The sequence below is a fragment of the Capricornis sumatraensis genome, chromosome 17 (assembly GCF_032405125.1).
Source record: "Capricornis sumatraensis isolate serow.1 chromosome 17, serow.2, whole genome shotgun sequence".
Classification (NCBI taxonomy): Eukaryota; Metazoa; Chordata; class Mammalia; order Artiodactyla; family Bovidae; genus Capricornis; species Capricornis sumatraensis.
The window spans coordinates 30881873-30953961 of record NC_091085.1 but is presented as its reverse complement, the minus strand read 5'-3'; positions in this window follow the sequence as shown (position 1 = coordinate 30953961).

Here is a 72089-nt window from a genome sequence, read left to right as displayed (position 1 = left end):
GTCATAACTGAATGGTCTAGTGGTTTTCCCTACTTTCTTCAATTTAAGTCTGAATTTGGCGATAAGGAGTTCATGATCTGAGCCACAGTCAGCTCCCGGTCTTGTTTTTGTTGACTGTATAGAGCTTCTCCATCTTTGGCTGCAAAGAATATAATCAATCTGATTTCGGTGTTGATCATCTGGTGATCTCCATGTGTAGAGTCTTTTCTTGTGTTGTTAGAAGAGAGTGTTTGCTATGACCAGTGCATTTTCTTGGCAAAACTCTATTAGTCTTCACCCTGCTTCATTCTGCATTCCAAGGCCAAATTTGCCTGTTACTCCAGGTGTTTCTTGACTTCCTACTTTTGCATTCCAGTCCCCTATAATGAAAAGGACATCTTTTGGGGGTGTTAGTTCTTAAAGGTCTTGTAGGTCCTCATAGAACTGTTCAACTTCAGTTTCTTCAGCGTTGCTGGTTGGGGCATAGACTTGGATAACTGTGATATTGAATGGTTTGCCTTGGAGACAAACAGAGATCATTCTGTCATTTTTGAGATTACATCCAAGTACTGCAGTTCGGACTCTTTTGTTGATTATGATGGCTACTCCATGTCTTCTGAGCGATTCCTGCCCGCAGTAGTAGATATAATGGTCATCTGAGTTAAATTCACCCATTCCAGTCCATTTTAGTTTGCTGATTCCTAGAATGTTGACGTTCACTCTTGCCATTTCTTGTTTGACCACTTCCAATTTGCCTTGATTCATGGACCTGACATTCCAGGTTCCTATGCAATATTGCTATTTACAGCATTGGACCTTGCTTCTATCACCAGTCACATCCACAGTTGGGTATTGTTTTTCCTTTGGTTCTTTCTGGACTTATTTCTCCATTGATCTCCAGTAGCATATTGGGCACCTACTGACCTGGGGAGTTCCTCTTTCAGTATCCTATCATTTTGCCTTTTCATACTGTTCATGGGGTTCTCAAGGCAAGGATACTGAAGTGGTTTGCAATTCCCTTCTCCAGTGGACCACATTCTGTCAGACCTCTCCACCATGACCCGCCTGTCTTGGGTTGCCCCACGGGCATGGCTTAGTTTCCTTGATTTAGACATGGCTGTGGTCCTACTGTGCTTAGATTGACTAGTTTTCTGAGTGTATGGTTTCAGTGTGTCTGCCCTCTGATGCCCTCTTGCAACACCTACCATTTTACCTTGGGTTTCTCTTACCTTGGATGTGGTGTATCTCTTCACGGCTGCTCCAGGAAAACGCAACCACTGCTCCTTACCTTGGATGAGAGGTATCTCCTCACCGCCTTCCTTCCTGACCTTCAACGTGGGGATAGCTCCTCTAGGCCCTCCTGCGCCTGCGCAGCCATGTAGCATTTACCTATAGTTAAACGTATAATTGGGCTTCCGAAGTGGCTCAGACTGTAAAGAATCTGCCTGCAATGCAGAAGATCCAGGTTTGATGCCTGGATTGGGAAAATCTCCTGGAGATGTAATGGCTCCCACTCATTATTCTTGCCTGGAGAATTCCATGGACAAAGGAGCCTTGTGGGCTACAGTCCATGGGTCACAAAGGGTCAGATATGACTGAGTGACTACACACAAACTTACATTTACTGTATATTCTGTATATAGCTATCTACTCAAGTGTAAAGAAAACAGGCATACCCCTCCAAATGTGTAAAACAGTAACATTTAGAAATGATTTTCTCATATTAGACAAAGACCAGAAACAACCTAAATGCCCATCAGCAGGTTAATGGATAATCAAAGTGTGCTTTAGTCAGTGGGATAGTGCTCATCTGTAAGAAGGAACAAACTATTGACAAAAATAAACAGATAAACTTCAGACTTGGTTTGGAGCAAATGGAATACCAAATAAAGTGATAAAGTGAAGTCACTCAGTCATGTCCAACTCTTTGTGACCCCATGGACTGTACCCTACCAGTCTCCTCCATCCATGTGATTTTCCAGGCAATAGTAATGGAGTGGGTTACCATTTCCTTCTCCAGGGGCTCTTCCTGACCCAGGGATCAAACCCGGGTCTCCGGCATTCCAGACAGACCCTTTACCCTCTGAGCCATCAGGGAAGTCCTTGGAATACCAAATATATGAGTATATATAGGAACATACAATATTCAGAATATTAATAATATACAATATGAATGAACTTTCCAGGTGGCAATAATGGTAAAGGACCCATCTGCCAATGCAGGAGTATGAGATATGGGCTCGATTCCTAGGTCGGAAAGATCCCCTGGAGGAGGAAATGGCAACCACACTTGAGTATTCTTGCTTGGAGAATCCCATGGACACAGGAACCTGTCAAACTATGGTCTGTAGGGTTGCAAGGAGTGAAACAAGACTGAAGTGGATTGAGCATGCATATATAATATGCATGAAGTTTATAAAACAGAAAAGACACAGATATAGTGATTTAATTTAGATTGTTGATTTCCTTGAAGCTGGTGATTGATAATAGTGCTCCCTCAGAAGAACTTTCTGCAGTAATAAAAATGTTCTCTAGAGTAGTAGTTAAATTGTTAAAGGAGCTTCCCTGGTGGCACAGAGGTTAGAGCATCTGCCTGCAATGCGAGAGACCTGGGTTCGATCCCTGGGTCAGGAAGATCCCCTGGAGAAGGAAATGGCAACCCACTCCAGAGGCGCCTGGTAGGCTACAGTCCACAGGGTCGCAAAGAGTCAGACATGACTGAGTGACTTCACTCACTTTCACTAAATTGTTAAAAATATTTTTGTTGATTTGTTGAAAATCTTTAAATAGCAGACTTAAAATGCATTTTATTGCATGTGAGGTGTACTTTAAGAAAGTTTATTTAGAATAAAACAAAACTATAAATCATAGGAGACTCAATATCAATAGGCTAAAATACTATAAAATAGAAAAAACATTAAGAATATTAAAATGCCTAAAACCTAAGAATGTAAGATAAAAATTTAATATTTTATTATTAAATCTTTTAACAAAAAGCTTTTATTTAAGTTTATTAAAATAACTTCTTATTTCTGTTTTCTTTAATACTAATGTTCCTCAGAGTATATCTATTACTCAGAGAACTCCCTTTATATTATGTATATTTTTTCTCTCTGCTGTTTCCATGTTGTATACATCTTTATAAAATGAAAAGTATCCTTGGAGGCTTTATAATCCAGCATTGTGCTTTCAGGCAGGGCCACCAACTGAGCCACTGAGACAGATGGTTGTCTGGCTTATTCTTACTGATGTTCAGAGAAAGACATTATATAAATTCCCTTGGTAGTGTATTTTTGTGTTTAAACAACTCTTAATGTCAATAAGTTGTTTCTTACAACTAACCTGAAACTCCCTTTCTTAAGCATGAGTTTCAAATGCTTTTGCTTTATTCTCAGTGGAGCAAGAGAACAGATGGGCAGTAACTTCCTTTGAAAAACTTTTGAACACTTGAAGACAGTTGCTAACAAGACCCCTTATTTGATCTTAAATTTAATCATCCCAGTTCACATGATGGAATAGATGAGTGTTACATCAAGTTCATCCAATGTAATACCTAACAGTTTATGGATAGGAAATGTAATATGTTCTACTAATAAGTCAGCAAACATGTTAATAATATTTGTAAATAATGCTTTTTGGAACTTATAATTATTCATTACCATATTAATATCTTACACAAACTAGTGAAAATAAGTCTATATTTACTTATCAAAATGTTTTCATTTTATTCTTCAATTACCCTCCCTTTTACTATAGCTCACTAATTAATACTCACTAATACAGAATACTATGCATATGACATTCTAATTTTTTTCATTACATTTCTTTAGAAAATTTAAAAATGCTAAACAAAGTCTCTCAAGGCAGTGACAAGCACATAGTTCTTTAAATATAAAATTTTAATATATTTGGGAAAGAGCCTGCTTTATAGATATATCTATAGAATAGCAATCTTAAGAATAGCCAGAAGCATTAAACAAATATGTTAAAAATAATGTATCACACCTTCAGGAAATTATTATGGCACACAGGAAAAACTGTCTGGAACACAATAAAATATATCAAAGGATAAGGGAAAACAATATATTTCCCCAAAATATATTTCCAAAAATTAATTATTAATATTACTAATTTATTAGTAAATAAAATAGATAGTACAAAGATACAATGTTAATGGAATGTCAGATTATGACTTCTAAATAATTGCAATTAAATATTTCAGTAATTAAGTTATCAGATGAAAATTCTAGGGTGAATAACTGGAAACTCTTCAAGTGAATCCAATATAATTTATAAAACTGAAAAAAACATGAAATTATACATTTATAAATATTTTTTATTGCTTAGCTCTTCTTCTGTTATTTCCCATCATTTTGTCTTTCTGAACTCCAGTGTAGAAATTTTATACCATGCAGTTTCTAATTCTGTTTCTTTAACTGAGTTTAATCTGCTATTAAACCCCATCAAGCATGTTAAATATTTTTGCAGTTAGGTTCCCCAAAGAAGAGGAGGCATTAGGTCATTATTTCAATCATTGCTATAAAATTTAGCAGCATTAAATCACCCCCTTGACCCCCATGCAAACATATGAACACAGATACATGTGATGACACCAAATCATATCATATTAACCTTTAAAATCCAAGAAGAGTCAGAAAATCGTAAAAGCAGCCAGAGGCATAAAAAATACACTTTATACTCAATGGAGTAAAAACAAGAATACGAGCTGATTTCTCATTGAAAAAAATCTCCATTTTCTCCATTTTCAATCCCAATATAAAGTGGATTGGTTTCCCTGGTGGCTCAGATGGTAGATTCTGCCTGCAATGTAGGAGACTCAGGTTCCATCCCTGGGTGGGGAAAAAGCCCTGGAGAAGGAAATGGCAACCCCCTCCAGTATTATTGCTTTGAGAATCCTATGGACAGTGAGTCCATGGGGTCGCAAAGAGTTGGACATGACTGAGTGACTAACACATACACACATAAAATGAGATATTAAAATGAATGTGCTTTAAGGAGATAACTGTTAAACTAGAATCAACACTAAGTCAAAATGTATTTCCTTTTTTGAAGACACTAACATAGTACAACTATGAGAATGTATTCAACATTATTTAAAAACCCTTCTTCTAGCAAAATAAATTCTTCCATTTAGAAGATTTACAATGCAGGAAGAAATGACAAGAAAATATAAAATGAAGACAATGATAAATATGGTGGCATATTTAATTGATTACTGATTATATAAAAATGATATAAAGAAAAGGCTAAATTCAATATGAAATTAATACATAAAATAGCAATATATGTTGGGATAGGGTAAATAAATGTTAAGTGTTCTAATTAACCCATGCATTGTCCAGAAAGTGGAGTACAGTTTTATATGATATTTTAATAAATGAAAAACAAAACTATTGAAATTTCTAGGATAAGCACTTCTATAGTAGTAAACTAATGTTATAATTAACAAATTAACAGGGCTTTCCAGGTGGCTCAGAGGTAAAGAATTTGCTTTCCATTTCATGAGATGCTGGAGAGAAGAGAAGTAGTTTAGTGCAACAGTTGCATCAGAAAGATCCGCTGGAGGAGAAAATGGCAATCCATTCCAATATTCTTGCCTGGAAAAAATCCATGGACAGAAAAGCCTGGCAGGCTACAGTCCATGGGGTCGTAACGACTTGGACTTAACTGATCACAAGCATGCATAGATACAGCTATGTAGACTACATACTTCAACTGAAAGATAACAAGAGATTGGATAAAACAATTCTATATTGATTTCAAGAAATAAATATGTAGATAAGGAAATTTTGAAATGAAAAAATAGGAGTAAAAACATTTATAAAAAGAAAACTTGCATTCCACATTGTTAATATATTAATTAAGCTCTAATGATAAAGAATATGTTGGAGATAATTCATTACAACATGATGATAAGAAAGATGAGTGAAACAAGTAATTCTAGATTTATCTGTTTGATAATGTAGATTAAAACTATGAAAAGTAAAATCTAACAAACAAGATGAAACAAAGCCAAAGATATTGTGAAATACTAAACTTTCAGTAGATGATAAAAAGCATGCAACAATTCTATTAAACATGACAAACACGAGTAAAAATTGAGCTGAATTATTTGCTTCTTTTTTAAAAGTCACTGGGAATGTTTCCCATAATTGATCAATTGTTGCATCATAAAGCCATCCTAAAGTATTTCAAATTATTAAAATCATTTATTGTACTTTTTAGTGGCTAGATTTTGAAAACAAAGCTAGAAAAATTATTCATATTTTGAAATTGTGTAATGCATTTCCTACTAATATGCAGAACAAAAGAGAAATAACAAGTTCATAAGAAAATATGTTTAACTGAATGATATTAAAAATGCCATGGCGGATTCATGTTGATGTATGACAAAACCAATACAATATTGTAATTAACCTCCAATTAAAATAAATAAGTTTATATTTAAAAAATTAAAAAAAATTAAATTAAGTGAATACTCTGCTTAGAGGGAATTTTAGGGAAAAGCTGAAAATCAGTAGGTATTTATCCAAAAATTTTAGGGAAAAAACACAGAGAAATTCAAAGAAAGTGAAAGGAAAAAAAAATTGAGATGGAAAGACATAATACTGATACATAAATTGAAAATTAGTAAGCAGTATTTAAAGTCAATATGACTGGCAATTTAGAAAAATCATGATTCTCTCAACTGATACAGAAAAATAATGTGATAAAATTCAACATATATTTATTTGAGTTTCAAAAAAAGCACTAAGAAGAAAAGGCAGCCTCTTTAATCTAATGAAATATGTCTTCAGTAAACAGCCAATCGCATAAATGTTGAAAACCTACTACTTCATTTCTGCTTGATATTATTCTGGAGATCTTGGACAATAAAATAAAATAAAATAAAATATTTTTGTGCATATTGTAAAGGATGGAAAACTGCATTGTTTACAAATGAGGTGGTTATGTACTTAAAATATTTTAAAATTACTGATCAGAAGTTAGTATTAATAAGTGAATATACAAAGTTTGTTAGGTACAAGTCAGTATGCAAACTGAAATGGCTTTCCATATATAAACAGCAAAAGAGAAAATGTATTTTTCAAATGATACAATATAAAGAATATCAAAGGCACTTAAGAATTCAGACATTACAGCACATAATATATTTAACAAAAGATGAATCAAGAAAAATATGAAAAAAATTTAGGAAAAATTATATAAAATCTAAATAAATGAGGGATAAACCAATTTATTATGTTAGAAGACTCAATTATTAGTCATAAAAAAGAAAATAATGCCAATTGCAGCAACATAGATGCACTTAGACATTGTTATACTGAGAGAATTAAGTCAGACACAGAAACGAATATCATATGATACTGCTTATATGTGGAATCTAAAAAAAGGATACAAATGAACTTATTTACAAAAGAACTGTAGAGTCCAGATGTAGAAAACAAATCTATGGTTACCAGGAATTTAAGGGGGAAGAATAAACTGGGATGTTGGTATTATCATATATACACTATTATATATAAAATAAAACACTGATAAGAACTTACTGTATAGCACAAGGAATTCTACTCAATACTGTGTAATAGCCTATATTGAAAAATAATCTAAAAATGACTGTATATATGTGCATGTATAACTGATGCACTTTGCTATACACCTGAAACAAGAGCAACATTGTAAATCAAGTTATACTCCAAGAAGTTTTTTTAAGTAAAAGAAAATAAATAAATGAGAGAACTGGGGACAAAAATTACAGGGACTAAAATTACAAATAAAAAAATATTTAAACATTTCACCCACAAAAAAGTTATTACCTACAAAAATGCAAGCTTTATGACTGCAGGAAATTTTTCATTAACTGCTTTACTCTTAACCTCTAGAAGAGTTTCTGAAACCAGGCAGTTGCTTAATATTTGTTGAATGAAAAAAAATGAATATTTTCCTTTCAATTTTCTTCTGTTCATATATTATTTCCTAAATATTTTCCTATTAGTGAGATCTCAGAGGTATTCTTCTGTATGCTTTTCTAAAGTAATAATTTAGAATATTTTTCTTATTTATATATTAATCTACTTGGAATAGTTTACAATATGATGTGAAGTGGGAATTCAACTGTCTATATATATATATATATATATATACATGTGATATATGTATGTTTTATATATATATATGTATTATTATGTGATAGATATTCACTATCCATGCACAATTTTATGATTTGTGTTGCCTCTTCAAAAATATCATATGTGACATATGACAAATAATTAAATGTACTTATATGTCTATATCTGACCTATTCTCTGTCTCACTCATTTACAATTTTTACCTTTGTCAAAATTATATGCTTAGTTCTATATTAGTCTTCTCTCTTTTGTTAAATATGTTTTATTTCTATCTTCTTAAAATTGCCTTGGTTTTCAATGTGAATTTTGTAATCACTTTGTAAGTTCTGTGATAATATCTCATTGATCTATTGACTAGATTGGAACTGGATTTATTGGTTGTCCTTACAACTCTGGATCTCTCTAATTATAGACATTCTATTTTTGTTCTTTAATAATACTCTACAAATCTTTAAATAAAAGTCTACTCAACATGGGTTGCATTCATTCTTTTTGAGGACTCCTCTGATGACTCAGAAGGTAAAGAATCCACATGAACTGTGGGATACCTGGATTTGATCCCTAGGTTGGGAAGATGCCCTGGTAAAATGCATGGCAACCCACTCCAGTATTCTTGCCTGGAGAATCCCCATAGACAGAGGAGGCTGGAGGACTACAGTCCATGGGGTCGTAAACAGTCGGACACGCCTGAGCTGCTAAACACTAGCACGGCATGTTTTTTTGATGTTCAGTCACTCACTTGTGACCGACTCTGTTATTCAATGGACTGCAGCATGCTAGGCATCCCTGTCTTTCAACATCTCCTGGAGCTTGCTCAAACTCATGCCCATTGAGTCAGTGATGCCATCCAGCCATCTCATCCTCTGTGGTCCCCTTCTCCTGCCTTCAATCTTTCCCAGCATCAGAGTCTTCTGAGTCAGCTCTTCGCATCAAGTGGCCAAAGTATTGGAGCTTCAATTTCAGCATCAGTCCTTCCAATGAATATTCAGGATTGATTTCCTTTAGGACTTACTGGTTTGATCTCCTTGCTGTCCAAGGGACTCTCAAGAGTCTCCTCCAACACCACAGCTTAAAAGTGTCAATTCTTCCACATTCAACCTTCTTTATGGTCCAACTCTCACATGCATACGTGACTACTGGAAAAACCATAGCTTGATTATATGGACCTTTGTCGGCAAAGCAATGGTTCTGCTTTTCAATATGCTCTCTAGATTTGTCATAGCTTTTCTTCCAAGGAGCAAGTATCTTTTAATTTCATGTCTGCAGTTATTATGGAGCCCAATAAAATAAAGTTCAACACTCTTTCCAAATTTTACCCCTTCTATTTGCCAAGAAGTGATGGGACTGGGTTCGATGATCTTCATTTTCTGAATGTTGAGCTTTAAGCTAGCTTTTTCAGTCTTTCACTTTTACCAAGAGGTTCTTTAGTTCCTCTTCATTCTCTACCATAGGGTGGTGTCATCTGCGTATCTTAGGTAATGATGTTTCTCTCAGCAACCTTGATTTCAGCATGTGCTTCATCCAGCCTGGAATTTCACGTGATATGCTCTGCATATAAGTTAAATAATCAGGGTGACCATGTACAGCTTTGACACTCCTTTCCCAATTTTGAACCAGTCCATTATTCCATGTCCAGTTTTGTTGCTTCTTGACCTATATACAGGTTTCTCAGGAGGCAGGTAAGGTGGTCTGGTATTCCCATCACTTTAAGAATTTTCCAGTTTGTTGTGACCCACACAGTCAATGGCTTATCATACTCAATGAACCAGAAGTGGATGCTTTTCTGGAATTCTCTTGCTTTGTCTATGATCCAAAGGATGTTGGCAATTTGATCTCTGGTTCCTCTGCCTTTTCTAAATCCAGTTTGAACATCTGGGAGTTCTTGGTCCATGTACTGTTGAAGCCTAGCTTGGATAACTTTGAGAATTATTTTGCTAACATGTGAAATGAAGGAAATTGTGCAGTAGTTTGAACATTCTTTGGCCTGAAATCTTTTAGCAGATGTTATTTATATTTTGAAATTCAGAAGCATCCCAACTAACATCAGAAAAAATCCAAATATATGTGTGCTGTTATTCTGACTTGATGTCCCAGTCATTGAAATAGCACATGAGTTGAATATAAATTCCATATGGATTTGGTAAGATATTCAAAAATTTTGGTTGCTTCTTGGTAATACAGTTGGAATATATAGAAATGTCAATGTAATCTATGAGCCACCAGAAATAAAAAATAATAAGATTAGTGAATAAAAATATATGGTACAATATTAATAGTTTTCATATACTAAGAATTAACCAAGTAGAAAAATAAGGATAATCAAGTAGAAAAAATAAGACACAAGAAACCATGCACAATTGTCTCTTTGCTTTTTCTTATAAATTATGATGTAATCCATATAAGGGTTTGTATAATTTTAATGATTTTCTTTTGTGTTGAGAATTTTTGTGCATATTCAAGTATTTCTTAAGCTCTGGAGATATCTGATACCTATTTTTATTTTAATATCTCATAGTTTGACTCAGAATCAGTCGGAATGTTATGTCCCTAACTCCTGTAAAGTGAAGTCAGTCACGTAGTCGTTTCTGACTGCAACCGGATGGATTATAGCCCGCCAGGCTCCTCTGTTCATGGAATTCTCCAGGCAAGAGTTCTGGTGTGGGTTGCCATTTTCTCCTCCAGGGGATCTTCCTGACCCAGAGGTCAAACCCAGGTCTCTTGCACTGCAGGCCGATTCTTTACTGTCTGAGCCCTTAGGGAAGCCTATTGTCCTTTCTTTCATTATTTTATGTTGTTGTCATTTCTATTTGCATTTTTGTAGGTAGTTTCAGTTCTCTGTCATTATGTTAATTCCACTTTCTACTGTTAAAATTCTGTTGTTGTACCTCCAATGTAGCTTTTAATTCTGGCATTATTATTATTTTGAAGGGAAAGGACTTTGCAGTCATTTTTATCCCAGTTCTTGTTCCACTGAAAAAGTGTGTTGCTCAGTCATGTCTGACTCTTTATGACTCCATGGTTGCATAAGTACTATTTTGTCACTTTGAATGAGTCAAGAAATGTATTAGAACTAGTTCCCTTAAATATTGCTGGTTTCTGATTTCTACATTCAATCTCAATTTTGCTATTTATACTTCTTTTTTTCACAGAATAATGCCACACACCATTATTAATCATATTCACTTTCCTACATAAATAAGTTTTTATTATAAATAAACTTACTTTATAGACCAGAGGTTGAAACAAGGGCCCCAGCAGTGGGAGCTCTGAGCCAAACCCTTCCCATCTCCAGGGGATCTTCCTGACCCAGGGATGGAACCCAGGTCTCCTGCATTGCAAGCCAATTCTTTACCATCTGAGCCACCAGAGAAGCCCTCCTAACCACTGAACCTCCAGGGAATTCCCTCATAGTCCTATATTTCTTCTCACTCTTCAGGGAAATCTTTTAAGTCTCTTAGTTTTCTGCTTTCCCAATACTGTTTATTTCTCTTTCATCCATCACAGAACAAGGAGCTTTCAACCTTGAGAGACTGTGTATCATCATACAGGATGTCTATGTTGCCATGGATCCATTTTGTTATCCACATTTGTACTGGTACAATAATCTTTTCTGATGTTCACATAAAAGTACTTTGAAGGGTACAGCGTTTCTTTCCCAACATCTGGCAAATATCTAGTTTATTTAAATTTGCCAATGTGAGATACAATTTAATCTTAGCTCTACCACCTTTTTCATTAAAAAGCATATCATATATAGAACATAGAGGTACACCTGTTTTAAACCATTTGGATTACTTAAACACTAAATTTTTGAAAAGCACAGCATATCTTACTTAGTAGGGTAACCTTTGACATCTCCTCATTGAATCTAGTTTATTTAACCTAGGAATTTAATTATGACACCTTAAAAGTCAGGTGGACAAATAGTTTTCAGAGTTTACAATCAGGAGTTCATAATCTTCCCAATTAAAGTAATGGGTGGAGTCCAAGGATAAGGTTCAAGGCAGTAATGAAAATGGGGAGATCACTTCACCCAGTTCTTGCATAACTTTTCTTATTTTCCATTTGTACAGCATAGAAATTTTCCATTGCTTATGTTTTAGTCCAATCCTGTAAATACCACAGTTAGTAAAAACATCTCCTAGATATTGGGAGTTGATTGTTTACAATTATTTTCAAAGACATCATATAGAAATTTTATATTTTCTTTGAATTGTGTATCTTTTTTTGGGATGTTGAGAAAGGCTGTATCAGGGATTCCAGTTACATGCCATGCTAAATGTACAATCCTGAGACTGATTTTACATTGAAATGTTAACACACTTACAGTAAAATATTAAGCATAGGAGAGAATTTTCTGAATAGATATTTAAAATCTTTCCCCTTCAGTTCTCTGGTATTTGATTTTCAGATCAGGCACTGATAATCACCAGTTACAGTGAATACCCAATCTGAGACTCACATCGCACAGAGAGTGATAGAAATAGATAAAGACTGACAGAAAGAAAGGGAGAAAGTGACAAAGATGAATACGAAGAATAATTTACTTGGATATATAGACTATTCATTCTAAAATAATAAGAGTAGATAGAGGGAACAAAGCTATCTTGTTCTACTTAATCATTCTAAATATATTTCAATGTAAGACTCTAACAATAGGCAGATTTTAAAATAGATAGGAGCTGTACTTAAAAACAAAGCAAAAACCTTTCTAATTAGTACTGTATTTTTTTTTTTCCTTCAAAGTATGGATGACATTCTTTTGCTGAAGAAAGCTCAATCACATGTCACATATGATTTAAAAAAGGATCTGTATGACATTCTAGCCAACAGTAATGTAGACTTCAGTGTTCTGTGTCCTAGCTAAAGAGAGAAACTGCTCACTAGAAAAAAAAATACATGTTTTTCCTTACTATTAAAAAGGCCCCTCAGAAATTGAACTATATGAATTTTTAAAATATGAAATATATGTAATTGAAGAAAGTATTCACTGAAATTTATTGCAATAGTAAGGTTGTTGATATAATTGTTCATGGTTATTACTGAAACAATGTAAGATTATATAAAGACAACTTTTTCTTTGAGTCCACTAGGTACATTCAGGAGGCTGAACAAGAGGTAACTTAGTGTTGCCTTCATATTGATAAAGTCTTGCATTTCATGTTTTGACTTTCAGAAGTTTGCTTTTAGGAACTGGTTAGGGTCACAGTTTTTGCTTCTGCTTTTTAAAAAATAAACACTTTCAAAGCACAATTATTTACTATGACCATGCTTAATGGAAGGTGTGGAATAATTTTATGACTATTATTTTCCTTATGAAAGAACTCAAAGCTTTACAGATCAATAGCACTATTGGTTCACCTCAAGTTGGTACCTGTTCAAGTCAAATTCCCAAATTCTTCTAGTGGCTTAGAAAGGACCAAACAAAACAAAGCCACTGAAGTTATCTACATCAGACAGACAGAAAGACAAAGTACAAGGTTGTAGACTCTCTTTTTTGTTTTTTCACACACAAAAAAGAAGAAACTAATAAATGTGTTATTTTGGGTTATTAAAAATAGGCATAAATATTTTAAATATATATTTCTGCAGTTAAATAACTTAATTCTGATTTAAATAGAATTAGTTGTTATTTCATGTAGATAAATATAATATGTACATACATATGTAATATAGTTCTCAAAGATTTTATGTAAATACCAACTCTATTCAGATTTCAAAATTGTATTTATTTTAATATCTTAAATCTTAACTTCAGCTTCAAATGAATGTTAAAAATTATTTATAAAAATGAATAAAGACATTCATTTAATAAACTAAATTAGCATTCTTATTTAACAGATAATAGATGATTACTTCCTAATATAATGGCCACTGATTGTGGTTCCGTTAAAAACAAAAATAACAAAAAATGGTAATTTCAATAGTTACAATGCTTATGATATATCTGGTTGTTGATTACCAAATGTATTTTGTAATATAGGTCAGAATAAATCGAACAAAACTTATTAATTTTTGAGAAAATATTTCAGTGAGTTTATTAACTTCAATTGCATAATTAACTACATATATTAGATTATTAATATATGTAGACTGTAATATATATTCAAATCTGTTGAACACAGATTTATAAAAACCTATGTAATATTGTGATCATTTCTTTCATGTGTAGAAAATCTGTTTATTCTTAATTTCTTAATGATTTAATATGATGAGACTATTTTATTTTTTAAATGTAAATTCAGGAAGTTGATGAAAAATTGATTTACATTGGTTTTCTAAATGAGATAAAGAGACTAAGATCATTTATACCTAAGAACCATGCAAAAATTTTGTATTCATATTTGAATAATTTAAAAATAAACGTCAAAATATCCCACTTTAGGAATAAATAAAAGAGAAAGATTTATATTTTGTATCTACTAACAGTTATCTTAAGTTAGACTAATTCTTAAATGACAGCTTGAATACTTAATAGATCTATCATTAGACTACTATAGTTATTATAATGGATGAGTATCTAAATTAAATTTTTTACATTACAAATCTTTGCTCACAATCGTCAAACCAGGTCCATATGTAAACACTGCCTTTGTGTTTAAAATTCCTTTTAGGATTTTATTCATCTCATCTTGGACTATTTCAAAACATAAATAAATCCTCATTATATCTTATTAACAATTTGAGAACATAATACATCAATACAAATAATAAGTAACCATTTAAAATTTTCCTTTATGGTTTAGAATTGTAAAAGAAAATATTAGTATCATTTAGAAAGTTTAACAAACTAAAGTTTAATATATTCATTAAATTTTTCTGTGCTTAAACCAACAAAGTTCTAATACTCTAAAAATTATAGCAGAGAATATTTATTTCCCCATTCCTGTGGAATAGTTAAACTGTAGCTTTGTGTGAAATGACTGGATAGTTTTTAGGGGAATATTTTTACCTTTCATGGAAGTTTTATTTAAATAAAACAAAAGTATTGCTTATTAAAATTTTATAGCACAAAAGATAAGCATGTATTGGTCTTAAATCATAAATTTTAAATAATTGTCATCAATAAGTTGTTCTGAACAATTCATTCCCCAATTTTTTATCTACAGATTAATTTTGTTTCCAATAGATGACTGCATCTCTCTTCAAGTGCTCTATCAAACAGCATCTGTTTTCATTTTATTGTTAGTTAAAGAAACACAATATTTCAGTTCAGTTCAGTCACTCAGTCATGTCCAACTCTTTACGATCCCATGGTATGAAGCATGCCAGGTTTCCCTGTCCATCACCAACTCCCGGAGCTTGCTCAAACTCATGTCCATCGAGTCAGTGATGCCATCCAACCGTCTCATTCTCTGTTGTCCGCTTCTCTTTCTGCCTTTAATCTTTCCCAGTATTAGGGTCTCTTCAACTGAGTCAGTTCTTTGCATCAAGTGGCCAAAGTATTGGAGCTTCAGCTTCAGCCTCAGCCCTTGCAATGAATATTCAGGACTGATTTCCTTTAGGATGGACTGGTATTTTATTTTTATGTTATTTTAATATGTACTTTCCATTTATAGTTATTATAAAATACTGGCTAAATTCTCCTTATTGTACATCCTTGAACATATCTTACATCAAATAGCTTTAATCTTACCCTCTCTCACTCCTATATAGCCCCTCTCTCCCCTCCCCACTGGTAAACGCTAGTCTATTCTCCATATCGGCAAGTCTGCTTCTTTGTTATAATCACTAGTGTGTTGTGTTTTAAGATTCCACATATTAATTATATCATACAGTATTCATATTTTTTTCACATTTCACTTAGTATAATCCCCTCCAAGTCCATCCATGTTGTTGCAAATGGAAAAATTACATTCTTTTTTAGCCTGAGTAGTATTCCATTGTGTATTTATCACATCTTCTTTATTCATTCATCTATGGATGGACATTTAAGTGGCTTCCATTATTTTTGAAATTATGAATGATGCTGCTATAAACATTAAAGTTTATGTACCTTTTTGAATTAGTCTCCCCACCCCCTCAGATATATACCCGGGAATGAAATTGTTGGATCATATGGTAGTTCTATGTTTATTTTATTTGAGAAGCCTCCATACTGGTTTCCACAGTGATTGCACCACTTTATACTCTTACAGATAGTTTACCAACATTCTCTTTCCTTCACATACTTGCCAATATTTGTCATTTTTGTTCTTTTTAATGATAGTCTTTCTGACGGATATGAGATAATATCACATTGTGGTTTTGATTTGCAGTTCCCTGATGATTAGCAATGGTGAGCATCTTCTTATGTGCCTATTGGCCATCTGCATGTTCTCTTTGGAAGCTAATAGTTCTTCTACTTTTTAAATTGGGTTGCTCACTTTGTTGATGTTTGAGTGGTATGAAGTATTTATCTATATTGAATGTGTGTGTGTGTATGCATGCTAAATCGCTTCAGTCATGTCTCACTCTGTGACGCTGTGGAGTGTGGCCCCCAGGCTTCTCTGTCCATGGGGTTCTCCAGGCAAGAATACTGGAGTGGGTTGCCATTTGCTCCTACATGGGATCTCCCTGACCCAGGGATCCAACCTGAGCCTTTTACATCTCCTGCATTAGCAGGGGGTTCTTTACCTCTAGTACCACCTGGGAAGCCCATATATGTTGAATGTTAATCCTTTGTTGATCACATTATATGCAAATCTCTTCTCCTATTCACTAGATTGTCTTTGATTCTGTTGGTGGTTTCCTCTGCTGTGTAAAAGCTTTTAAGTTTAATTAGCTCCTATTTGTTTATTTTTACTTTTATTTCCTTTCCTTTAGGAGGCTAGTCCAAAAAACTATTGCTTCAATTTATGTCAAAGAGTGTCCTGCCTATGTTTTCTGCTAGGAGTTTTATAGTATCCTGACTTCCATTTATGTCTTTAATCCATTTTGAGCTTAATTTTTATGTGTTGTTTAAGAATGTTCTGATCATTCTTTTACATGTCTCTCTTCGGTTTTTCCCAGTACCACTATCTGTTGAAGAGACAACTATCTGCAGAGCAACCATATGAAAAAGACTGAACCTATGAGAAAAATGTTTTACAACTGTAAGACATGAAGAAGGAGCCCCAATGAAACAGGTAGGAGGCACATTTGTGATATAATCAAATCCTATACTCTGCAGTGGGCAAAATACAAACCAGAAGATAATTATATTGCAGAGGTTCTTCCACTAATATCTTTAATGAATGTTCTCACATTCTTTTCTTCACCAAATTTTTATTATGTTATATGGTTATGATAGATATGTTGAGAAGAGAAAAGAAAATCAATGTATTACTTTGTATATATGTGTATCTGAATACACAGATGTAGTTCAGACTAATAGAAAGAAATACAGAGAGAGAGAGAGAGAGAGAGAGGAAGGTAGTCAGAGGGGGAAGGGGGAAAGAGAGAGAGAGGTTCCAAGTATATAAAATCAATAAAGGTTGAATTAACCCAGAACATCTTGAAGTGAAAAACAGTGTTGGTGTAACATAAAGCAGACTACATTATCAATACAATCACATTATAGAGATAAATATATTCAACAACTTTCTACCTTGACTTAAGAAAAAGCAGAATCCTTGTGTGTCCTTCCACATACATGTAACATATTTGGTATCTTGCAAGTCTTTGTGCCTGAGTTCAACAGAGAATTTAAGTAGTAGGAGCTAACTTTATTTTTGAAAGTTAGAACAAGAATACATTATTTTACAAAAGGTGGCTTAATAATTTCTTAATATTATCTTAATGATTATTTATCTTCTCTGGTGAATATATGACTATTCAAGGATTCAACTAAATATGTTTCATTGGTTTAGACTGATCAAACAATACATTTAAAATATTATATTAATATATTTATTTTATAATATATACCTGCAAATGAAATTTAATAAAAAGACATAAAAATGTAATGCTGTTTTTAGGATTCCTAAAATTTCTTTTTTAACAATAAGTATTATTAAGTCATAAGTACTAATTAAATTTTACCCAGAAAAATATTGTTTATTTTTCAGAAATAATATGCAGAAATTATTTGTCAAATGTATCATATTGGGTCAAAATTTGAAATAGGATTGCATGTTATTATTAAAAAAATTAAATAGATCAAACAATTTTTATTCTTCTAAAATATTATTTGGGGATATATATATTATGATTCTAATTTTTAAAGTCTAAAATAATATATGCCAACTTGTATGTTTGATTGACCTTATAGGAAACAAAATAATGATGATGACTATCATGGTGGCTCAGATGTTAAAGTGTCTGCCTGGAATTCAGGAGACCCAGGTTTGATCCCTGGGTTGGGAAGATCCGCTGGAGAAGGAAATGGCAATCCACTCGAGTCCTCTTGCCTGGAGAATCCCATGGACAGAGGAGCCTGGAAGGCTACAGTCCATGGGGTCGCAAAGAGCTGGACACAACTGAATGACTTCACTTTCACTTTCACTATAAAAATTACAGAAATAGTTATAATACTAATAATAGCATCATGATGATAATAATGTATTTGGCTAGTTATAAGTAGGTAAAGAGCACAGACAGAAATAAGCATCCACATCTGTCTACTGATAAATCAAGGCTATCTAATCTGATTAATCTGATGAGAGGTCTCTTTAAGAAAATTAGAGATACCAAGGTAACATTTCATGCAAAGATGGGCACAATGAAGGACAGAAACAGAATGGGCCTAACAGAAGCAAAAGATTAAGAAGAGGTGGCAAGAATACACAGAAGAAATATACAAAAAAAAAATCTTAATGACCCAGATAACCATGATGGTGTGATTACTCATCCTAGAGTCTGACGTCAAGTGGGCCTTAGGAAGCATCACTATGCACAAAGCTAATGGAGGTGATGGAATTCCAGCTGAGCTATTTCAAGTCCTAGAAGATGATGCTGTTAAAGTGCTGCACTCAATATGCCAGCAAATTTGAAAACCTTTCCAGTCACATGACTGGAAAAGATTGATTTTCATTCCAATTCCAAAGAAAGGCAACGTCAAAGAATTTCCAGACTACCACACAATTGCAATTATCTGACACTCTAGCAAACAAAATTCACCAAGTGAGGGTTTAACAGTATGTGAACTGAGAACTTCCAGATGTTGAAACTGGATTTAGAAAAGGCAGAGACACCAGAAATCAAATTGCAAACATCTGCTGGATCACAGAAAAAGCTGGAGACTTGCAGAACAACATCTACTACTGCTTTATTGACTATGTCAAAGCCTTAGACTGTGTGGATCACAACAAACTGCAGAAAATTCTTAAAGAGATGGGAATACCAGACCACCTCACCTCTCTCCTGAGAAATCTGTATGCAGGTCAATAAGCAATAGTTAGAACCAGACATGGAACAATGGACTAGTTTCAAATTAGGAAAGGAGTACATCAAGGCTGTATATGGTCACCCTGCTTATTTAACTTATATGCAGAGTACATCATGCAAAATGCTGGGCTGGATGAAACAAGCTGGAATCAAGATTGACGGGAGAAATATCAATAACCACAGATATACAGATGACACCACCCTAATGGCAGGAAGCAAAGAGGAACTGAAGAGCCTCTTGATGAAAGTGAAAAAGAAGAGTGAAAAAGCTGGCTGAAAACTCAGTATTCAAAAAGCTAAGATCATGGCTTCCAGTCCTATCACTTCATGGCAAATAGATGGGGAAACAGTGGAACCAGTGACAGACTTTATTTGCGGGGGGGGCTCCAAAATCACTGCAGATGGTAATTGCAGCCATGAAATTAAAAGACGCTTACTCCTTAGGAAAAAAACACCCACTATGACCAACCTAGACAGCATAATAAAAAGCAGAGATGTTACATTGCTGACAAAGGTCTGTGTAGTTAAAGCTTTGATTTTTCCGGTAGTCATATATGGATGTGAAAGTTGGGCAATAATGAAAGCTGAGTGCCAAAGAACTGATGTTTTTAAACTGTGGTGTTGGAGAAGATTCTTGAGAATCTCTTGCACTTCAAGAAGATCAAACCAGTAAATCCTAAAGGAAATCAGTCCTGAATACTCATTAGAAGGACTGATGCTAAAGCTGAAGCTCCAATACTTTGCCAACCTAATGCAAAGAACTGACTTATTGGAAAAGACCCTGATGCTGGGAAAGATGAAGGCAGAAGAAGAAGGGGAGGACAGAGGATGAGATGGTTGGAGAGCATCACCGACTCTATGGACATGAGTTTGAGCAAGCTCTGGGAGTTGGTGATGGACAGGGATGCCTGGCATGCTGCAGTCTATGGGGGTCACAAAGAGTCAGACACAACTGAGGGACTGAACTTAATGAAGTGAATCTAATTAGATCAAGAAAGTCAAATATAACCTTCATGCTTGTTAGAACTGTAGTCTTTAGATATTTGAAGTTCAAATTTTTAGGAGAGCAGTGAGGGGAACTTGGAAGAATATAATATGATATAACAACAGAATTTTCCACAGTTTATTGTGATCCACACAGTCAAAGGCTTTGGCATAGTCAATAAAGCAGAAATATATGTTTTTTTCTGGAACTCTCTTGCTTTTTCCATGATCCAGGGGATGTTGGCAATTTGATCTCTGGTTCCTCTGCCTTTTCTAAAACTAGCTTGAACATCAGGGAGTTCACGGTTCACGTATTGCTGAAGTCTGGCTTGGGGAATTATGAGCATTACTTTACTAGTGTGTGAGATGAGTGCAATTGTGCAGTAGTTTGAGCATTCTTTGGCATTGCCTTTCTTTGGGATTGGAATGAAAACTGACCTTTTCCAGTCCTGTGACCACTGCTGAGTTTTCCAAACTTGCTGGCATATTGAGTGCAGCACTTTCACAGCATCATCTTTCAGGATTTGAAACAGCTCAACTGGAATACCATCACCTCCACTAGCTTTGTTCATAGTGATGCTTTCTAAGGCCTACTTGACTTCACATTCCAGGATGTCTGGCTCTAGATTAGTGATCACATCATCATGATTATCTGGGTCATGAAGATCTTTTTTGTACAGTTCTTCCATGTATTCTTGCCACCTCTTCTTAATATCTTCTGCTTCTGTTAGGTCCATACCATATCTATCCTTTATCGAGCCCATCTTTGCGTGAAATGTTCCCTTGGTATCTCTAATTTTCTTGAAGAGATCTGTAGTCTTTCCCATTCTGTTGTTTTCCTCTATTTCTTTGCATTGATGGCTGAAGAAGGCTTTCTTATCTCTTCTTGGTATTCTTTGGAACTCTGCATTCAGATGCTTATATCTTTCCTTTTCTCCTTTGCTTTTCGCCTCTCTTCTTCTCACAGCTATCTGTAAGCCCTCCCCAGACAGCCATTTTTCTTTTTTCCATTTCTTTTCCATGGGGATATTCTTGATCCCTGTCTCCTGTACAATGTCCAGAACCTCATTCCATAGTTCATCAGGCACTCTATCTAGCAGATCTAGTCCCTTAAATCTATTTCTCACTTCCACTGTATAATCATAAGGGATTTGATTTAGGTCATAACTGAATGGTCTAGCGGTTTTCCCTACTTTCTTCAATTTAAGTCTGAATTTGGCAATAAGGAGTTCATGATCTGAGCCACAGTCAGCTCCCGGTCTTGTTTTTGTTGACTGTATAAAGCTTCTCCATCTTTGGCTGCAAAGAATATAATCAATCTGATTTCGGTGTTGATCATCTGGTGATGTCCATGTGTAGAGTCTTTTCTTGTGTTGTTGGAAGAGGGTGTTTGCTATGAGCAGTGCATTTTCTTGGCAAAACTCTATTAGTCTTTGCCCTGCTTCATTCTGCATTCCAAGGCCAAATTTACCTGTTACTACAGGTGTTTCTTGACTTCCTACTTTTGCATTCCAGTCCCCTATAATGAAAAGGACATCTTTTTTGGGTGTTAGTTCTAAAAGATCTTGTAGGTCTTCAAAGAACCGTTCAACTTCTGTTTCTTCAGCATTACTGGTTGGGGCATAGACTTGGATAACTGTGATATTGAATGGTTTGCCTTGGAGATGAACAGAGATCATTCTGTCATTTTTGAGATTGCATCCAAGTACTGCAGTTCGGACTCTTTCGTTGACCATGATGGCTACTCCATTTCTTCTGAGGGATTCCTTCCCGCAGTAGTAGATGTAATGGTCATCCGAGTTAAATTCACCCATTCCAGTCCATTCTGAAAGAGATGGGTATACCAGACCACCTAACCTGCCTCTTGAGAAATCTATATGTGGGTCAGGAAGCAACAGTTAGAACTGGACATGGAACAACAGACTGGTTCCAAATATGAAAAGGAGTACATCAAGGCTGTATATTGCCACCCTGCTTATTTAACTTATATGCAGAGTACATCATGAGAAATGCTGGGCTGGAAGAAACACAAGCTGGAATCAGGATTGCCGGGAGAAATATCTATAACCTCAGATAGGCAGATGATACCACTCTTATGGCAGAAAGTGAAGAGGAGCTAAAAAACCTCTTAATGAAAGTGAAAGAGGAGAGTGAAAAAGTTGGCTTAAAGCTCAGCATTCAGAAAACGAAGATCATGGCATCTGGTCCCATCACTTCATGGGAAATAGATGGGGAAACAGTGGAAACAGTGTCAGACTTTATTTTTTGGGCCCCAAAATCACTGCTGATGGTGACTGCAGTCATGAAATTAAAAGACACTTACTCCTTGGAAGAAAAGTTATGACCAACCTAGATAGTATATTCAAAAGCAGAGACATTACTTTGCCGACTAATGTCCGTCTAGTCAGGGCTATGGTTTTTCCTGTGGTCAGGTATGGACGTGAGAGTTGGACTATGAAGAAGGCTGAGGGCCGAAGAATTGATGCGTTTGAACTGCAGTGTTCGAGAAGACTCTTGAGAGTCCCTTGGACTGCAAGGAGATCCAACCAGTCCATTCTGAAGGAGATCAGCCTTGGGATTTCTTTGGAAGGAATGATGCTAAAGTTGAAACTCCAGTACTTTGGACACCTCATGCAAATAGTTGACTCATGGAAAAGACTCATGCTGGGAGGGATTGGGGGCAGGAGGAGAAGGGAATGACCCAGGATGAGATGGCTGGATGGCATCATGGACTCGATGGACGTGAGTCTGAGTGAACTCTGGGAGATGGTGATGGACAGGAAGGCCTGGTGGCTGCGATTCATGGGGTCGCAAAGAGTTGGACACGACTGAGCGACTTAACTGAACTGATAACAACCGAAATATTTGAACCAAATAGGTTTAGCTATTTGACTAAAGCTTGAATAAATAATAATTTTCAAACTATTAAGTCCATTCTTTTTTTAAAGTTGAGATAGGACAACAATTCTCTATCATTTATTATTTTCATTTTGGTTAAAATTATTTGGTAATGTATAACTAAAAACATAAAGACTAGAGAGCCTTGCTGAGACCGAAAGAACTATTATACAAAGAAACACGATTCATATATTATTAATCACTAAAAAGAGCTATCTAGCTATGAAAAATCATGGAGGAAATTTAAACACATGTTACTAAATAAAAGGGCCAATCTTTCACAGGTGAATACTGTGTAATTCCAAATTATGATATTCTGGAAATGGCAGTAAGAAATAATTGATTTTCAAGAATAGGGATGGGAGAAGTGAATAGGTAGGGTACAGAGGATTTTTAGGGCAGCAAAAAAACTCTACAGGATATTGTAGGATACTAAAATGGTGACATGTCATTATACATTTGTTCAAACCTACAAAATGTATAATGACATCTGTCCACCAAGAGTGAACTGTAATGTAAACCGTGGATTTGGGGTGACAATATATCAGTCATTGTAGGATCATAGAGCACAACAAATGTGCCATTGTGGGGCTAAGCTTATGTGGGGTCAAACTTATATGAGAAATCTTTGTGCCTTCTGCTCAGTTTTGCTGTGGACCTAAAGTTGCTTTAAAGCATAAAGTCTATTTTTAAAAAAGCATGGCAATATTAGGGAGCGGAGTAAGACACTGATGGGCTGCTACTCTGAAAGGCTGATTGTGAAAAAGAACTAAATTACAAAAGCATAACCTACTAAAGAGAAAGGGGAAAACCATCAGCTTGGGTGATTTTCCCTTTTTTAGTCTTGTTTGTTATACTGTGTGTGTGTATATATATATATATATATATATATATATATATTAAACATTTGCAGTTAGAAAGTACTAGATGAAAAACATTTAGAAATATATACATGAAAACTTAGTTTTATGTCTACTTAAATTGTTGTATTATAATATTTTTTTTATTTTACTATAGTATAATTTTCTATAACTAGCAAGAAAAAATTTTTAGAACTGGGAAAGACAAGTAATGGGCTGAGTGAAGAAGACAGAGTTATATTTCCAGTTCCATTATTTATTATGTGTTATAGCATTGGCTATACCACTCAATGCTTCTTAGCAAGTTTTTAAATATTTTTTCATAATATTTGCATAATCAACATACACTATGTATTTTACCGTAGTATGAGGATCATAAAACAGCACTAAAATATTATATAATTATATAGCTATATGCTGCTGCTGCTAAGTTGCTTCAGTTGTGTCTGACTCTGTGCGACCCCATAGATGGCAGCCCACTAGGCTCCTCTATCCCTGGGATTCTCCAGGCAAGAATACTGGTGTGAGTTGCCATTTCCTTCTCCAATGCCTGAAAGTGAAAATTGAAAGTGAAGTCGCTCAGTTGCGCCTGACTCTTAGCAACCACATGGACTGCAGCCTACAAGGCTCCTCTGTCCATGGGATTTTCCAGACAAGAGTACTGGAGTGGGTTGCCATTGCCTTCTCCACACATGTATATGCATATATGCAAAGAGTATTAATACAAAGGTTTTGAAAGTACCTTCACTGCTCTGGTCGCTTAACTACATTAATTATATGTGAACATTGACTAAAATCTACTTTGTCCACATAGAACTAGATTGGTTGTGCATTTAGAAATGCATCCAGGGTGAGTTTCTCAAATTTCATAAAAACTGTCAATAATATAGCCTATTTGATAAAAGATCAAATCTTATAATTAATTTTAATCAGAAACAAAATGTATCCATTCCAGATTTATACTCTGAAACGCATTCGTTCATTAATGAATATTTATTATGTCTATTATATGCAAAATAACATGTTATTCTGTAGTGATACATCAGAAGACAGTGGTAACATCTCTTTTCAATAGCCGTATTCAAGATTGTGTATTCTTAGAAACCTGTTTTTTTTTTTAATGTTTTTTTTTTTTTTCCCTTGGTATAGCTTGTATTTCTTTACTTATTTGTGAAGCTCAGCATCTTTTGGTGCTTTATCATTTTTGTATATCTTCTTGTGTATAATTCAAATTAATAATCTCCAAATTTTTGTAAACTCATATATCTGTCTTTTCTTGTTTGAGATGATGTACCTTTATTTTATAAACTCAGGTTTGTTTGCTATTTATTTATCAACTTACTGATTATGAATTTAGTTTGGAACGATGAATATCCACAAGATTTATTCATTAGTTACTTGATTTGAGTTAATATAATAAAAATGGAAGTTCCGTTTGGAGAAAGGAAAAATTCTGAAAGAAGAAAGGAAAAGAATTGAGAAAGACAAGTTTGTTTTATGTTCTCTGCTCTTTCCTTTACTACCTTGTAAATAAAAGCAGTTTGGAAAAGCATTGTCATGAAGAAAGATTTGAGAGATGCGCTCATGAGAATTTCCCTTTAAACTAATGGCTGACTCTGGAAACAGGGGATGGAAGCATGTTCTTTTACAAACTTTTAAAAACTGAGCTGAGATGCAAAACTAAGACCATCTAGATCTGTAGTGAATTGTCTCATTAGTATGCAAGGCAATTTCCTTCAATTATATCATGGTTTTATTCTTTGTTGTTCAGTTGCTAAGTCGTGTCGATTCTTTGTGACCCAATGGCCAGCAGAGAAGCCAGACTTCCCTGTCCTTCACCATCTCCCAGAGTTTGCACAAATTCATGTCCCTTGAGTCGGTGATGCCATCCAATCATCTCATCTCTGTCATCCCCTTCTCCTTCTGCTCTCAATCTTTTAGAGCACCATGGTCTTTTCTGATGAGTTGGCTGTTCACATCAGGTGGCCAAAGTATTGGAGCTTCAGCATTGGTCCTTTCAATTAAAAATCAGGGTTGATTTCCTTTAGGATTGACTGGTTGGATCTCCTTGCTGTCCAGGGGACTCTCAAGAGTCTTCTCCAGGACCAGAGTTCAAAAGCATCAATTCTTTGGCACTCAGCCTTCTATATGATCCAATTTTCACATCTGTATAAGACTTCCCTGGTGGCTCAGAAGATAAAGCATCTTCCTGCAATGTGGGAGTCTGGGATTCGATCCCTGGATCATGAAGATCCCCTGGAAAAGGAAATGGAAACCCACTCCGGAATTCTTGCCTGGAGAATTCCATTGATGGAGGAACCTGGTAGGCTACAGTCCACAGGGTTGGAAAGAGTCGGACAGGATTGAGTGACTTCACTTTCACATCCATACATGACAACTAGAAAAACCATGGCTTTGACTATAAAGATCTTTGTTGACAAAGTGATGTCTCTGCTTTTTAATACATTGTCTAGACTTGTCATAGTGAAAGAAAGTAAAAGTGAAGCTGATTAGTTGTGCCTGATTCTTTGTGACCCCGTGGACTGTAGCCTACCAGACTCCTCCATCCATGGGATTCTTCTGCCAAGAATACTGGAGTGGGTTGCTATTTCCTTTTCCAGGGGATCTTCCCGACCCAGGGATCAAACCCCCATCTCCTGCATTGCAGGCAGATGCTTTACCCTCTGAACCACCAGGGAAATCTGTAGTAATGTATCAAAAAAAAAAAAAAAAGTGTAAGTTAGTTGCTTGGTCGCGTATGACTCTTTGCAACCCCATCAACTATACCTACCCCCCCCCACCCCACCCCCCCGCCGGATCCTCTGTCCATGGAATTCTCTAGGCAGGAATAGTGGCGTGGGTTGCCACTTCCTTCTCCAGGTGATTTTCCCGACCCAGGGATTGAACCCAGGTCTCCTGTATTAGAAGCAGATAATTTACCATTTGAACTATCAGGGAAGCCAAAGGAAATGTCAAGTATGGGAGAAATGGTAATGAAAACCATTACATTATACTTTTGGTGACTTAAATACAATTGTTTTAGGTGTAGATATTTTATTTGTTAAGTAGTGAAAATTATCTCTACCAAGGGTAGTTCTGGCTTTTGCCATTATGATCTTTAGACCATTGCCCATTCTTCCTGATAAGAATGCCATTTTTTGCCCGGGAGATTAGGCCAAAAGATAGCCTAACAATGTGTTTCATGACTGGAGCATTTGGCTACATGGTATCAGTTTTGCCCCCAGAAGAGACAGAAAAATATTACTTTTAACGCTATTTCCAATGCAGCTGAAGACTAAGGTTAAGTCACAAGTGTAGTGTGTGATTGAGTGAAAACTCTGGACACCAGACTAGAAAGCTTCCCTGGTTATCAGTACTTCATGTGCATTGTCATATACTGATGCTGGGAGAGTACCAGGTCTGTAACTCTGTGAATGGAGGATATCAGGACCTCCATGTTTGGTATTTTTCCTGGACTCTGCCCTAGGCACTTTGAATTAAATTTGCATCCTTTTCTTGTAATAAACTGTAACCACAAGTGTAATAGTTTTAAGTTCTGTGAGTGCTTCTAACAAATTATTAAACCCAAAGGTAGGTCTATAAACCCTGCCCCTGAAACTTGCGGTTGGTGTCAGAAATGAGAGAAGTTTTGTCGGGAATGTTTACTACAAACTTTGCAGTTTCCCAAAAGATTGTAGTTGGCTACAATTTACAAATGTTTATGTAAGTGTCTGTAATATGTAGAAGAGGAGAGTGAAAAAGTTGACTTAAAGCTCAACATTCAGAAAACTAATATCATGGCATCTGGTCCCATCACTTCATGGGAAATAGATGGGGAAACAGTGGAAACAGTGTCAGACTTAATTTTTGGGGCTCCAAAATCACTGCAGATGGTGACTGCAGCCATGAAATTAAAAGACGCTTACTCCTTGGAAGAAAAGTTATGACCAACCTAGACAGCACATTGAAAAGCAGAGACATTACTTTGTCAACAAAGGTCCATCTAGTCAATGCTATGGTTTTTCCAGTGGTCATGGATGGATGTGAGAGTTGGACTATAAAGAAAGCTGAGGGCAGAAGAATTGATGCTTTTGAACTGTGGTGTTAGAGAAGACTCTTGAGAGTCCCTTGGACTTCAAGGAGATCCAGCCAGTCCATCCTAAAGGGAATCAGTCCTGGGTGTTCATTGGTAGGACTGATATTGAAGCTGAAACTCCAGTACTTTGGCTACTTCATGCAAAGAGCTGACTCATTTGAAAGGATCCAAATGCTGGGGAAAATTGAGGGCAGGAGAACAAGGGGACGACAGGATAAGATGGTTGGATGGCATCACCGACTCAATGGACATGAGTTTGGGTAAACTCCGGGAGTTGGTGATGGACAGGGAGGCCTGGTGTGCTGCAGTTCATAGGATTGTAAAGAGTTGGACATGACTGAGTGACTGAACAGATTGACTGTAATATATTTTATTGAAAAACAATGCTTGAAAGTTAAATGAAACAGTCCAGTTCAAAATTTTATCAAAGGTGTGGCCCACCTCTAACTATGTAGCCAGGGCTGAGTCAGCAGACCAAAAGTGAAATTGTGGGGGGAAAAAAAAAAATAGCATCTGTATTTTCCAAATTGTAGCTGGCAGGAAAACTAAGAAATTTGCATTGTTCCTGGGAATTAATATTCCCTTATCACAGAAGAGAACCACCTAAGATTATTTGTTTTAACTGCCATAAAATAAAATATAAAGTAAAATAATAGTCTAATGCTATATTTTGAACCCTCTGAGAATATACTCCTCTTGGCTTTGGATCTCCAAGACACTAAATAACATGTTCACTTATAATCAATAAAAAATAAGGATATATATTTTTGATTAAAATTTAAGTAGCATTACTATGTCAGGGCCTTGCATAATATAAACTTTTACAATTCAAAACATATTGCAGTGGTACTTATTAAATATATCCATTTTTTTCATTGTATAATGCACCAAAAGAAAAGTTTATATTCTTTATGTTCCATTATATTCAAAATTTATATTGTATTAAATATATATTTGTTTCATGTTTCAAGAGAAAAAATGCAGATACTTAATCAATTGTTGAACATCGCTGAGATTGTGATGAAATAAACTCACAAAAGAGCTTGATAACTCAAACAATGATATTCTATGATGAAATGAAGACAATATTGTTTCTTCCCATAAAGATAAATTAGGATAATTCTGAATAAAACAATTCTAAGCTACTGCATAATATCAGATAAAATAGGTGGATTTCATAAACATTGCCTCTGCAACTGGGAAATGACTGTGTTGTTAGTATGACTATTGACTATGGTCAAATAAATTATTAACCATTTTTCAGATCTCTTATCAGGTCAGCCTCAAAAGAGCTTGAAGTGAAGTCAAGTCATTCAGTCGTGTCTGACTCTTTGCGAGCCCATGGACTGTATAGTCATTGGAGTTTTCCAGGCCAGAATACTGGAGTGGGCAGCCTTTCCCTTCAAATTAAAGAATAGCTAGTATCTACAGTCACTGTAATAATAACCAACAGTGTGTGTGTGTGTGTGTGTGTGTGTGTGTGTGTGTGTGAAAGTCATTCAGTTGTCCAACTCTTTGCAACTGCCAGCGTCCTCTGTCCATAGAATTCTACAGGCCAGAGTTCCTTATTGGATAGCCATTCCCTTCTCCAGACGATCTTCCCATCCCAGGGATTTTATCCAGGTCTGCTGCATTGCAGGCAGGTTCTTTACCATCTGAGCCACCAGGGAAGCCCTATAATAAGCAATAATCCATTTCAAATACATTTTAGAATGGTATCTTGATTTGTTATGCTGGTTGCATTTTCACATGGGATCAAAACTGAGAGAAAGCGCCATCATAAAAAAAAAAAAAAGCTACAGGCAATAAACACTGGAGAGTATATGGAGAAAAGGGAACCTTCCTATATTGTTTGTGAGAATGTAAAGTAATATACCCATTATGGAGCACAGCATGGGGATTCCTTACAAAACTAGGAATAAATCTATCATATGACCCAGAATTAGTTAACTTTGGTACTCTGTATGAACAAAGCAATGTTTAATAGTTAATAGTCATAATTTCAGGTAAATTATTTAAAGTGTTTTCAATTGCCATTCAAATCTATTTTCTTTCCACATAGTAGTGGCTATTCTTTTTAATTATTAAATTCAGCATTTTAACACTGTAAAAACATGAAATACTAAAAGTGCACTTTCAAAAATATAGGTTAGAATATTAAATCTAAAAATTGCACAGAATTTTACTAGTTTCCACTAGTTTATAAATAAATAAATACTGTACATGTACTGTATGACTTATAAAATTTAAAATGGAGTAGAAAAAGCAACAAAAAATTTAAATTTATCCACAAACCCACTGATGAAAAATAACCAATATCTGAAATTTCATTTTTCTCAGTGATCTTATCACTTAATCTTATCTATCTCTACTTCTCTTTCTGTCTCCATTTTAGACCTTCAGTATTTATTGGTTTAATAGTATGTTTTTAATTATAACTCTGTAGTCCATGGAATTCTCCAGGCCAAAAAATGGAGTGGATAGTCTTTCCCTTCTCCAGAAGATCTTCTAACCCAGGGATAGAATACAGGTCTCCTGAATTGCAGGCAAATTATTTACCAGCTGAGCCAAAGAATACTGGTGTGGGTAGCTTATCCCTTCTCCAGCAGATCTTCCTGACCCAGGAATCGAATTGGGGTCTCCTGCATTGCAGGCAGATTCTTTACCAACTGAGCTATCAGGGAAGCCCAACTATAATATAGATGAGATAAATTAAAACACACTATTTAAAGTGACTTCTTAACAGTTATGGAAATGTACTTCATTTCATCAGATATAGTTCTATGGAATAGCTATTCCAATTGCCTAATATTTCTCAGTGTAGATCAAATATTGTTCAATACAGTTTTACAATTTCTGCTGCATGTATTTTCTGTTGGATCTTTTTAAAAGAAATATGCTGAAGATCTCTGCAAGAGTTCCAGTAGAAATACAGGAGGCAAGTTGTAGAGAATGAAATGATTATAGAGCCAGTGAATCTTCCTGGTTGTGTGATTGCTTAGCAAGTTTGCAAAAATGTAATATTTCAGTTGAATCTCTTTTAAAATAACTACTATCCCTATTTTCTTACTATGTGTCTGAAATTCATACTCAGAAATGTAACTGAGTTTAGCTATATTTTGTTAGATCCCTCTTTCAAAAATTTTATAGATATATTAAAGACTTAAAGGTTTTTTATAATTATTTGTGTGTCTCTTTAGTATACTGAGCAAGGTATGTATGTTAAATATTTAAAAAGCATCAGTTTACATAACAAAGATTTATATTCACAAATAGGTATAGACAATGTTAGTTGGTATTTATATACTAGTATAAAGAAATTTCATAATTTTTTAAATTTTAAAATTATGTAATTGAAATTATTAGCCCATGAAACATGTTTATTGTCAGTACCAGGACCAGGATATTGTCGAAGTACTAAACAATTAATAGGAAATCAACAAATATGCATCATCATTTAAATGTTTCCACTAAGTGATTACATTAAAATTAAGAAGATATAAAAAATAAATAATAATATAGACACTGTCATAATAACACATTGCTATATTTATTTCTGAAGAGTCCTAGATTTTATTTTTCTTTTTGCCACAAATATGTTATAGCTTCATTTGTTAGAAGCTATATTCTGGGATTATAAACTGATTGAAATCATAGAATTAGCATTGCCCATAGGAATAAAAACCAGCTAGGGAAATTGACTCACTAATTATTTAGCAGAATTGAATGAATCAGTATCCAAAAGGATTACTGGCCCTAAGTCTGCCTGGGGGTCAAAACAGGTGTTGCTTCATCAGAATTCAGTATTGCTGCTATTTCAAGGAGGAACTCAAAAAGACAACCTTGGGAAAGAAAATCCCATCTATGTGACATAAAAAACATGAGTCCTAAACTAGATTGTATGCTTTTTCCCTCTTACTCATTTCCGAGACTTCTTTAGTCTCAAATAGATCCCTTACCAGTCCCAAAGCAGCTGGCATAATTCTTCTCTTGAAAATGGCAATGACACCCTCACAGCAAATCTCAGGCACACAGGTGTTCAAAGAGATCCGAGATATAGCTAGACAGAAGCCAAATTTCAGGTAGAATCGCCCATTAAGGTTATATCTATGAGGCCAAAAATTGTCTACTAATCTTCCTTTCAAAGGTTTATGGCTCACGGCTACACTTAAGAACCTTCCTCCTTAAAGTGAGACACCATTAAGTTGTTCTGCAACTGTTTAGGAGATTGTTTTGGTTGGAATTTGAATGGTATAATGATGGTATTGCTCATTGCCTCTGTGTATAGCACCTGCAAGTTCTTTAGTTCTTATTATCTCTCAAACAGTTTCAATGACTTTGAATCCTTTGCTCAGAGAGTAGGAGTAAGGAAAGCTGTCTGTAGCTCCTGATGTTAATTATTACAAATTCTCACTCAATTTTGACAGCCAGTGTCTTTTCTTGCTATTTCCTGTGGGCAGGAGGCTATAGTGACTTTACTTTGAAAAGTGTAAGTTATTCAGTTGTGTCTGAATCTTTGCGACCCCATGGACTGTAGACTGTCAGGCTCCTCTGAGCCACCAAGAAGAAAGAAGAAATTTGTGATCTTGAGGACCACTCAGTTCAGTTCAGTTCAGTTCAGTCACTCAGTCGTGTCCGATTTTTTGCAACCCCATGAATCGCAGCACGCCAGGCCTCCCTGTCCATCAACAACTCCTGGAGTTAACTCAGACTCGCATCCATCGTGTCAGCGATGCCATCCAGCCATCTCATCTTGGGTCGTTCCCTTCTCCTCCTACCCCCAATTCCTCCCAGCATCAGAGTCTTTTCCAATGAGTCAACTCTTCACATGAGGTGGCCAAAGTACTGGAGTTTCAGCTTTATCATCATTTGTTCCAAAGAAATCCCAGGGCTGATCTCCTTCCGAATGGACTGGTTGGATCTCCTTGCAGTCCAAGGAACTCTCAAGAGTCTTCTCCAACACCACAGTTCAAAAGCAGCAATTCTTTGGCACTCAGCCTTCTTCATAGTCCAACTCTCACATCTATACATGACTATTGGAAAAACCATAGCCTTGACTAGACAGACCTTAGTCGGCAAAGTAATGTCCCTGCTTTTGAATATACTATCTAGGTTGGTCATAACTTTTCTTCCAAGGAGTAAGTGTCTTTTAATTTCATGGCTGCAGTCACCATCTGCAGTGAGTTTGGAGCCAAAAAAAAAATAAAGTCTGACACTGTTTCCACTCTTTCTCCATATATTTCCCATGGAGTGATTGGACCGGATGCCATGATCTTCGTTTTCTGAATGTTGAGCTTTAAGCCACCTTTTTCACTCTCCTCTTTTACTTTCATCAGGAGGCTTTTTAGTTCCTCTTCACTTTCTGCCATAAGGGTGGTGTCATCTGCATATCTGAGGTTATTGATATTTCTCCCAGCAATCTTGATTCCAGCTTGTGTTTCTTCAAGCCCAGCATTTCTCATGATGTACACTGCATAGAAGTTAAATAAGCAGGGTGACAATATACAGCCTTGACGTACTCCTTTTCCTATTTGGAACCAGTCTGTTGTTCCATGTCCAGTTCTAACTGTTGCTTCCTGAGGACCACTAGATACTTAAAAACACAATGATTGCAGATGGTAGAATTGGGTAACAAAAGCACAGGAAAGGTGGATGTAACTTCTATTTGGTTAGAATTATTTACAAGCATTACGAAAAGGTAACATTCTAGGGGAAACTAAGTATGGCCAGGAGAGTTCCTGGATTCAATATTCTACAGTCCATAAAACACAGACCTCTCTGATTTAACTTTTATCAACCTTAGTATAAACTGGTTTCTTAAAGTAGCACATGTGTGTCCTTATTCATGGGCTACAAGGCCAAGAACTTATATTCAGGTGAATAGTTAAGGACATGACTGTGTGCTATGAGACCATTTCCTTATCTGCACTAGTGACGTAACATGTCCAGGAAAACTAATTTTGTTGTTGTTGTTTTTATGGTTAAATAACCGCATAAACTGGACTTCCATAGTGGCTCAATCAGTAGAGAATCCACCTGCAATGCAGGAGACCTGGGTTCTATCCTTGAGTTGTGAAGATCCCTGCAGAAGGAAATGGCAGCCCACTCTGGTGTTCTTGCCTGGAGAATTTCACGGACAGAGAAGCATAGCAGGCTACAGTCCTTGGGGTTGCAAAGAGTCAGACAACGCTTAGTGACTGAACCATCACCACCAAGAACGACATAAACTAGCCCACAGTCATGTCCTTAACTGTTCACCTGAATATAGGTGCTTGGCCTTTTAGCCCATGAATTAGGACACACATGCACTACTTTAAGAAACCAGTTTACATGAAGGTTGACAAAAAGTTAAATCAGAGAGGTCTGTGTTTTATGGACTATAAAATATTGAATCCAGGAACTCTCCTGGCCATACTTAGTTTCCCCTAGAATGTTACCTTTTCATACTGCTTGTAAATAGTTCTAACCAAATAGAAGTTACATCCACCTTTCCTGTGCTTTTGTTACCCAGTTCTACCATCTGTAATCATTGTGTTTCTAAGTATCTAATCATAGAGGTGATTTTGTTCCTAATTGTCCCTGATTTTGAACTGTTCAAGAGTTTTGACTAATTCAGACAGGTAAAGTAACCCTGTACTTTTGCAGCAGGTATTTTGTGTCATGGACTAGAATTTGTGATAAATAGTTTTAGATGTACTCTGATTTGTAGAAGTTACTGATCCATCCACTCATGAACTGAAATCTTGACATGTTTCTGTAGAAAACATTCCATTTAGGGACAGATTCAGGTTTGTGAAAAAGCAGAGTCCATGGACAATCTTAGCTCTTAGATTGTTCATTTCAAGGATGCTTTTGGAGGACATAGACATTACCCAAGAAGAGAAAGCAGCAATGACAAAATTGGAGGCTACATTTATACTTTGACACCACCAAATTTATCTTGTATCAAATTTATCTTGTGTTTTCCATTTAATTTATAAAATACATTTCCTTTCAATAAAGGAAATACTATTGTCTCCCTCATATAGTAGGAATAATGCTGGGGGTAAAAGTCCTAAATTAAATTTTCAGTAAAAATGAGAGCTGGTCTCATTCCAAAATACACAAGCATAATCTAACACACCAAAACTCTGATAGTTGAGTTAATAAAAAGAAGTCACCAGCAAATTGTAGCGAATTTATTAGAGTAGTTTGCAATAGTTTGTGCTTCCATAGGTTTTCACATCCTTTTAGCTAGTCTTTTTCTGACCTTTAGAATAGCTGAGTCAGGTTTAGCCTTAAAGTGATTAATCTCAGCACTTCTGTCACCATGTAGTTGGTATGAGCAATTGGGGAATGCTTTGCACTATGCTGGGTAGATTTCTAACCCAAATGAAGGCAGGCACTGATACATAAATTAAAGATTTTATGACTTCTAAACTACATTGGGACTTTTTAGTGAAATCTTGGAAGGAAAGATATAAGGTAAATTTGGTCTCATATTTATAACTTTCATAAGATATTCTATTGAAATTAGATTTCTGGGCTAACTATAGATGAAAACTTTTCTTAAATGGTTGCAAGGCAGTCATGCCTTCATGTGTACCCCTGAGATTTTTAAAATAAAAATAGTTTTGGAATAAAAAGATATTTTATTAGAAGTGCAAAAAAAAGTAAAAAATACAGCAAAAATTTATAGCCTGAAAAATAGTCTATCAAACTGAGGTAGAGAATGATTAAGAAACATAGCCCCTTAGTTTTAGTATGAAATATTTATACTTTACAAAAGAATGACTTACATTAAAACCTTGATCCTAAAGGAGAATATACATATCAACTCTTTTCCCATTTCCTCCCTTTCTTTGGCTCTTTATCAAATATCTATGGTGTTCACTATGACAAGTAAATGCAACTACATATTTATGCCATATGCATTATAAATATAAATTAATTTCACTATTTTCACTTAATTTAAGATAAAAATTTCCATAAACATGGACTTTGAATTAGTCTTTAAGTCTATGAAAAACTTGTATAGGCAGATATTATTACACAAATAGGGTTATTTTAGAAGAACTAACTAAACCCATTTATTATTAATTAAAAACACATTTTCATTAAGCACATACAGCAAATAATTTATAGTGTTTTGGAGAAAACTGTCTACCACTTTTCTATGTTTTCCTTAGCAGAAGGGAGTTGATAAGTACTTTGGCCTGAAACTGCCTTCACAATGACAATACAAATGATATGTTCTGAATCATAATAAAGTACAGTCAAACTTGATTCAATAATCCAAACAACTAATTATATGCCATGCTAGATAAATCAGTGTAAATATAACAGAAGCTAGAAACAGCTGGGTGGACATCTAGTGATTTTGAAGCTTTCCTTTTCTGTGTGGATAAAGTCAGCATACCATGGACATTAACTTTTTTCTAAGGACTAGAAAACACTGGAAAATCCTCTTTTTTTTTTAAATTTTTTTTAAATTTAATTTTAAAATCTTTAATTCTTCATGTGTTCCCAAACATGATGGAAAATCCTCTTTATGAGATACTGTACATACAATAGATTCCTTGTTATAAAATAATATAAATTTTTGGTATAGAAATTAATAAAATAAAATTTTTATTTAAAAATTAATAAAATCATCAGCATTCAGGCAAAAACAGCTAATTAAAGCATTATGTATCTCACTCTGGGTTACTTCTGTCCCATAGTATAAATTTTATTATTTTATTTGTCATCAATTATACAACTGTTTCTTTTATGACTGTCTCTCTTAGTTGTCTGATCAATGTCTTTACCAGAATCTGGTACATCATTTATTAAGCTTTTGCCAAGAGTCTTTAAACTCTGCCCCATCTCAAGCATTTATTATTTATAGATATTTGGATGATAGTTATAGTGACTGTGATGGGTAATACCTCACTGTAGCCTTGATTTACATTTCTTTCATAACTAGTGATGTTGAGCATCTTTTCATGTGTCACTTGCCCATCTGTATGTCTTCTTTGGAGAAATGTCTATTTAGCGTTTTTTGCCCACTTCTTGATTTATTTTTAAATTGAAGTACATGAGCTGTTTGTATATTTTGTAGAATAATCCCTTGTAGGTTACATTATTTGCAAATATTTTATCCCATATACTGTCTTTTCATTTTGTTTATGGATTTCTTTGTTGTAAAAAGTTTTTAAGTTTAATTATGTCCCATTTATTTATTTTTGCTTTTGTTTGCATTTCTGTATGAGATGGGTCTAAAATAAAAAATGCTGAGATTTATGCCAAAGACTGTTCTATCTATGTTTTCCTTTAGGAGTTTTATAGTGTCTGGTCTTATATTTAGATCTGTAATCCATTCTAAATTTATTTTTGTATATGGAGTTAGATACTGTTCTAATTTAATTATTTTACATGCAGCTGTCCAGTTCTCCCAAAAATATTTGCCGAAGAGACTGTCTTTTTCTCATTGTATATCTTTGCCTCATTCCCATGAATTAATTGACCATAAAGGCATGGGTTTATTTCTGGACTCTCTATATTGTTCCACTGAACTATGTATCTGTTTTTGTGCCAATACCACAATTTTGATTACAATAGCTTTGTGTATAGTCTGAAGTCAAGGTGTGATTTCTTTAGCTGCATTCTTCTTTCTCAAGATCCTTTTGTCTATTCGGGATCTCTTGTGTTTTCATGCAGGCTTTAAAATTTTATATTCTTGTTCTGTGAAAAAATGCCATTGGCATTTTGATAATTTGATCATTATTTCAATAAATATATAACTACACATGTATAAAAAATTAACAATAATTTATTAGAAATAAAAAACCTATATTTAGAAGCACATAGCAGAATATTTTAACTTGCTTCCTGTTAGGTTTAACAAGATGGTTTTTCAATTTAAGAAAATTAAGCTAAGAAAAAAATGGATATTTTATTATAAAAAAATCTAACACTGTAGTCTAACAATTTGGTCATGAACTATTTGGTCCTTAAGGGCATAGATTTTATCTTTTAGTATATTAAATGTGAAGATGACATAGCAAAGAAATCTAAGGTTGGATAAGATGATTGTAGTTACAAATCAGCAGTATACAGTCATTTATTTGTGCTCAGTCACTTCAGATAAGTCTGACTCTTTGCAAACCGATAGTATGTAGCCTGTCAAGCTCCTCACTCCATGGGATTTTCCCAGCTTGGCGAGAATACTGGAGTCGGTTGTCATGCTCTCTTCCAGGGTATTTTCCTAACCCAGGGATGGAACCTGCATCTCCTGCCTGGCCCACATTACAAGTGGATTCATTACAGTTGAGCCACCGGGGAAGGCCTGAAGTCATTTATTAGGCTGAAAATTTAGTTTAAATATCTTGATAATTTTAGTGGTGATATAAAATAAAGTTCAGTTCAGTTCAGTCGCTCAGTCGTGTCTGACTCTTTGCGACCCCATGAATCGCAGAACGCCAGGCCTCCCTGTTTGCACCATCTCCCAGAGTTCACTTAGAGTCACGTCCATCGAGTCAGTGATGTCATCCAGCCATCTCATCCTCTGTCGTCCCCTTCTCCTCCTGCCCCCAGTCCCTCCGAGCATCAGAGTCTTTTCCAATGAGTCAACTCTTCCCATGAGGTGGCCAAAATACTGGAGCTTCAGCTTTAGCATCATTCCTTCCAAAGAAATCCCAGGGTTGATCTTCAGAATGGACTGGTTGGATCTCCTTGAAGTCCAAGGGACTTTCAAGAGTCTTCTCCAACACCACAGTTCAAACGCATCAATTCTTTGGTGCTCAGCCTTCTTCACAGTCCAACTCTCACATCCATACATGACCTCAGGAAAAACCATAGCCTTGATTAGACAGAACTTAGTCGGCAAAGTAATGTCTCTGCTTTTGAATATGTTATCTAGGTTGGTCATAACTTTTGTTCCAAGGAGTAAGCATCTTTTAATTTCATGGCTTCAATCACCATCTTCAGTGATTTTGGAGCCCCCAAAAATAAAGTCTAGCACTGCTTCCACTGCTTCCCTATCTATTTGCCATGAAGTGATGGGACTGGATGCCATGATCTTCGTTTCCTGAATGTAGAGCTTTAAGCCAACTTTTTCACTCTCCTCTTTGACTTTCATCAAGAGGCTTTTTAGCTCCTCTTCACTTTCTGCCATAAGGGTGGTGTCATCTGCATATCTGAGGTTATTGATATTTCTCCCAGGAATCTTGATTCCAGCTTGTGTTTCTTCCAGCCCAGCATTTCTCATGATGTACTCTGCATAGAAGTTAAATAGGCAGGGTGACAATATACAGCCTTGACACACTCCTTTTCCTATTTGGAACCAGTCTGTTGTTCCATGTCCAGTTCTAACTGATGCTTCCTGACCTGCATACAGATTTCTCAAGAGGAAGGTTAGGTGGTCTGGTATTCCCATCTCTTTCAGAATTTTCCACAGTTTCTGTGATCCACAAAGTCAAAGGCTTTGGCATAGTCAATAAAGCAGAAATAGATGTTTTCCTGGAACTCTCTTGCTTTCTCCATGAACCAACAGATGTTGGCAATTTGATCTCTTGTTCCTCTGCCTTTTCTGAAACCAGCTTGAACATCAGGAAGTTCACAGTTCACGTATTGCTGAAGCCTGGCTTGGAGAATTATGAGCATTACTTTACTAGCATGTAGGATGAGTGCAATTGTGCAGTAGTTTGAGCATTCTTTGGCATTGTCTTTCTTTGGAATTGGAATGAAAACTGACCTTTTCCAGTCCTGTGGCCACTGCTGAGTTTTCCAAACTTGCTGGCATATTGAGTGCAGCACTCTGACAGCATCATCTTTCAGGAGTTGAAACAGCTCAACTGGAATTCCATCACCTCCACTAGCTTTGTTTGTAGTGATGCTTTCTAAGGCCCACTTGACTTCACATTCCAAATGTCTGGCTCTAGATTAGTGGTCATATCATCATGATTATCTGGGTCATGAAGATCTTTTTTGTACAATTCTTACATGTATTCTTGCCACCTCTTCTTAATATATTCTGCTTCTGTTAGGTCCATACCATTTCTGTCCGTTATCGAGTCCATTCTTGCATGAAATGTTCCCTTGGTATCTCTAATTTTCTTGAAGAGATCTCTAGTCTTTCCCATTCTGTTCTTTTCCTCTATTTCTTTGCATTGATCACTGAAGAAAGCTTGCTTATCATTTCTTGCTATTTTTTGGAACTCTGCATTCAGATGCTTAGATCTTTCCTTTTCTCCTTTGCTTTTTGCCTCTCTTCTTTTCACAGCTATTTGTAAGGCCTCCCCAAGCAGCCATTTTGCTTTTTTGCATTTCTTTTCCATGGGGATATTCTTGATCCCTGTCTCCTGTACAATGTCCAGAACCTCATTCCATAATTCATCAGGCACTCTATCTAGCAGATCTAGGCCCTTAAATCTATTTCTCACTTCCACTGTATAATCATAAGGGATTTGATTTAGGTCATACCTGAATGGTCTAGCAGTTTTCCCTACTTTCTCCCATTTAAGTCTGAATTTGGCAATAAGGAGTTCACGATCTGAGCCACAGTCATCTCCTGGTCTTATTTTTGTTGACTGTATAGAGCTTCTCCATCTTTGGCTGCAAAGAATATAATCAATCTGATTTTGGTGTTGACCGTCTGGTGATGTCCATGTGTAGAGTCTTCTCTTGTGTTGTTGGAAGAGGGTGTTTGCTATGAGCATTGCATTTTCTTGGCAAAACTCTATTAGTCTTTGCCCTGCTTCATTCCACATTCCAAGGCCAAATTTACCTGTTACTCCAGGTGTTTCTTGACTTCCTACTTTTGCATTCCAGTCCCCTATAATGAAAAGGACATCTTTTTTGGGTGTAGTTCTAAAAGATCTTGTAGGTCTTCATAGAAATGTTCAACTTCTGTTTCTTCAGCATTACTGGTTGGGGCATAGACTTGGATAACTGTGATATTGAATGGTTTGCCTTGGAGATGAACAGAGATCATTCTGTCGTTTTTGAGATTGCATCCAAGTACTGCAGTTCGGGCTCTTTTGTTGACCATGATGGCTACTCCATTTCTTCTGAGGGATTCCTTCCCGCAGTAGTAGATGTAATGGTCATCTGAGTTAAATTCACCCATTCCAGTCCATTTTAGTTCTCTGATTCCTAGAATGTCGATGTTCACCCTTGCCATCTCTTGTTTGACCACTTCCAATTTGCCCTGATTCATGGACCTGATATTCCAGGTTCCTATGCAATATTGCTCTTTACAGCATCGGACCTTGCTTCTATCACCAGTCACATCCACAGCTGGTTATTGTTTTTGCTTTGGCTCCATCCCTTCATTCTTTCTGGAGTTATTTCTCCACTGATTTCCCTTAGCATATTGGGCAACTACTGACCTGGGGAGTTCCTCTTTTGGTATCCTATCATTTTACCTTTTCATACTGTCCATAGGGTTCTCAAGGCAAGAATACTGAAGTGGTTTGCCATTCCCTTCTCCAGTGGACCACATTCTGTCAGGCCTCTCCACCATGACCCACCCGTTTTGGGTTGCCCTGCAGGGATGGCTTGGTTTCATTGAGTTAGACACGGCTGTGGTCCTAGTGTCATTAGATTGACTAGTTTTCTGTGAGTATGGTTTTTGTGTGTCTGCCCTCTGATGCCCTCTTGCAACACTTACCATCTTACTTGGGTTTTTCTTACCTTGGCGTGGGGTATTTCTTCACGGCTGCTCCAGCAAAGCACAGCCGCTGCTCCTTACCTTGGACAAGGGATATCTCCTTACCGATACCATTCCTGACCTTCAACGTGGGATAGTTCCTCTAGGGCCCTCCTGTGCCTGGGCAGCCACCACTCCTCAGGTTGCTTCTCCTGGCTGCTGGCCCTGGCTTTGGGCTTGGGTGTCTCCTCCCAGCTGCTGCCCCTGACCTCGGGCTCGGGGTGGCTCCTCAAGGTCACCACCCCTGGCCTCAGGTGCTAGGTGGCTTGTGGCTTCTCCTGGCCACTCCTGACCTCGGACTCGGGGTGTCTCCTACCGGCTGCCGCCTCTGACCTTGGATTCAGGGTGTCTCCTCCCGGCTGCCGCCCCGACCTCGGACACAGGGTAGCTCTTTCCAGTCGCTGCCACTGACCTCACATGCAGGGTAGCTCCTCTCGGCCGTTCCTGCACCATCGCAGCCTGGCACTCTAGGCTGCTGCCCCTGACCTTGGACATGGGGTTGCTCCTCTCAGCTATGCTTAGTGAGCCAGCTCGCAGCCGCCTGTGCTTAAGAGAAAATTATTTTGTATAGAAATGTGTAGAAATCAATCTATACATACTTTTAAATAAAATTCTATTTTATATCTGACCAATGAATGCATTTTCAGTATCCTCTAAGTCTATGTGAACAATAATGGTATACTTATGAAAAAACATTTTACTGAATAAAATCATTTTTGACTTATTCCTTCATTCTAAATTAGTTGAAAACAGTAATACAGGCAATATTTATAGCACTACTTACTTATTGCTGTCTCAAATGTAGGATTTAATGACATAAAATATTTTAGTTATTTATAAAATATAATCTCAAAATAAAATATTGCATAGGAACCTGGAATGTTAGGTTCATGAATCAAGGTAAATTGGATATGGTCAATCACAAGATGGCAAGAGTGAGCATCAACATTTTATGAACCAGTAAACTAGAATGAACAAGAATGGGCAAATTTAATTCAGTTGACCATTATATCTACCAGGGTGGGCAAGAACGTCTTAAATGAAATGGAGTAGCCCTGATAGTCAACAAAAGAGTCTGAAATGCAGTACTTGGGTGCAATTTCAAAAGCAACAAAACGATCTGGGTTTATTTCTAGTGCAAACCATTCAACATCACATTAGTATTCCAAGTCCATACACCAACCATAATACCAAGGAAGCTGAAGTTGAAAGGTCTTATGAAGAACTATAATATCTTCTAGAACTAAAACCAAAAAAATAAAGTCCTATATGTCATAAGAGATTAGAATTCAAAAGTAAGATGTCAAGAGATACCTGGAGTAACAGGCAAGTTTGGCCTTGGAGTACAAAATTAAGCAGGCCAAAGGCTCACAGAGTTTTGCCAAGAGAACACACTGGTCATAGCAAACACCCTCTTCCAACAACACAAGAGAAGACACTACACTTGGATATCACCAGACAATCAATACCAAAATCAGATTGATTATATTCTTTCAGCCAATGATGGAGAAGCTCCATACAGGCAGCAAAAACAAGACCAGGAGCTGACTGTGGCTCAGATAATGAGCTCCTTATTGCAAAATTCAGATTTAAATTGAAGAAAATAAGAAAAACAACTAGGCCATTCAGTTCAGTTCAGTCACTCAGTTGTGTCCGACTCTTTGCAACACCATGAATCACAGCACACCAGGCCTCCCTGTCTATCACCATCTCCCAGAGTTCACTCAAACTCACGTCCCTCGAGTCAGTGATGCCATCCAGCCATCTCATCCTCTGTCATCCCCTTCTCCTCCTGCCCCCAATCCCTCCCAACATCAGAGTCTTTTCCAATGAGTCAACTCTTCACATGAGGTGGCCAAAGTACTGGAATTTCAGCTTTAGCATCATTCTTTCCAAAGAACACCCAGGGCTGATCTCCTTTAGAATGGCCATCCAGGTATGACCTAAATCAAATCCCTTATGATTAATAGTGGAAGTGACAAATAGATTCAAGGAATTAGATCTGGTTGACAGAGTGCCTGAAGAACTATGGGTGGGGGTTCATAACACTGTATAGTAGGTGGTTACCAGAATGATCTCCAAGAAGAAGAAATGCAAAAAGGCAAAATGGTTATCTGAGGAGGCTTTACAAATATCTGAGAGAAGCAGAGCAGTGAAAAGCAAAGGAGAAAGGGCAAGATATATTCATCTGAACACAGAGTTCCAGAGAATGGCAAGGAGAAAAAAGAAAGCCATTCTAAGTGAACAATACAAAATAATAGAGGAAAACAAGATAATTGGAAAGACTAGAGAGCTCTTCAAGAAAACTGGAGATACTAAGGGAACACTTCATGCAAAAATGAGCACAATAAAGGACAAAAATTGCAAGGACCAGAAGCAGAAGAGATTAAGAAGAGTTAGTAAGAATATACAGAAAAAACTATACAAAAGTCTTAATGGCATAGATAACCTAGAGGGTTAGTCACTCATGTAGAGCAAGACATCATGTGTATGAAGTGAAGTTGCCCTTAGGAACCATTACTACAAATAAACTTAGTGGAGGTGATAGAATTCTAGCTGAGCTCTTTCAAATCCTAAAAGATGATGCTGTTAATGTGCTGCACTCAACATGCCAACCAATTTGGGAAACTCAGCAGTGGCAACAGGACTGGAGAATGTCAGTTTTCATCCCAATCCCCAAAAGGCAAAGAAAGTTCAAACTTCCATACAGTTGCACTAATTTCACATGCTAGCATGGTAATGATCAAAATTCTTCAAACTAGCCTTTAAAAATACATGAACCAAGAGCTTGCAGTTGTAAAAGTTGGATTTAGAAAAGAGAGGAATTAGAGATCAAATTGCCAAATTCCATTGAATCATAGAAAAAGCAGAAGATGGTGGAGGAATAGAAGAGGGAGACCACTTTCTATCACACAAATTCATCAAAAGATCATTTGAACGCTGGGCAAATTCCACAAAACAACTTCTGAATGCTGGCATAGGACACCAGACACCCAGAAAGGCAGCCCAGTGTCTTTGAAAGGAGGTAGGACAAAATATAAAAGATAAAAAGAGAGACAAAAGAGTTAGGGATGGAGACCCATTCCAGGGAGGGAGTCATGAAAGAAGAGAAGTTTCCAAACACCAGGAAACTCTCACTGGCGGGTCTGTGGGGAGTTTTGGAATCTCAGAGGGCAACATAACCGGGAGGAAAAATAAATAACTAAAACCCACAGATTACATGCCTAACGGCAACTCCCAGTGGAGAAGTAGCCCAGACGTTCACATCCATCACCAGCAAGTTGGGGCTGAACAGGGAGGTGTGGGCTGCATTGCTTAGGGTAAGGACCAGGCCTGAATGCCCTGAGGACAATCCGAGGTAGCTAATGTGAGATAGCAACCCAAAATGTGGGATAGCCAGAGAGAGGGAGTAAAAAGAGAGAGAACTTCCTCATGAAAAGCTCTAACCTATGGCACTGCAAGGTCCACTCACCGAAGAAAGGACTGAGCGAATACCGGAGGAGAGCTAGCAGGCTGAGGACTGGCCCCTCCCCCACCAGAGGCCGAAAGGCAGGTGGGAGACAGCCAGAGCTGGAAAGGGGCAATCTCAGCTCCAAAGAGGCATCCTCAACCAAACCGAGAGCAGGCTCCCACTTGCTAACCAAGTCTTCTTGGGATCCTGGACGGTTGACATATGCCAGGTGGGTTGCAGCCAGAGATTACCTCCCTAGAGGAGACACACAGCACACCTGAGATGGCACTCCCACTGCACACCCAGGAAACTGATGAGCTGGGACAGGGGTGTGATAAGACGCTCCACCCCACCTGGGGAGAATGAACTCACCAAGCACCTGGTTGCCTGAGCTGCTTGGACCTGGGAAGAACACAAAACACAGGCCCAACCGAGTCTGCACTTTTGTGGAGTACCCAAGAACCTGAACCTGAGTCACTTAGACCTGAAAAGTACATGCAATCCAGGGCCCACCTTAGAATAATGAATAATGTGACAACTAAGATCAAAAACACTCTGGAGGGAATCAACAATAGAATAACTGAGGTAGAAGATAGGATAAGTAAGGTGGAAGATAGAATGGTGGAAATAAATGAAGCAAAGAGGAAAAAAGAGAAAAAAGAACTAAAAGAAATGAAGACAACCTCAGAGAACTCTGGGACAATGTCAAATGCCCCAACATTTGAATCATAGGAGTCCCAGAAGAATAAGACAAAAAGAAAGATCATGAGAAAATACTTGAGATATATAGTTGAAAACTCCCCTAAAATGAGAAGGGAAATAGTCACCCAAGTCCTGAAACTCAGAGAGTCCCAAACAGGATAAACCCAAGGGAAAACACCCCAAGACACATATTAATAAAATTAACAAAGATCAAACACAGAGAACAAATATTAAAAGAAGCAAGGGTAAAACAACAAATAACACACAAGGGGATTCCCATAAGGATAACAGCTGATCTTTCAATAGAAACTCTTCAGGCCAGAAGGAAATGACAGAACATACTTAAAGTGATGAAAGAGGAAAAACCTACACCCCAGATTACTGTACCCAGCAAGGATCTCATTTAAATCTGAAGGAGAAATCAGACAAGCAAAAGCTGAGAGAATTCAGCACCACCAAACCAGCTCTTCAACAAATGCTAAAGGAGCTTCTCTAGACAGGAAACACAGAAAACGTGTATAAACTCGAACCCAAAACAACAAAGTAAGTGGCAAAGGGATCATACTTATCAATAATTATATTATATGTAAATAGGTTGAATGCCCCAACAAAAAGACAGACTGTCTGAATGGATAAGAAAACGAGACTCCTGTATATGCTGTCTACAAGAGACCCACCTCAAAACAAGGGACACATACAGACTGAAAGTGAAGGGCTGGAAAAAGATATTTCACGCAAATGGAGACAAAAAAAAAAAAAAAAAAAAAGCAGGAGTAACAATAACCATATCAGATAAAATAGACTTTGAAATAAAGGCTCTGAAAAGAGACAAAGAAGGACACTACATAATGATCAAAGGATCAATCTAAGAAGAAGATATAAAAATCATAAATATATATGCACCTAACATAGGAGCACTGCAATATGTAAGGCAAATCCTAACAAGTATGACAGGGGAAGTTAACAGTAACACAGTAATAGTGGGAGACTTTAATATCCCAATCACACCTGTGGGTAGATAAACTACACAGAAGATTAGCAAGGAAACACAAACTTTAAATGGAACAATGGACCAGTTTGACCTAATTGATATATGTAGGACATTTCACTCCAAAACAATGAAATTCACCTTTTTCTCAAGTGCACATGGAACCTTCTCTAGGATAGATCGCATCCTGGGCCATAAACCTAGCCTTGGTAAATTCAAAAAATTTAAATCATTCCAAGCATATTTTCTGATCACAATGAAGTAAGATTAGGTGTAAACTATAGGAAAAAAAAAAAACTATTAAAGGTACCAATATATATAGGCTAAACAAAGCTGGCTTTTTGAGAAGATAAATAAAATTGACAAACCATTAGCCAGACTCATCAAGAATCAAAGGGAGAAGAATCAAATCAACATAATTAGAAATGAAAATGGAGAAATCACAACAGACAACACAGAAATACAAAGTATGATCATAAGAGACTACTATCAGCAACTATATGGCAATAAAATGGACAACTTGGAAGAAATGAACAAATTCTTAGAAAAGTATAGCTTTCCAAAACTGAACCAGGAAGAAATAGAAAATCTTAAGAGACCCATCACAAGCATGAAAATCGAAACTGTAATCAGAAATATTCTAGCAAACAAAAGCCCAAGACCAGACGGCTTCACAGCTGAATTCTACCAAAAATTTAGAGAAGATCTTACACCTATCCTACTCAAACTCTTCCAGAAAGTTGCAGAGAAAGGTAAACTTCCAAACTCATTCTATGAGGCCACCATTATCCTAATACCAAAACCTGACAAAGATGCCACAAAAAAAAAAAAAAGAAAGAAAGAAAGAAAAGAAAACTACAGGTCAATATTACTGATGAACATAGATGCAAAAATCCTGAACAACATCCTAGCAAACAGAATGCAACAACATATTAAAATTATCATACATCATGACCGAGTGGGCTTTATCCCAGGGATGAAAAGATTCTTTAATATCCACAAATCAATCAATGTGATACACCACGTTAACAAATTGAAAGGTAGAAACTATATGATTATCTCAATCGATAAAGAGAAAACCTTTGACAAAATTCAACATCCATTTATGATAAAAACCCTCGAGAAATCAGGAATAGAAGGAGCATACCTCAACATAATAAAAGCCATATATGACAAACCTACAGCAAAAATTATCTTCAGTGGTGAATATTTGAAGGCATTTCCCCTAAAGCCAGGAAGAAGACAAGGGTGCCAACTCTCACCACTACTATTCAACATAGTTTTGGAAGTTTTAGCCACAGCAATCAGAGAAGAAAAAGAAATAAAAGGAATACAGATTGGAAAAGAAGTAAAACTCTCACTGTTTGCAGATGACATGATCCTCTGCAAAAAAACCCCTAAAGCCTCCACCAGAAAATTACTTACTAGAGCTAATCAATGAATATAGCAAAGTTGCAGGATATAAAATTAACACACAGAAATCCCTTGCATACCTATACACTAACAATGAGAAAACAGAAAGAAAAATTAAGGAAGCAATTCCATTCACCATTGCAATGAAAAGAATAACATGCTTAGGAATAAATCTACCTAAAGAAAAAAAAAGACCTATATATAGAAAACTATAAAAGTTGATGAAAGAAATCAAAGAGGACACAAATAGATGGAGAAATATACCATGTTCATGGATCGGAAGAATCAATATAGTGAAAATGAGTATATTACCCAAAGCAGTCTATAGATTCCATGCAATCCGTATCAAGTTACCAACAGTAATTTCACAATTTGTATGGAAATACAATAAACCTTGAATAGCCAAAGCAATCCTGAGAAAGAAGAATGGAACTGGAGGAATCAACCTGCCTGACTTCAGGCTATACTACAAAGCTACAATCATTAAAGACAGTATGGTACTGGCACGAAGACAGAAATATAGATCAATGGAACCAAATAAAATGCCCAGAGATAAACCCATGCACCCATGGACACCTTATCTTTGACAAAGGAAGCAAGAATATACAATGGCGAAAAGACAATCTCTTTAACAAGTGCTGCTGGGAAAACTGGTCAACCACTTGTAAAATGATGAAACTAGAACACTTTCTAACACCATACACAAAAATAAACTCAAAATGGATTAAAGATCTAAATGTAAGACAAGGAAATATAAAATTCCTAGAAGAAATCATAGGCAAAACACTCTCTGACATAAATCACAGCAGAATCCTCTATGACCCATCTCCCAGAGTAATGAAAATAAAAGTAAAAATAAACAAATGGGACCTAATTAAACTTAAAAGCTTTTGCACAATGAAGGAAACTATAAGCAAGGTGAAAAGACAGCCTTCTGAATGGGAGAAAATAATAGCAAATGAAGCAACTGACAAACAATTAATCTCAAAAATATACAAGCAACTTATGTAGCTCAATTCCAGAAAAATAAATGACCCAATCAAAAAATGGGCCAAAGAACTAAATAGATATTTCTCCAAAGAAGACATAGATGACTAACAAACATGAAAATATGCTCAACATCACTTTTTTTTTTTTTTCAACATCACTTATTATCAGAAAAAATGCAAACCAAAACCACAATGAGGTACCATCTCATACCAGTCATAATGGCTGTTATCCAAAAGTCTACAAATAATAAATGCTGGAGAGAGTGTGGAGAAAAGGGAACCCTCTTACATTTTTGGTGGAAATGCAAACTAGTACAGCCACTATGGAGGACAGTGTGGAGATTCCTTAAAAAAACTGGAAATAGAACTGCCATATGACCCAGCAATCCCACTGTGGGGCATACGCACCAAGGAAATCAGAATTGAAAGAGACACGTGTACCCCAATGTTCATCGCAGCATTGTTTTCAATAGCCAGGACATGGAAGCAACCTCTATGTCTATCAGCAGATGCATGGATAAGAAAACTGTGGTACATGTACACAATGGAATATTATTTAGCCATTAAAAAGAATGCATTTGAATCAGTTCTAACGAGGTGGATGAAACTGGAGCCTATTATACAGAATGAGGTAAGTCAGAAGGAAAAACACCAATACAGTGTACTAACACACATATATCTATAATTTAGACAGATGGGAATGATGACCCTATACATGAGACAGCAAAAGAGACACAATGGTATAGAGCAGTCTTTTTTGGAATCTGTGGGAGAAGGCAAGTGTGTGATGATATGAGAGAATAACTTTGAAACATGTATATTATCATTTATTAAACAGATGGCCAGTCCATGTTCAATGCATGAGACAGGGTGCTCAGGCTGGTGCACTGGGATGACCCTGAGAGATGAGATGGGAGGGAGGTGGGAGGGGAGTTCAGGACGGCGAACACATGTACACCCATGGCTGATTCATGTCAATGTATGGCAAAAACCACTACAATATTGTAAAGCAATTAGCCTCCAATTAAAATAAATTAATTATATATATATAAAAAGAAAAAGCAAGGGAATTCCAGGAAAACTTCTACTTCTGAATACACTAAAGATGTTGATTGTATGAGTCACAACAAATTGTGGAAAATTCTTAAAGAGACAGGAATACCAGGCCAGTTTACCAGTCTCTTGATAAACCTGTGTGTAGACCAAGAAGCAACAGTTAAATCTGGACAAGGAACAGCAGACTGGTTCAAAATTGGGATCTGAATACATCAAGGCTGCATATTGTCCCTTGACTTATTTAACGTATATGCCGAGTACATCATGTGAAATGACAGGCTTGATGAATTACAAACTGGAATCAAGATTGCTGATAGAAATCACAACAACCTCAGATATGCAGATGATACCACCCTGATGGAAGAAAGCAAAGAGGAACTAAGGAACCTCGTGATGAAGATGAAAGAGGAGAGGGAAATAGCTGGCTTAAAAAACCTCAACATTCATAAACTAAGATCATGGCATCCAGTCCCATCACTTCATGGAAAATAGATGGGGAAATGATGGAAACAGTGACAGAGTTTATTTTTATTTGGCTTCGAAATCACTGGATGGAGACTGCAGCCATGAAATTAAAAGATGCTCCTTGAAAGAAAAGCCATGACAAATCTAAAGAGTGTATTAAAAAGCATAGGTATCACTTTGCCAATGAAATTTCATATAGTTAAAGCTATGATTTTGTAGTAGTTATGTGTGGATGTGAGAGCTGGACCATAAAGAAGGGAGAGTGCCAAAAAATTGATGACTTTGGACTGTGGTGCTGGAGAAGACTCTTGTGAGTTCCCTGGACAGCAAAGAGATAAATCAGTCAATCTTACAGAAAAGCAACTCTGAATATTCATTGGAAGGACTGACTTGGAGCTAAAGCTCCAATATCTTGGTCACCTAATGCGAACAGCTGACTCACTGGAAAAGACTCAGATGCTGGAAAAGATTGAGGGAAGGAGGAGAAGGGGGCATCAGAGTATGAGATTGTTGGATGGTATCACCAACTCAATGGACATGAATTTAAGCAAACTCTAGGAGATAGTGAGAGACAGGGAAGCCTGGCATGCTGCAGTCCATGGGTTGCAAAGTGTTGCATATAACTTAGCAACTGAAAAACAACAACAAAATATCTCAAAATTAAATAAAGTAAAAAGAATGCTTATTGTGCTTCTGTTACACATTTAGACTTGTCCTTCTGTCCAAAATAATTTGCAGCCAACTTTGGGAAAATTCATATATTTGTTGAGATACTTAAAGGAAAAAAATATACTTATTCTTTGCATAGTAAATATTAATTTATTAAAAGAAGATGAATACAAATGGGTCTAAGTCACTTTAGATAGCTAAACAGCAGCTTTTGTATAATGAAACAAAAAATATAAAAGGACTTATTTTAAGCTTACACTAACTCAATTGGCATTACATTCTTTCCTCCTCCTACTTTTAACTCTTGCTTATCTATTCTCTTTATGATTTAACACACTTAATATAATAGCATTCATTCATACATCCATTTAAGTAGCAAATTGTCATGAATTACTCATTAACAATCCAGCAGCCCTTGAAATAGACATTCACTCTTTCAAGTGGCATTTTATGGAAAGCTATTATAGGAGTTAATGCTGCTGATAATCAGTTGTTTTTGTTTTGTTTTTGTTTTTTGCTTTTCATTAAATATTTACTTGATTTTCTCCTCACATAGAAATATTAAATGCAGAACTGAAAATAAAAATAGTATATTTAACTGAAATGGTGTTGATAAAAGTATATCAAAGTTTCATTGTTTTTTAACTAGATTAACTACATTTCATACAAACTCTGAGAAAAATTCCCAAGCCTACTATATCTGTGAGGGCGAGCATATAGTTGATATAACTACAATTCTGAATGACAAAATTCTATGGACACAGTTCAGTTCTTTCTTCCTAGTATCTTCATGAAAAGAGCAGAAAGACATTTGCTCATTGATGGGGGGAGCCACAGACAGACATAGAATCTTAAAACAGCATACTGAAGCAACTGACCCTTTGTTTCCCCATAACAACTTCAAACTCACTCCATTCTCTTTAAACCTCTTCCATTGCTAACTTTCTATCTCCACACTGCCCATCATTTGCTGTCTAACACTAAGGAAAAATAAATGCCACCAAAAGACATTCTCTTTGCTTTTTTGTCATTCTGATTGTGAAAAACTGAATAGCATACTTTGACTGGGTGACGTTCATATTTCTGATAATCAAGAAATCCAAATGCTATGACGTTCCAGTGTTTTTCCTTTTTACTCAAGAAATCATTAGGTAATGATGATATTGGCCCTTACCTCTGCTGATGTGTACAAAAAAACTGATTATATAAACACACACAGATACACTCACATGGGCATAAATTTGGAATTTTAGATTTTATGTTTAGGTTTTTCAAATGCAGAGTAAGTTTATTTCAATGATCAGTTGATATTTTATTCAACTTATGTATTCACAGTTGTAATAAAGTGTCTGACTTGATTGCTGTCTGATCACTGGCAATTTTCAAATTCCACTCCTACTTCCCCTCTTGCTCCATAGTTGGGCAAAGGGATGAAAAATACTCACATAGCCCCTTCCTTCACATTAGTGGGTAGTTCAAACCATGCACAAAGTACATCCCTGTCAGTGTACTGACACAGTACACTCCTTACTCCAGCCCACCTCCTAACCACATACAAAATCACAGTCACTCCATCCGTTCCTTTGCTCAAGCCATTTTGGCTCCTTCTGAGGAGACTGCTCCATTCCCTTCAGAAAGTCCCAAGTGCAAAATGAATTCTTACATACCTTGTTGGGTGTATATTACCATCCATCATCATCCAAAACAAATTTTGTTTAGTGTGTCAACAGGAAACATTCTGAATGCCACTGTAAACTTATTTAAAAGGTTAGCATATGAGACTGAGATTTTTTTCCCTGATAATACAAATAAAAGGTTTGAGGAAGAATTTTTTGGTAAAAATGATATTTCAACAAAATTAGAAACCTATGTAGTTTATATTAGTCAGAGTTCTCCAAAGAAAGGGAGCCAGTAGAATGTGTGTGTGTGTGTATGTGTGTGTATTTTATACACATATATAAATAAGTTAATTATAAGGTCTTGGCTCACCCAGTTCTAGAGACTGGTAGTTCCAAATCTGCAGTGTGGACTGCAAGATTGAGACCCATAAGAGCCAAAAATGAAGGTGAAGGCCGAAGGCATCTTCTGGAGAATTTCTTCTTTCTGGTGTTTTTGTTCTACTTAAGCCTTCAATTGATCAGATGAGACCCACTACCTAACATGCTCTCATTTAAATAATAATTTCATTCAAAACAGTCTCCAAATTCACACACAAAATTAATCATCACAGAGTAGAACTTTAGCATTATCCATAGTGCATATGAACTCTATAATTCTCCCCACCAAAAGCTATCATATGTCAAACTCTGTGAAAAAGTTGTTGGAAAACTATCTCAGCCTGGAGTACAAGATTTCTCTCTCTCTTCATTTCTGATAATCAAGATGTTTTTAGAAATATTTGAATTGTTGAAAGATGTCTTATAAATTACCCTGTGTGTCCCACAATACTACTGGCATTTTAAATGTTATTGTACTAAATTTTGTTTGTATTTATTCAAAAACAACTAGAAAACTTTAGTCAAATTATCTTACAGATAGAATAGTTGAAACATTTTTTGGAAAATTTTAGTGAACTGCAAGTTTTTAAAGTAAAGTTTGTAAAAAATAAGAAAAGACCAATTTTATTACCCACAAGCTAAAGCTAACATTCATCACTTTGGTTCGCATCATCCTCCACACTTGTACTATACCACACTTGCAGAAGCTGAATAAGATGATAAGGACTCAAACACTGTATGAAGATTGAAATATTAAGTTGCAGGAAGCATCTTCAATGAAATTTCAAATTTTAACTGGATAAGTGTATTCTATTCTGAAGGGGAAGCAGGTGACAAAGACAAAAACCCAGCAGCATAAAAGTATGGTCAACAATTTATGAATTTTGTCAGACAAAATGCTGGTAGAAATAGGTTGCACAGAATAATGCTATGAAACCAATACCTATGAACTGTCTTACAGAAAAATCAGTTGAAGATGTCAATAATCTCATATTTATTAACATTAAAAATTCATAGTTATAACAATTAAAAGTTAATAAATATACTATTAAAATGTTTTTCTGAGAAATATTAATACATGAATATTGGGGATGTACATAGCATACCTTTTACTTTCTAAATTCTAGATGATTTTATAAAGATATTTTGTTGTTCAGCTGTTGTTTAGTCACTCAGTTGTGTCTGACTCTTTATCACCCCATGGACTGCAGCACACCAAGTTACCCTGTCCTTCACTAGTCCATTGAGTCAATGATAATATAGACATATATTTTAAAATTATACACACACACACACACACACATATTTCTCCTCAAGAAAATTAAAGATACCAGGGGAACATTTCATGCAAAGAAAGGCACAATAAAGGACAGAAATGGTATGGACCTAACAGAAGCAGAAGATACTAAGAAGAGGTGGCAAGAATACACAGAAGAAGTATACAAAAAAAAAAAAAAATCTTAAGGTCTGATGAGAGTAACCATGATGGTGTGATCACTCACCTAGAGTCAGACATCCTTGAATGTGAAGTCAAATGGGCCTTAGGAAGCATCACTAGGAACACAGCTAGTGGAGGTGATAGAATTCCAGTTGAGCTATTTCAAATCCTAAAAGATGGTGCTGTGAAAGTGCTGCACTCAATAAGCCAGCAAATTTGGAATACTCAGCAGTGGTCACAGGACTGGAAAAGGTCAGTTTTCATTCCAATTCCAAAGAAAGGCAATGCCAAAGAATGTTCAAACTACTGCACAGTTGCTCTCATATCACATGCTAGTAAAGTAATGCTCAAAATTCTCCAAGCCAGGCTTCAATAGTATGTGAACCAAGAAGTTCCACAAGAGAAGCAAAATGATTTTTTTAGTAGGTGGACCCTATAAAATGGTTCTAATTAAATATATTTTCAAAAATATTTTAAAAGATAAATTATATATATATATTTCCATTTTTGCTTTCTTAACTCACTCATCATAAGCTTTACTTTCAAGGGCTTATCAGAGATGTGGGATCAAGCTCATCAATAAGCTGACTCAGGCATTTTCCAGTCCTGCTCTTCTGCCCTTTACTACATTGCAGATAAATGATCACTCCACTGTTTCTCACTTCTCTATATCAGGGAGTATTCAAATTCAAACACTGAAATTTGTAACAGTTTAAGTCATATTGGAGGTATTCAATATCCACTTTCTGTTTGACTAGGTATAATATGTTTTATTGAAATATGAGTGATGGATATTAATATGATTAAGATGAAAAAGTGAAAATTCTTGCATATTGAAGCTATGTTCCTTAAGAAAATAATATGTTTCTGGTATATGCCAATGATAGTTTATAATGAATAATAAGCAATTTTGCTGTCATTAAGGTTATCCAAAGATAGTCCATCCCATTGCCATTGATGAGGAAGGCCATCATTTGCCTTGTGTAAAGACGGCTAAATATCCACAGTGTGTCCACAATGGTTTCTTAATACCATTGCCAGTGTCTTTCCCTGTCCTCTGAGGGTCCCCAAATTCATGCCTTGGTCCAGGACTTATGCCATCTAGCCACTAACACTCCTATCTGTTGATTACAACAGCAGATTGTGGGGAAGAATTGCTGGATCTTCCTTGCAAGCTGTAGTTGAACCCTAAAAACTTAAATTCTTTTGTTTCACAAAATGTTAATGCCTCCACAATATTCCATTACATGATCCCAACTGTCATTACAACAAGACTGACCACTTGTTTCTAGGACTATTCATGTCATGTCAGTGACAGAAGCAATAAAAAACTGAGTTCATTATAATGAAAAACCATTTAAATTGACTGAAATAGCAAATTTAGTTTATTAGAACATGGCCTTAGGTCAAAGTACTTTGCAAATTAAAAGGACACATCATAAGCCCCTAACCAGACTAATAATATATCAAAGGTATACTATTAGATGTAGTTTGGGGGAAATTTTATGACAGGCTTGTCCCTACTGGAAAAACAGCTTAAGTTTGAGCTCCTGAAGAAGATAATCATAATGTATTTATGAATAAATGTTATCTACTATGTGATATTATATGTACATGCACTAATGGATTATACACTGGAAAACATGAAAGTGAAGCTTTGTGACTCAAGGAATCATGCACCATAAATCAGGTGCATTAGGGACTGCATTTAGTTTTGTGCCTAACAATGAACTTAGACCATAGACCATTATTTCTTTAGTTTTCAGAATTAAAGTATAATTTAAGGTCGTTAAAAGGATACAAGCTCTCTTCTAAAATACATCATGTGTCCCCAAACTTGTGGAAAGCTGTCCTTATCATCCCACTGGGTGTGATGAGACATGTACAGGTGGCTCAGACGGTAAAGCGTCTGCCTACAATGCAGGAGACCTGGGTTCAATCCCTGGGTCGGGAAGATCTCCTGGAGAAGGAAATGGCAACCCACTCCAGTATTCTTGCCTGGAAAATCCCATGGATGGAGGAGCCTGGTTGGGTACAGTTCATGGGGTCGCAGAGTCTGACACGACTGAGCGACTTCACTCACTCACCCATTCGGACTTTACAAAAAGACATTTAAGTTTTGGAGGCCCACCTGAATTGATTTATAATATATTATGGTTTATAATCACTAAAAAATTATTTCATTGTAGGATGGAAAGGAGTATGCTATGATATATAATTGAGTCTCAAATAATAAATGCCATTCTGTTTGTAATACATTCCAAGATATCAAATAACTGTAATGTTTGAGGGGTATTTCCTCCAAAGAGCAAATCTTTTGTTTTGTTTTGTTTTCAAACAGCAAATCTTTAATTTACCTACCTGTACATGAGTTCTGCATATTAAGTCTTCTAACAGCAGTATAGAGCTCAGTAAAACTACAGATGGAATACAATTAGCTAATTTTTACTGGTAAATATTTGCACAAATATAAAATGTTCAGTCTTTAATAATTCTACAAATAAACATGAGCCATTAAAAAATATCATTTAGTGACTGCTTTCTATGTATACAAATTGCATTAACAAATTATGTATTATATATTTTCTCATAATTATTGTAGCAATCATGCTAAATAGAGTTGATGATTTTATACATGAAAATTCTTAAGTATTAAGGCTGGCATTCAAATATATATTTATATGATTTGAAATTCATATTGTTAATCTTTGGGCCTAATATCCTATGTCAGGACTCTTGCCATGATGGAAGATATTACAGGAATATGAAGCTAGTTAATAGTAAAGTCTAGTTTGGATTTAGTGGTATTTAAGTTTAAAAGTCTAATCTGAAGTCCGTATCAATTTATTTCTTCTTAAATAATGTTAAAATGTGGAAGTTTGTGATATTAATTCTCATAAATGATCATTTTATTACAATAAGTATTTCTGAAAAGAAATGACCCATTTAATTATCAAAAATAATTGACTTTGATAGCCAATCACTTACACACATACATGAAAATTCTTATCTGCAAACTGGACAGGGGGGTACAAGTATTTTGTATTTACATTACAATAACTTGTCTTTCATTCTGACTTTCCTAATCCTGTGGATATAGTTATTATTTTTAAGTACTACAACATAGGTTGCCATTTTGTTAGCTTTGTGAGAGACACTAGTTTCCCACATCAAAAGCAAAGGGGCCATAAGCACTGTCTCCATGAAAAAAGCCACCTATAACATGTGGGCAATAAATAAAGAAATGTCACTGTGTTTTCCCACAAAGATGATTTGAATTGGTGCATTAGAAAAATATGATGGTAGAAAGTTATGGAAAATTAAAAACCAGAAGGCAAATCCCTATATCTTCAAATTTAAGAAAAAGCTATCAGCAGAAAGAAATTTTATTCATAAATGAATCAATTCACAATATTCAGTGCATAAAGTAAAATTCAAAAAATTATTTTCCTATTTTAACTTGTGAAAATATGCATATTCTTATAAAAATAACTGTTACTGAGATAAGTTCTCAATATAAATGAAACAAATCAAGGTGCCAAAAATTCATATAGCTTCATTCGTTTTTTTCAAAGCACAGGAGATATAAGAATAATAAAGAAGATACTATTAACAATAGTTACTTCTGAGGAGCAAAAATGTTCCAGAAGAGAATATTTTCACTTTATAAATTCTTATATTTATAAATTTAATACTATATGTAATATTATCTGTATAATGAAAACAACTGATATTTAATTTTTAAATAACACTAAAAGATGATAATTTGTGGGAAAGAAATATAATGATATATTTGAATTAAAAATATATTTAGAAGAGTCTTGTATTTGACAAGAATGACATTGACATGAATTTGAGATAATTACAGGGTAAGTGTCTGAATAGTCCATTAACTCCATCTTTGCTGAGAATTGAAACTTGAACAAAAAAATCAATTTATGGCTCTTAAAAATGATACTAAGTTTATAAAATCCCCCAAAATGTATTCATTCATACAAAAATGTATTTTGATTTTTCAACACTATCTTACCTGCTGGAGTAGAGATTGTAGGCAATGTAATCACTTTTATAATTGGCAGTATTTTTGGTAGTTGTAGTCATGTGACTTAAGGATCACATCAGTAAAAACAAAATGGCTGCTGCTGCTGATGAGTCGCTTCAGTCGGTACAACTCTGTGTGACCCCATAGACAACAGCCCACCAGGCTTCCTGGGATTCTCTAGGCAAGAATACTGGAGTGGGTTGCCATTTCTTTCTCCAAAATGGAGGAAGAGAAATAACCCTTTGAAATAATGATTCTGGGTAAAAGCAAAGATCATATTATGGCAATTTTTAAAACTTTATATCTATAGTTTGTTTATCCCCCTATTGTTATTATTACCACTGTCTATCTTTATTATAATTGTGTCTGTACCTTTGTCAATTACTGTACCTTTATGTTTACCTATATAAACATACATGGGCTTCCCTGGCGGCTCAGATGGTAAAGTGTCTGCCTGCAATGTGGGAGACCTGGGTTCTATCCCCTAGGTCGGGAAGATACCCTGGAGAAGGAAATGGCAATCCAGTCCAGTACTCTTACCTGGAAAAGTCCATGGATGGAGGAGCCTGGTAGGCTACAGTCCATGGTGTCACAAAGTGTCAGACATGACTGAGAAACTTCACTTTCAGACTTTCATGTTTATCTACAGTGATTTTCGGCTTTACCTAAGTCCATAGATGTGTGGGAAATGGTTGAAAGAACACTCAAACTCATGTTTATCTGTTCCTGTATAATTGATATTATTATGTAAACTAACGAACTTCCTATCTAACAAAAAGTAACAAATCTTTTCTAAACAAAAGCTTAAGACTTTAGCTAATAGACAAGCATGAAGGGACATATAAAGAGAGAATATTTGACTATCAGGTTTATTGTATATTTTCTAGGATGACTGTTTCCTGTAACTATTATTTATTTTATAGCATGTTGTTCAGTCACTAAGTCATGTCCAACTCTTTACAACACCATGGAAGGCAGCATGCCAGGCTTCCCTGTCCTTCATTATCTTCTGGAGTTGGCTCAAATTCTCACATGTTAGGGATTTTTTCAAGATAGTCTAATTAATATAACCAATAGTAATATTCCAGGTTTCTTTCAAATTAATGAAAGTTAAGGTTTCCTGCTCCTCACTTGCAATATGTTCATACGGTTACATTTTTGGGTATAACTTGCAAAAGTAAGATAATTTTAAGAGTAAATGAGTAAGAATGATGTTTCTTTCCACTCTAATTTCTGGTCCATCACACTCCCCCTACTGTCTGATAGAATGGGATTAGGTGATAGTGTCCAGGGATTAAGGGATGGTTGAGTGCATATTCCTGGTGTGGAATTTTGGGGCTAAATTTGTATGGTTCACAGTTGCTTATGCATCTTCCTGATTCTCACACACTTTCGTGTTGTGCACAGTAGAAACATGGTAACATTCCTATAAACTTTGGCCATCCTGGTCATAGTACCTTCCCACTTACATCCTTCTAAATAAACAAGTGTAGAGCAAAGTCTGATATTTCCATTGCCGTATAAAGAAACTATCAAGGTTTATATAGACAAATATATTTTCCAGATGTTTTCAATCATGTAGTAGTGTCCTGCTTTATAAAATTTAAACATTGCTATATTTTCTCAATCCAATACTTGATTTTCTTAATTCATACTTGATTTTAATATGTAATACTGTGTTCCTAAAGCAGGTTATTTAAGCTAATCTTTCAAGTTGAGTAAGCTTCAGGCCTGAAAACACAGGTTCTGTCTCTAATTCTCATTTTAAATCTTCATTACCACCCTTCAATGAGCTTGTTCAAGTATCCTGATTTCCCTATTTGTGGAACAGAACAATGAAATTACCTTCTTGAGGAATATTTCTATTTTTTATAACATTTCAAATATGCTTTAAACTCAGTCAGTCTAGTTGGAGGCTAATATTCCCACAGGAATTTATGTAACCTACTAGGAATATATACTAATCTAAAATGTTGAAATCGTCTTAGGCATGGAGTAGAGAAACAATTTACACTTGCTTCCCTGGGGTTCTTTTCTTTTTAAATGATTCATTATCTAGATCATGGCACTAGACTCTAAGAGTAACAGAATTATTAATTATGTTAATAGACTATAGCAATCAAAGTTGTTAAAAAAGTGAATAGAACTTTTAAAATATACATTCCATAGTGTATTCAATTGTAATAAATTGGAGTATTCTAATTTTATGATTTGATTGTTTTTCAACTTAATTTTTAAGGATAAAGGTGTAATCTCAGTGTATTTCTTTATCTTTAGTCATAATTTCTAAAATGAACAATTAAAATCAATCATTGCTCTAATTCTCCTTATAAAATAAGTCCTTAGAAGTGCTAGAAATGAAACTATAAATTTGAAAATATGTTCAGAATATCAGCTTTTCTCTTTCTTTATGAATTTCTGTGTCAAATAGAGTAAGTCTTTCAATTTTTCCCCCATGAAAGCTGATTTAAATTTCCAGAGAGAACATTGTTTTCCTTGTGGCTTTTCACATTGACTGGGGACTTTTCCCCAAGGCATGGTCTTTCTCTACAGGGAAATCTCACAGAATTTTTTTCTAATCAGAAACTCCATGAGTTGAGTTTCCTCTGTGAGAGGAAAAGTGATATGGTAGACTCCAGGGAAATACTAGTTCAAAGCTTTTTTTTTTCCCTTTATCTTAAAACAAACAAACAAACAAACAAACAAACAAACTATTCCTTCAAGGAAAGTGGAAGTGTTGCTATTAATAAATAGCACAAAATAAAACAGATTTCCAGTGATGAGAGAGGCAGTTCGGACATCAGGGGTATAAATGAGTATTGTGTCCTGAAAAGTATCCATTTGTCTGCATCTTTGAACTGTAGTTAACAAATTATAATTTGTCATGCATAGATTCAGCCTTAATTTAAAATAAGGACTTCCTAGTGAATTGTGTACTCTCTAGAAGCTACAGTCTACACAGTAATTTATAAAGCTCTTACCAAGTTCAGTTCAGTTCAGTCGTTCAGTTCTGTCCGGCTCTTTGCGACCCCATGAATCGCAGCACACCAGGCCTCCCTGTCCATCACCAACTCCTGGAGTTCACTCAGACTCATGTCCATCGAGTCCGTGATGCCATCCAGCCATCTCATCCTCTGTCGTCCCCTTCTCCTCCTGCCCCCAATCCCTCCGAGTATCAGAATCTTTTCCAATGAGTCAACTCTTTGCATGAGGTGGCCAAAATACTGGAGCTTCAGCTTTAGCATCATTCCTTCCAAAGAAATCCCAGGGCTGATCTCCTTCAAAATGGACTGGTTGGATCTCTTTGCAGTCCAAGAGATTCTCAAGAGTCTTCTCCAACACCACAGTTAAAACGCATCAATTCTTTGGCGCTCAGCCTTCTTCACAGTCCAACTCTCACATCCACACATGACCACAGGAAAAACCATAGCCTTGACTAGACGGACCTTAGTCGGCAAAGTAATGTCTCTGCTCTTACCAAACATGAATACTAAAATGTATTCTGAAAGACAACTAAACTGTTTTAGCCACTGAACTTTACTGTAGGGCAATATTCCATATAAGTTTTAGATATGCTGAAAAAATATTTGCCTTAAGAGATACTCTAAAGTATTATATATGTATTAATTATTCAGAATTTATGCCATTATTTTGGAGAAGGAAATGGCAATACACTCCAATATTCTTGCCTGGGAAATCCTATGAACAGAGGAGCCTGGTGGGCTACAGTCCATAGGGTCACAAGAGTTGGACAGTATTGCGTGACTAAGTCACCAAATGTCATTATTTAAAATTATTATGATTTTTAATTTTTCTTAAAGAAGTGTTATATATACTTGAATGTAAAAGCAATTTTTGAAAATACAGTAAGCTCTTATATGTATATTGTAAAACTGTTAAAATATACAATATGGAAAAAGGAAAAAGAAAACTGACATTAAGGGTAGATATATCCTATTCAGGTTGCTCAAACAGATAGTAACAAAATGAATTTGTACTTGTTAAAGAGTATGTTTTTGACAGTGAGAGAAACCTAAACCTTGATTATTCAATTTCCCATGACTGTATTTTTTTTCCTTAATATATATGTATATATATTTTATTGAAATACAGTTGCACAGCAGGTGATTCAGTTATACATATACATATATGGTATTTTTGAAATTATTTTCCATTATAGGTTACAAGATACTGAGTATATGTCCCTGTGCTATACCTTAAAACTTTGTTGCTTGTTGAATATCTATTTTTTTAATTAAAAATCTAGCACTGTATTCATACTAAGTCAAACAATTAGAATGAAAATATCATAAATTTATATACAAAGTAATATATATTAATTTAAATTAATAATATTATATATTCTTTATATATGTGTGCAAATATTTTTCTGCTATTTTTATAAAGTTTTGAGAAAAGACCTCAAAAAGAAGAGTTATAGAAGTTGGAAAACATAAACTAAATGAAATGGGAGCACTGAATGTGAAATAGAAAAAGTGAAACAAGCTAGATAAAAGTAAAAGATCATGATATAATCCAGTTGTTTTTAAACATGGCTGCTTAGAAACATATCTAGATGTCTGGAGGAAAAAAAAAGCAAACCTGGGCATTTGTATTTTCCAAAAAAATTATAATAATTCTGATATGCATCTTGATTTTAAAAAATGATCACGGGTTTTTTTTTTTAACTAAATTATAGTTTTGGTGGTGTATGGTTCTCTTCTTTTTCTGTTGAACAATCATAATTCAATGGTATTGAGAGTAATAGTTACATTGTCACAATAGTAAAAGATGTTTATCAGTTTTCACAATAAGTAGCCAGACAAGAAGTAAAATATAATTACAATTGCAAGCCATAATGGGAACATGATTAACTTAACAATAGAAAATAATTACATACAATTTGAGGGGTCAGGCCGAGTGATGTGGTAAGTGGAAGTGCATTTAGGCACATGTTTTCATCTACCCAGCCAGCCTACGTCTTTTGGTGGGGTCATTTAATCTATTTACATTTAAGGTAATTATCAATATGTATGATCTTGTTACTGTTTTCTTAATTGTTTTGGGTTTATTTTCTGTAGGTCTTTTCCTTCTGTTGTGTTTCCTGACTAGAGAATTTCCTTTAGCATGTGTTATAAAGCTGGTTTGCTGGTGCTGAATTCTCTTAACTTTTGCTTGTCTGGAAAGCTCTTGATTTTTCTGTCATATCTGAAGGAGAATCTTGCTGCGTAGAGTTCTTGGTTGTAGGTTCTTCCATTGCTTAAAACATAATCTGCCATTGCCTTCTGGCTTGTAGAGATTCTGTTGAGAAATCAACTGATACTCTGATGGGAATTCCTTTGCATGCTATTTTTGTTGTTTTTTATATATTATATTTGTTTTTAATTTTTGCCAATTTGATTACTATGTGGCTTGGTGTATTCCTCCTTGGGTTTATCGTTCTAGGGACTCTGTGTTTCCTGGACTTGGTTGACTATTTTCTCCCCCATGTTTGGGAAGTTTTCAGCTATTATCTCTTCAAATATTTTTTCAGGTCCTTATCTGTTCTTCCACCTCAGTTATCCTGCGGCGATTCCTTCTAGTGTATTAGGCATCTCTGTTCTTAGTTCCTGTAGGTCTTTAGTAAACATTTCTTGCATCTTCTCCACTGCTTTCCCAAGGTCCTGGATTATCTTTACCATCGTTATTCTAAATTCTTTTTTCTGAAAGGTCCCCTATCTCCACTTCATTCGGTTGTTTTTCTGGGGTTTCATCTTGTTCCTTCATCTGGGACTTGGTGATGGTGGTTTAGTTGCTAAGTGCATGTCTGACTTTTGCAACCCCATGGACTGTAGCCTGCCTGGTTCCTCTGTCCATGGGATTCTCCAAGCAAGAATACTGGAGTGGGTTGCCATGTCCTTCTCCAGGGGATCTTCCAGACCCAGGAATCGAACTCAGGTCTCCTGCATTGCAGATGACTTCCTGGATTGCAGGTGGAGTCTTTACTGACTGAGCTACAAGGGAAGCCCCTCATTTGGCACTTAACTTTCTGAATTTCACTGTGATTAACTTTCTATAATATGTTTTTTATTTTAGCTGCTATGGGACTGTGCCTCTTATTGTTTCATGTGTCTTCCCTGTGATAAATGAGGTCAGATTCCTGATGGGAGGGTCTGGTAATGGGAAAAACTGTGTCTTGCTCTGGTGGGCAGGGCCTTGCTCAGCAAAGCTTTAATCCAATTATCTATCTGTTCATGGATGGGGTTGCACATTGCCCCCTGTTAGTTGTTTGGCCTGAGGTCTACAGGCTCTATGAGAGGATTAATGGCAAGTCCACGAGTGTTTATGCAAAGGGGGACATTCCTAGCCTGATGCTGCCAGTGCCCCCATCCCTGTGGTGAGCCCCTGCAGGACTATGGCTCCACAAGAGACCCTTCAACACTAGCAGGTAGTTTTGGTTCAGTCGTCTCTGCTCCTTTCTTTTGGGTCTTGGTGAACACAAGATTTTGTTTTTGCCCTCTAAGACTGGAGTCTCTGTTTCCCCAGTCTTGTGTAAGTCCTATAATCAAATCCCACTGGTCTTCAAGGCCAAATTCCCAGAGGATTCCCAGTCCCTTTGTCAGATCCCAAGGCTGGGAAGCCTGAAGTGGGGTTCAGAGCCTTCACAGCAGTGGGATAAATTCTTTGGTATTATGGTTCTCTAGTTTGTGGATCACACATCTGGCAGAAATGGGATTTGATTTGATCATGACCCTCTTCTACCATCTCATTGTGGCTTCTTCTTTGACTTTGAAGTGGAGATATCTTTTCTTGGTGGGTTCCAGCATCCTCTTTGGAGAAGGCAATGGCACCCCACTCCAATACTCTTGCCTGGAAAATGCCAGGGACGGGGGAGCCTGGTGGGCTGCCGTCTATGGGGTCACATAGAGTGGGACACGACTGAAGTGACTTAGCAGGAGCAGCAGCATCCTCTTGTTGATGGTTGTTCAACAGCTACTTGCAGTTTTGCTGTTCTTGAGCACATGTCCTTCTACTACTCCGTCTTAGAATGTATCTCCCATGTTTGAATTGCATCAGTGTTTTCAGTTCCCCTTATAGTTTTAGTTCTTGTGCATACACATATTTAAGTTCCATGTGTATTTCATATTGTTTTAAAGAGAATATTTATGTTTCCTACATTCAGTTAAATTCTACTTTGCTACAGAGCTTTTTTAAACATAGCCAGACACCTATTTCTCCTTTTTATAATTCCTCAATTATATTAATAATAATAGCTGATACATATTTTTCCTGTTTTTCCATATTCAAGTGATTATTTTCACAAATTTTAGGAATATAGGGTTTTGTGTGTGTGCATTATCAATAGGGAGAAAAAAAGAAAATATTATATGTACACTGAAATCAATATGCATATTCAGCTGTTTGCTTCATTACTCCAAATAGTATTACATAATGTATACTGATTAAAGATAATAATTGCAAATGTAATCCATTTTATTCAATATTTGTATAATATTTCAAGACCTAGTCAAATATCCTAGTATTGCTAAACCTTCGAGAGGTTTCCAGCACTTCCCAAATACAAAATTTTGGCAGAATGCATTGTTTTACACATAATCTAAGTAGTGGTAATTTTACTTCCACTGGCTTGATTCCTGGAGAAGGAATACAAGTTTCCAGAATTGTTTCCATTTGTACAGATATTAACAGATTGTTTTCTCAAAAGTCTGTAGCAATTCACAATTTTACAAAAAACAGGGTGGTCTTTTAATCTCCCCTTTATGAGTTCCCTGTTGATGTATTATCACTCTTTAAAATTTCACTCAGTCAAATATGGAAAAGGACTATATCATTCATCAATTAATTTGTATATTTTATGTTCCAGTAATGGTTAATTCGTTGGTTTCTCTGGATAGTACTTGTAAATTAAATTCAATTTTCTATCAATCCTTAATGTTTTGTTAGATAATTGTAGAAATTTTTTTACAGTAAACTTAATGGATTAACTGTTACATATGCTGCAAATATTTTCCAGGTTTTCATTAAGAGTTTTTTACTTAAAAAGAAATTAAAAATTATAGTGCAAAGTATATATCTTAACCAATTAAGTATTATACTATAAAATGTATCTTTCTCTTACACCATAACTTCTTTGTTTCTGACATTGCTTTGAAAGTTCACTTCATGTTTATAAAAAAGAGTTAAATTATATTTTATAGTCTTATTTGTCTGGAATTGTGATTTTACCAGCTATTAATATTCAATAAAATTAAATAATATTTTTCATTTATTACTGTATAATCTGATGTACACATATTATTTTTTATGAAACTCCATATAGACTTACATAAAAATCTAATGTCTGTATATGTGTGTATGTGTGTTTCTGTGCTTGTGCCCTACAAACTATTTAGTATAGTGTCTATTACTAAGTAAAAGTTACTTTTTTTTCTTCACATCTTAACCACACTATCAATAATTTATTTAGATATGATATTGATTTTTATGTATTTTTCTTGTACCAACTACTCTTACCAAATTCTCTTGTATACTATTAATAGCATTTTTTCATGTTTATGTAAGGTAATATTTATAAATATAAAATATTTAAAATATAAATACATATATTTCTAATATCAATACAAATATATTTTATTTTTTTGTTTCAAAATTTATAAGGAAATTGTCTTTTAAAATGTTAAAGCTGAAAAAAAAACTGGATAAAGATGGCGGAGGAATAGGACGGGAAGACCACTCTCTCCCTCACTAATTCCTCAAAAGAACATTTCAACGCTGAGCAAACTCCACAAAACAACCCCTGTAGGCTGGCAGAGGACAGCAGGCAACCAGAAAAGCAGACCATTGTCTTCAAAAACAGATGGAGAAGTCTAGAGGCTACTGTAAAAACTGAAGACCAGAAGCAGGAGGCTTAAATACAAAACCTGAAAACATTAGAGAACTCTTGAATTCAGGGAACATTAAGCAATAGGAGCTCATCAAATGCCTTCATACTTACACTGAAACCAAGCTCCACCCAAGGGCCAACAAGTTCCAAAACAAGACATATCACTCAAATTCTCCAGCAACACAGGAACACTCCCCTGAGCTTGAATACACAGGCAGCTCAAAATTATTCCAAAACCTTTGATGTCTCATAACCCATCACTGGTCACTCCACTGCACTCCAGAGAGAAGAAACCCAGCTCCACCCACCGGAACTCCAAGATAAGCCTCCCTAACCAGGAAACCTTGACAAGCCACTGATAGAACCCCACCCACAGTGAGGAAGCTCCATAATAAAGAGAACTCCACAAATCACCAGAATATAAAAAGACCACCCCAAACGCAGCAATATAACCAAGATGAAGAGACAGAGGAATACTCAGCAGGTAAAGGAACAGGAGAGTTGCCCACCAAACCAAACAAAAGAGGAAGAAGTAGGGAATCTACCTGAGAAGGAATTCCGAATATTGATAGTGAAAATGATCCAAAATCTTGAAATCAAAATGGAATCACAGATAAATAGCCTAGAGACAAGGATTGAGAAGATGCAAGAAAGGTTTAACAAGGACCTAGAAGAAATAAAAAAGAGTCAAAATATAATGAATAATGCAATAAATGAGATCAGAAACACTCTGGAGGCAACAAATAGTAGAATAACGGAGGCAGAAGATAGGATTAGTGAAATAGAAGATAGAATGGTAGAAATAAATGAATCAGAGAGGAAACAAGAAATACGAATTAAAAGAAACGAGGACAATCTCAGAGACCTCCAGGACAATATGAAACACTCCAACATTCGAATTATAGGAGTCCCAGAAGAAGAAGACAGAAAGAAAGATCATGAGAAAATCCTTGAGGAGATAATAGTTGAAAACTTCCCTAAAATGGGGAAGGAAATAATCACCCAAGTCCAAGAAACACAGAGAGTTCCAAATAGGATAAACCCAAGGCGAAACACCCCAAGACACATATTAATTAAATTAACAAAGGTCAAACACAAAGAACAAATATTAAAAGCAGCAAGGGAAAAACAACAAATAACACACAAGGGGATTCCCATAAGGATAACAGCTGATCTTTCAATAGAAACTCTTCAGGCCAGGAGGGAATGGCAAGACATACTTAAAGTGATGAAAGACAATAACCTACAGCCCAGATTACTGTACCCAGCAAGGATCTCATTCAAATACGAAGGAGAAATCAAAAGCTTTACAGACAAGCAAAAGCTGAGAGAATTCAGCACCACCAAACCAGCTCTCCAACAAATTCTAAAGGATATTCTCTAGACAGGAAACCGAAAAGGGTGTATAAACCCGAACCCAAAACAATAAAGTAAATGGTAACGGGATCATACTTATCAATAATTACCTTAAACGTAAATGGGTTGAACGCCCCAACCAAAAGGCAAAGACTGGCCGAATGGATACAAAAACAAGACCCCTCTATATGTTGCTTACAAGAGACCCACCTCAAAACAAGGGACACATATAGACTGAAAGTGAAGGGCTGGAATAAGATATACCACGCAAATAGAGACCAAAAGAAAGCAGGAGTGGCAATACTCATATCTGATAAAATAGACTTTAAAACAAAGGCTGTGAAAAGAGACAAAGAAGGCCACTACATAATGATCAAAGGATCAATCCAAGAAGAAGATATAACAATTATAAATATATATGCACCCAATATAGGAGCACCGCAATATGTAAGACAAATGCTAACAAGTATGAAAGGGGAAATCAACAATAACACAATAATAGTGGGAGACTTTAATACCCCACTCACACCTATGGACAGATCAACTAAACAGAAAATTAACAAAGAAACGCAAACTTTAAATGATACATTAGATCAATTAGACCTAATTGATATCTATAGGACATTTCACCCCAAAACAATGAATTTCACCTTTTTTTCAAGTGCTCATGGAACCTTCTCCAGGATAGATCACATCCTGGGCCATAAATCTAAACTTGATAAATTCAAAAAAATCGAAATCATTCCAAGCATCTTTTCTGACCATAATGCATTAAGATTAGATCTCAATTACAGGAGAAAAACTACTAAAAATTCCAACATATGGAGGTTGAACAACACACTTCTGAATAACCAACAAATCACAGAAGAAATCAAAAAAGAAATCAAAATATGCATAGAAACTAATGAAAATGAAAACACAACAACCCAAAACCTGTGGGACACTATAAAAGCAGTGCTAAGAGGAAAGTTCATAGCAATACAGGCATACCTCAAGAAACAAGAAAAAAGTCAAATAAATAACCTAACTCTACAACTAAAGCAACTAGAAAAGGAAGAATTGGAGAACCCCAGAGTTAGTAGAAGGAAAGAAATCTTAAAAATTAGGGCAGAAATAAATGCTAAAGAAACAAAAGAGACCATAGCAAAAATCAACAAGGCCAAAAGCTGGTTCTTTGAAAGGATAAATAAAATTGACAAACCACTAGCCAGACTCATCAAGAAGCAAAGAGAGAAAAATCAAATCAATAAAATTAGAAATGAAAATGGAGAGATCACAACAGACGACACAGAAATACAAAAGATCATAAGAGACTACTATCAGCAGTTGTATGCCAATAAAATGGACAATGTGGAAGAAATGGACAAATTCTTAGAAAAGTACAATTTTCCAAAACTGAACCAGGAAGAAATAGAAAATCTTAACAGACCCATCACCAGCACGGAAATTGAAACTGTAATCAGAAATCTTCCAGCAAACAAAAGCCCAGGTCCAGACGGATTCACAGCTGAATTCTACCAAAAATTTCGAGAAGAGCTAACACCTATCCTACTCAAACTCTTCCAGAAAATTGCAGAGGAAGGTAAACTTCCAAACTCATTCTATGAGGCCACCATCACCCTAATACCAAAACCTGACAAAGATGTCACAAAAAAAGAAAACTACAGGCCAATATCACTGATGAACATAGATGCAAAAATCCTCAACAAAATTCTAGCAATCAGAATCCAACAACATATTAAAAAGATCATACACCATGACCAAGTGGGCTTTATCCCAGGGATGCAAGGATTCTTCAATATCCGCAAATGAATCAATGTAATTCACCACATTAACAAATTGAAAAATAAAAACCATATGATTATCTCAATAGATGCAGAGAAGGCCTTTGACAAAATTCAACATCCATTTATGATAAAAACTCTCCAGAAAGCAGGAATAGAAGGAACATACCTCAACATAATAAAAGCTATATATGACAAACCCACAGCAAACATTATCCTTAATGGTGAAAAATTGAAAGCATTTCCCCTAAAGTCAGGAACAAGACAAGGGTGTCCACTTTCACCGCTACTATTCAACATAGTTCTGGAAGTTTTGGCCACAGCAATCAGAGCAGAAAAAGAAATAAAAGGAATCCAAATTGGAAAAGAAGAAGTAAAACTCTCACTGTTTGCAGATGACATGATCCTCTACATGGAAAACCCTAAAGACTCCACCAGAAAATTACTAGAGCTCATCAATGAATATAGTAAAGTTGCAGGATATAAAATCAACACACAGAAATCCCTTGCATTCCTATACACTAATAATGAGAAAGTAGAAAAAGAAATTAAGGAAACAATTCCATTCACCATTGCAACAAAAAGAATAAAATACTTAGGAATATATCTACCCAAAGAAACTAAAGACCTATATATAGAAAACTATAAAACACTGATGAAAGAAATCAAAGAGGACACTAATAGATGGAGAAATATACCATGTTCATGGATTGGAAGAATCAATATAGTGAAAATGAGTATACTACCCAAAGCAATCTACAAATTCAACGCAATCCCTATCAAGCTACCAGCCATATTTTTCACAGAACTAGAACAAATAATTTCAAGATTTGTATGGAAATACAAAAAACCTCGAATAGCCAAAGCAAT